Source organism: Triticum aestivum, chromosome 2B, assembly GCF_018294505.1.
Source record: "Triticum aestivum cultivar Chinese Spring chromosome 2B, IWGSC CS RefSeq v2.1, whole genome shotgun sequence".
Lineage (NCBI taxonomy): Eukaryota > Viridiplantae > Streptophyta > Magnoliopsida > Poales > Poaceae > Triticum > Triticum aestivum.
In genome coordinates this window covers 448,853,251-448,925,339 of record NC_057798.1, presented here as the reverse complement: position 1 = coordinate 448,925,339, position 72,089 = coordinate 448,853,251, and the positions used below count along the sequence as shown (strand labels likewise).

The 72,089-nt window shown below is 44.3% G+C and overlaps 1 protein-coding gene and 1 long non-coding RNA gene across 14 annotated transcripts; one reads left to right on the top strand and one right to left on the bottom strand.

The window, feature by feature from the left end:
* Positions 1–45,919: 45,919 nt before the first annotated feature.
* On the bottom strand, positions 45,920–50,034 carry LOC123045371 (uncharacterized). Of its 13 annotated transcripts, XR_006421370.1 has the most exons (5): positions 49,818–50,033; positions 49,632–49,727; positions 47,592–47,728; positions 46,233–47,274; positions 45,920–46,096 (listed from the first exon to the last, which is right to left on the bottom strand). It is a non-coding gene; the product is annotated as an uncharacterized lncRNA (long non-coding RNA). The 13 variants fall into 13 exon arrangements; XR_006421373.1 differs by having other exon boundaries at positions 46,233–48,772; positions 49,632–49,730; positions 49,808–50,034; XR_006421372.1 differs by having other exon boundaries at positions 46,233–48,772; positions 49,808–50,034.
* A 5,039-nt stretch (positions 50,035–55,073) lies between these two features.
* LOC123041362 (momilactone A synthase) lies at positions 55,074–56,196 on the top strand. Its single transcript, XM_044463987.1, has 2 exons — positions 55,074–55,147; positions 55,302–56,196. The coding sequence occupies exons 1-2, from the start codon at positions 55,107–55,109 to the stop codon at positions 56,080–56,082; spliced, it is 822 nt and encodes a 273-aa protein (XP_044319922.1). The 5' UTR covers positions 55,074–55,106; the 3' UTR covers positions 56,083–56,196.
* The last annotated feature ends 15,893 nt before the right edge of the window (positions 56,197–72,089 follow it).

Here is a 72,089-nt window from a genome sequence, read left to right as displayed (position 1 = left end):
ATTTTGAATTTCTGCTACGTTCCCCAACAATGCCATGATTAGACATATGATCAAGATTATGCTAGGTAGCATTCCACATCAAAAATTATGTTTTTTATCATTTACCTACTCGAGGACAAGGAGGAATTAAGCTTGGGGATGCTGATACGTCTCCATCGTATCTATAATTTTTGATTGTTCCATGCCAATATTATTCAACTTTCATATACTTTTGGCAACTTTTTATACTATTTTTGGGACTAGCATATTGATCCAGTGCCCAGTGTCAGTTCCTGTTTGTTGCATGTTTTATGTTTCACAGAAAACCCATATCAAACGGAGTCCAAACGGGATAAAAACGGACGGAGAATTATTTGGGAATATTTATGATTTTTGGGAAGTAAAATCAACGCGAGACGATGCCCGAGGGGGCCAGGAGACAGGGGGCGCGCCCCATGGAGGCAGGCGCGCTCTGGACTCTCGTGGGCACCCCGTAAGGTGGTTGACGCTCTTCTTTTGCCTCAAGAAAGGTAATTTTATGAGAAAAATCTGGGCGAAAGATTCACCCCAATCGGAGTTACGGATCTCCGGATATATAAGAAACGGTGAAGGGGCAGAATCTGAGAACGCAGAAACAGAGAGAGACAGAGAGATATATCCAATCTCAGAGGGGCTCTCGCCCCTCCCACACCATGGGAGCCAAAGACCAAAGGGCAAACCCTTCTCCCATCTAGGGAGAAAGTCAGGGAAGAAGAAGAAGAAGGGGGGCTCTCTCCCCCTTGTTTCCCGTGGCGCCGGAGCGCTGTTGGGGGGCCATCATCATCACCGTGATCTTCACCAACACCTCCACCATCTTCACCAACATCTCCATCACCTTCCCCCATCTATATTCAGCGGTCCACTCTCCCGCAACCCGCTGTACCCTCTACTTGAACATGGTGCTTTATGCTTCATATTATTATCCAATGATGTGTTGCCATCCTATGATGTCTGAGTAGATTTTCGTTGTCCTACCGGTGATTGATGAATTGCTATGATTGGTTTGAGTTGCATGTTTTGTTATTGGTGCTGTCCTGTTGTGCCCTCCATGTCGCGCAAGCGTGAGGGATTCCCGCTGTAGGGTTGCGAATATGTTCATGATTTTCTTATGGTGGGTGGTGTGAGTGACAAAAGCACAGACCCGAGTAAGTAGGTTGTTTGCGTATGGGATAAAGGGGACTTGATAATTTAATGCTATGGTTGGGTTTTATCTTAATGATCTTTAGTAGTTGCGGATTCTTGCTAGAGTTCCAATCATAAGTGCATATGATCCAAGAAGAGAAAGTATGTTAGCTTATGCCTCTCCCTCAAATAGAATTGCAATAATGATTATCGGTCTAGTAACGTAGTCAATTGCTTAGGGACAATTTCACAACTCCTACCACCACTTTTCCACACTCGCTATATTTACTTTATTGCTTCTTTACCTAAACAGCCCCTAGTTTACATTTACGTGTTCTTTATTATCTTGCAAACCTATCCTATCACACCTACAAAGTACTTCTAGTTTCATACTTGTTCTAGGTAAAGCAAACACTAAGCGTGCATAGAGTCGTATCAATGGTAGATAGGACTTGAGAGAATATTTGTTCTACCTTTAGCTCCTCGTTGGGTTCGACACTCTTACTTATCGAAAGAGGCTACAATTATTCCGTATACTTGCGGGTTATCATACAACCAGATGCCAAAAAATACGGCCACGTACGTACATACTGGCGGGATCTCAAATGCCTACTCGCGCATACGTACAGCCCGGGCTCGTGTATACGGAGAGGCAGCGGACTGCAGCAACGGTGTCGTGTTCATCGGGAGCCAACCGGCTTGGACGGAACAGCCGAAATGAGGTCTGGCGTACCGCAAAATGGAGGAAACGGGCCTTCTGTTCGACCGCGTACGGTCAAAACGGGGTCATGTTCATTGGTAAGGGTCTGGTGTACCACAGAATAGAGGAAACAGACTTGTGTTGGAGTGCCTACGGTCAAACGGGGTCCTGTTGATTGGGAGGGGTGTGGAGTACCGCAAAACGGAAGAAACGGACTCGTGTTGGAGTGCCTATAGTCAAAACGGGGTCCTCTTTATCCACGGTCTACTGCCTCACTCCAGCCTCCATGGGCTACTCTTCATCCACCATCGACCTCCTCCAGCCTCCACGGGCTACTATTCATCCACGGCTTCTGTTCATCCATCCTCCACCGGCTACTGTTCATAGAGCCTCCACGGGGTCCTGTTCATCCACCCCCAACCGGCTGGGGTGCGGCAGCCTCCTCGGGGTCCTGTTCATCCAATGGCAATGGCCTACTACCACAGGGGCCTGTTCATCCACAGCCAACCAACCGGCTCGACTCACCACTTCTCCACTCGTTCTACTTACCGCGTGCACGGTAGCAACGGTCACTGTTCATCAAGAGGCAACCCAACACCGGCTGGCTACATCTCGCATGGGGGCTCGATCGGCTTCAGTAATCAGCAGCAGTGATTGATCACTCAGTTTCAGTTAGCAGCATAGCGAAGGAATCACTCGGGTTCAGTCAATAGTGAATTAATCGCTCGGGTTCAGTTAATAGCCAAGGGATCGATCGCTCGGGTTTAGTAACGTGCGATCTCTCGGGTTCAGTTAGCCAACGCCTCGCACATATGTGCGTACACGAGAAAAACATGGAAACCTTCATGCATCGCTTGGCCCCGACCACCCACCGTAACCAAGAACTCCCCGATATTTTCCTCGCCCTCGCTTCTACCATGTTTTTTTCTGTCACGGACGGCCCAAAGAATGTCATGCAGCTGCATCTCCGGCCCGTCCAGGATGAAAAGCCCATTTTCTGTCATGATTTTTGTCATAGAAGGAGCCCACCACATCTATGATGATACCGGGTTTTGTCATAACTATCGTCATAGAAGTGTCATAAGCATGACAGAAAATAAATCCGTTCAGCCCAAAATGTCACGGATGTGTCTTCTTTTTGTAGTGTTTATCAATCTATGGGAGGCGTAGGATGAAGATGGTCTCTCTCAAACAACCCTGCAACCAAAAGAGTCTCTTGTGTCCCCAACACACCCAATTCAATGGTAAATTGTATAGGTGCACTAGTTCGGCAAAGAGATGGTGATACAAGTTTAGTATGGATAGTAGATATAGGTTTTTGCAATCTAAAAATATAAAAACAACAAGGTAGCAAGTAACAAAAGTGAGGAAAAACGATATTATAATGCTTGAAACAAGGCCTGGGGTTCATACTTTCACTAGTGCAAATTCTCTCAACAATGATAACATGATTAAATCATATGATAATCCCTCAACGTGCAAAATGAATCACTCCGGAGTTTCTGTCGGAGAACATAGGACGAAAATGTGCATCAACCCCTATGCATAGATTACCCCAATGTCATCTCAGGAATCCGTGAGTTGAGTGCCAAAACATACATCAAGTGAATCAATAAAACATCCCATTGTCACCACAGATATCCCATCGCAAGACATACATCAAGTGTTCTCAAATCCAATACTCAAACCAACATAACGAAACCTCAAAGAGCAAGACTCGATTCATCAGAAGAAGGTAGAGGGGGAAGAACATCATAAGATCCAACTATATTAACAAAGCTCGCGATACATCAAGATCGTGCCAAACTAAGAACACGAGAGAGAGAGAGAGGAAGAGAGGGAGAGAGAGAGATCAAACACATAGCTACTAGTACATACCCTCAGCCCCGAGGGTGAACTACTCCCTCCTCATCATGGAGACCACCGGAATGATGGATATGGCCTCCGGTGATGATTACCCCTCCGGCAGGGTGCCAAAATGGGCTCGCCATTGTTTTTTCGTGGCTACAGAGGCTTGCGGCGGCGGAACTTCTCATCTAGGGTTCTTTTTGGAGGTTACGAGATATATATAGGGGTACTTGGCATTGGAAACAAGTTAGGGGGTGCCCGAGGGGCCCACTAGCCATAGGGGCGTGCCCCCTGGCTTGTGGCCTCCTCGGCCACCTCCTGGCATAGCTACGGTGCTTCGTGGGTCTCTTCTGGTCCATAAACAATCACCATAAATTTCCAGCCCATTCCGAGAACTTCTATTTCTACACAAAAAATGACACCACGATAGTTCTATTGAAAACAATGTTAGTCCGGGTTAGTTCTAAAAATCATACCAAAACCATATAAAATTGTTGCAAACATGGCATGAATACTTCATAAATTATAGATACGTTGGAAACGTATTAGGCATCCGGTGAAAGAGCATGGTGCCCCCATGTGTGGTTTTGGTAATTGATGGCGTTCCCTATGAACTAATGGTTGCCTTGAGTTATATTCGTTGGATTTGTCCATAGGCATTTCTTGAAGTCCATGCGTTGGTTTCAAGGAGTTTATGAAATGACCAAGATGCTATTCAAGAAATTATCCAAAGATTGGTCTAGTAGAAGACATGATACAAGGTTGATCAAGACTAAGTTAAAGTGTGAATCAAGTTGATCAACACGCAAAGCATATAAGATATACCGAAAGGGATCAAGTGATCCCATGGTTTGGTAAGCATTGTCCATTACGCTTTGTGTATTACCCCATGGTCTATGTGAGAGTTCTATGTGGGGTTAGGTATGTTTCCATGTACTTGCATCAAGAGGAAGATCTCATACAACCCATAGAGTATGGCATCAAGTGGTGGTCATCATCAAAGATTGCGGCGTGCAAGTTCAAGTGGAGAATCAAGAAGAGATCTTGCTTGAGTCTTGCCATCCCTTGTGGTGACAACGGACTTGCGAAGATGTTCCGAAGAGTGGATCACCCACAGTGGACTATGGGGGAGCAATCAACTAGTGTTCATCAAGCCAACATGATCAAGAAAGGTGGTCCAACTTGAGGAAGTCAAGATCGTCATCATCTAGCTCAAGTGGACTATGTGCAAGGCAAAGGTTGCCCGTGATAGGTTTTCTATTTTACCGGTCTCATGGTGGTAGTTGGGAGACCGGGTTATAGGATCGAGTGTCGTACTATCAAGGGGGGCTCTCAAGTTAGTAGCTTGATCGCATCATTCATAGAGAGCTCAAACCATTGCATCCTTGCATCATATTTCTTGGTTATTGTTTGGTTTCTCTCCTAGTGAGATTTGTGGCTTATGGTCATCTTCATAAAAACCTTGAGTTCATCGAAAACGGAGTTCACATGCTTCTTCTATGATGTTTTTGATGTTGGAGTTTTTTCCGGTTCTTCATTCATAGAGGTTTCACTCCTCTATATCATAGGCATACTCCTCCTGCCACTTCTTACTATAACTGCTTGAATTTGCTCGATTCACTGTTGGATAGTATTTTTTGCCATCTATCGAACAAACTTGAGTTTGCTCAATTAGGAGCTCATATGCAGATTTATGGCACTTCTGGATTTCTTGCATCCTTCTATTTTCTTGGGATATTTTGAAGCTCGCAAGAGGTAGTAGCACTTGCGCGGTACTGCCATGGTCTAGTGTCGCGGGCACTGCCGCTTGTATTTGGGCTTCTGGACTCGTTTTCACTTTGATGGCAGTAGGGCGGAAGTTGGGCACGGTAGTACCGTTCCAGATGGTAGTACCACACCTTCCCAACGGTAGTACCGCTTTGTGGTACTTCTGCTGACCGACTACCGCCAAACTACTGCTTACCTTCTTGCTTCTGTAGTCCCTCGCAGCCTCCAAAGTAGTAGGGTGGTGATGCGGCTTGAACTACGTTGGTATTTCCCCAAGGAGGAAGGGTTGATGCAACACAACTACGGTAGGTATTTCCCTCGGCGATGAGACCGAGGTTATCGAACTAGTAGGAGAACCACGCAACACTATGTGAACGGTACCTGCACACAAAGAACAAATACTTGCAACCCGACGTAAAAGAGGGGTTGTCAATCCTCCTGGGTAAAAAGATAGATAAAATTGTAGTAGATTGGATAAATATATCTCGCGGGAACGCGAGATAAAATAAATAACAATAAATTGCAGCAAGGTATTTTTGGTTTTTTGGATTAATAGATCTGAAAATAAAATCGAATAAAATAGATCCCGAAGGCAAATATGATAAAGAAGAGACTCGGGGCCGTATATTTCACTAGAGGCTTCTCTCGAGAAAAATAGCATACGGCACGTAAACAAATTACTGTTGGGCAATTGATAGAACTTCAAATAATCATGTCGATATCCAGACAATGATCATTATATAGGCATCATGTCCAAGATTAGTAGACCGACTCCTGCCTGCATCTACTACTATTACTCCACACATCGACCGCTATCTAGCATGCATCTATTGTATTAAGTTCTTGGAGAAACGGAGTAATGCAATAAGAATGATGACATGATGTAGACAAGTTCTATTCATGTAGGAATAGACCCCATCTTTTTATCCTTAATAGCAACGATACATACATGTCATTTCCCCTTTTGTCACTGGCATTGAGAACCGTAAGATCGAACCCATCACAAAGCACCTCTTCCCATGGCAAGAAAAATTGATCTAGTCGGCCTAACTAAACCAAAGATTCGAAGAAGAAATACGAGGCTATAAGTAATCATGTGTATAAGAGATCAAAAGACTCAAATAACTTTCATGGATAAAAACATAGATCTGATCATAAACTCAAAGTTCATCGGATTCCAACAAGCACACCGCAAAAAGAGTTACATTAAATAGATCTCCAAAAGACTGTTTACTGAGAATCAAAAGAGAAAGGGGAAGCCATCTAGCTACTGCCTATGGACCCGTAGGTCTACAATGAACTACTCACGCATCATCGGAGAGGCACCAATGAGGATGATGAACCCCTCCGTGATGGTGTCTAGATTGGATCTGTGGTTTCTGGAAATTGCAACGGCTGGAATTGTGTTTTCCTCGACTCCCCTAAGGTTTTTGGAATATTGGGGGTATTTATGGAGCAAATAGGCGGTGCGGGAGGCGGCCGAGGTGGGCACAACCCACCAGGGCGCGCCTGGGCCCCCAGGTGCGCCCAGGTGGGTTGTGCTCCCCTTGGAGTCCCCCTTTGGTACTTCCTTGGCCCAACTTGTGTCTTTTGGTCCAAAAAAATCACGAAAAAGTTTGGCTGCCTTTGGACTCCGTTTGGTATTGATTTTCTACGAAGTAAAAAACAAGCAAAAAACAGTAACTGGCACTGGGCACTATGTCAATAGGTTAGTCCCAAAAAATGATATAAAGTTGCTATAAAATGATTTTAAAACATCCAAGAATGATAATATAACATCATGGAACAATAAAAAATTATAGATACGTTGGAGACGTATCAAGCGGTAGTAAGGTGTGGTAGTACTGTTGTATGGAGTACTACTGTCCTAGCCTCCCTCTATTTGTCGCTAGTTCTCTGTGTCCTGAGACACTAAGCGGTAGTACCTCTCCAGCGACACTACTGCACTAGAACTTGCATTCTCTCAGTGCTACACCTAGAACCACCGCCCCAAGCGGTAGTGCCGCTCACCTGAGCAGTAGTACCGCTTGTGTGCGGGCTGCAGGCATAACAGTTGGATTTTCCCCTTCCTATAAAAGTTGGCGTTGAAGATGTTCCGTGTAGGTGGAAGGCAAAAACTCTCACCTCATAGCCGTCTTCGTCTTGGGCCAACTCATGTTGAAGCTCTACGAAGGTGTGTGAAGCCACCATTTCGACACGTAGTCATGGAAGTTACTTGTGGCACAATTCACTTGATCTTTGGAGGGGACTTGATGTAGCTTGAGGTAGGCATCCATCTTGCGCTCCCACTCGAGATACTCCTCGGGGTCTTGAGTCCCATAGAAAGGAATCTCATGGTCTGTGTCGAGGTCCTAGTAGCGTGTGGAAGGCACGAACTTGAGCTTGGGGAGCTTCTCTTGAGGTGCTTGTTGGCGAAGATGCCGCATGTCCAAAGGCAAAGGTGCCTTGAAGTCGCTTAGCGAAGATGCCAATGTAGATGGTGAAGTCGTAGGATGGTGGTTGGTGTTGAGCTCTTGACATTCACGTTCTTGTCGGTGATGGTGTCGATGCGATGTGACCTTGCCGGAGATGGTAGCTCGGAAGCATGCGCACTTGAGCGCCTTCTCGGAGATGAGGAAGACCTCTTGCCGGTGTTGATGAGGGCTTTGAGCTCCTTCATTTGAGCATCCATCTTGGCATCAATGAAGTTTTTCGTGGCATCAAACTCGTCGTCGTGGTTGTAGACCGAAGTATATGTGCTTTGCCTATCCATCACAAGACTCAAGCAAAGGTGAGTAGGAAATGAGATAAACAATACCAAGATACATTTTCCCAAATTTGAGGATGTATCCCATGTCACGAGATGCAAATTGAGAGAATAGTGGAATTGCTACCGGACTTGTTCTTTGACACCTACAAAGTAAAGCTTATCGAGTGGCTTGATTAGGACAAGTGGCACAAAATTCAAGAAAACTGAAGTCCAAGATTGTAAATGTTAAAATAAATCCAAAGGACTCATAATGGAAAGCAAGTGATCACAAATATAGAAGAGGGCAATAAAGAAACACACACGATGGGATAATGGGGCTTGTGCAACTCTAGGGATGAGCAAGACAAAATTTTCTAACGAAGACTAGGCTCGTGTTGCACAAACACAAGGAGAGACAAAATTCACCACTTGGTACCAATCATATATGCAAGCAAAACGTCTCCTATTCCATGTATCCACATGCACAAGTATCTCTTTTCATCCTCCACTATTTGCTTATAAGCTTTGGATCTTCCTTTCTTGCTTAAAAGACTTTCCACTATTCTTTTTGAGCCTCAACCAAACACATGAGAGAATTATCACGAGATATGCATGGGAGCAAACAATTGCACTATATGATATATCAAATGATGCAACACTATGATATTGTATCACTAAGGTGAACAAGTTTTTGTGAAACCCGACAATACTCGGATAGCTAGTATCGATAGGTATGGAGTTAATCGCAAAGATGGTGGTTCTATCAAAGTGTAATGGCAAGCAAGAAAAAAAATTATGACGGAAAGGATACCTTCATCGCACTTAACCTTTCACGAAGTCAAGGGTAACCAGCCTTGCTTCCGGTTGAAGATGGTCAAGAAGGATGGACGATCATCCTTAGTTGCGGAATCTCGTGGTGGATGTACTCGATGTAACGATACTTCGTTACAAGTTGTCGGTGGTTGATGAAGAAGTAACCGTCCCTAAGTAGCCGAAAAACCTTAGGAAACTCAAATCACAACTCAAACAACCACAAATGCAATGGGAAATAAAATAGGTTCGGTTGCGAAATGCTATGGTGGTATTGCAGATGATATGGTGGAGGGTCTAGGAAAAGATGCCAAATTTTCAAAAATTTGATCGAGTCAAATGATGGTGGAAGTATTTTTGTGGGATGGTGGATGTCAATCGCTACCAAACGAGCTTAAAAACGCAAAAATGGAATTTGAATGAATTAGTTATGGCCAAAACGGCTTTCGGAAATGGGCTGAAACTAGGAGGTGCAGGCACCTGGGGTTATGGGGGGTCCGGGCGCCTAGGGTCAATAAAAACTTTGTGAAAATTTTCTCGGCGGTCCGGGTGCCTGGGGTAGAAGGTCCAGGTGCCCGGGGCGGCACTATTTGGGCGGAAAATTGGGGAAAACAAAATTTGGGTGGGATTCATGGGTGGGGATGGTGTGGGGGTTGGGGAGAATCTAGATCCACTTGCTAAACAAAAAATTCATGGATCAAAATCAACAAAAACTCACAAGAACCAACAAAATGCAAAACTTTTGTTATGGCTATTTTTTGGTGGGGATTTTCGAATTGGGACAAAAAACAACAAAATTAGGCTACAAAACGAGGGGGGACTCCAAATTTGTGTCAACCATGGCTCTGATACCAAGATGTTGTAGGGTGCTGTCCCTAAGTGGTGATCTTTCATGAATTGGAGGGGGATTCCACGAAGAACATGGAGAACATGGGGAAGAACATGAAGAAATCACAAGAGGAACACTCAAGAACAAGTCCAATCACACATCCACTAGACTCAAATCCACACAAGATACACAAAGGTACATGAACAACAAAGGGAACAAAGATACAAGGTAGATTTCATCACAAATCCAAGAGGAGATGAGGTCTTGATGATCTAGATAGATCCTTCCCTAGATGGGGTCTTGATATCCACTAGGGGATCTTCTCCTAGGAGGTCGTCATCTTCATGAGGAATGGTAGATGAGGAAAGCTCTATCTAGATCATATCCAGTACTTTGTGAACCCTAATTTTGAGCTAGGGATGGAGTAGTTATAGCCTAGGGAGGAATTGGGGAGGAGGTGAGGGTACATGGGTCATTTAACCCGAAATGCGCGCACGCATTGTCGAAGGGGTCCGGGCACCCGGGGTGTAACGCCCCAAGACCGACGCTTCAGAAGACTTCCATATTTTCGTGATCACCGTGTGTTTCTTTTGTGCTTGCTCTTTTATTTTTGCATTGCATCATGTCATCATGCCATCATGTCATTAATCTTTGCATCGCAACTCATCTAATAAATTGCATAGATGGTTGATCTATTTAAATCGAGGGAAGGGTGACTTCTCTTTATAACATATCCTCCCAATATTAGGGAGCTATATTAAATATTTCTTTAATTTGGAAATCACCATAACACACTTGCAAATTATCCCAATGCCTTTGTTATCTTAATTCTTGGTCTCCAACCTTGCCATATATTCTTTCATCATATTCCGAAGCTCCACCAAAAATCCGAACATTTTTTGGACCTTCCCAACCCTCACTTCCTATTCAAATCATTTGAATTTAAATCAAATGAGTTTGAATTTAAATCTTTCAATCATGGCCTTTTCTATTTTCTCGGAACAAGCACATTTTTGTGAGTTCGGGAAAATTATCCGCGTGTCCAACTTCTTCCCCTAACCTCTCTTTCTTTTCTTTCTTATCTCTGTTTTGTTTTATTTTTCTTTAGAGTGTGAGAGAGAGAGAGAGCCTGAAGCCCAGCCGGCCTCTAAGCCCAAAGCCCAGCCAGCTCCCTGTTTTAACCTAGCATGCACCTATCGATCCCCTCTCCCTCTCGATTCCTCCAGCGCCGCCACTCCACACACGCCCCACGCCTTGCCTTCCATGGCGCCCGAAGCCATGCCTCGTCGCCCCTCCGGACGGCGAGTCCCGACCGCCTTGCACCCGTGAGCACCACCACCTCCAGCGCACCTCGAGCCTCCTCCTGTGCGCCTCCACCCTGGATCCAGCCTCGACGACCCATCCCCTACCTCCTCCTCGCCTCGCCTTCGCCCAAACGAGCGTCACCCCAGTCCCGCACTGCACCTCCTCCTCTGCGCTGCAGCCTCGTCAGCACCAGATCCGTCTCCCACGACCGCGCTGCCGGCCTCCCAACACCGCATTGAGCGCGCGACCCCGCGTCCCCGCCGGCTCCCGTCGCCCCTGCCTTGACGCCTGCTTCGCCTCCCTGTGCTCTAGTCGCGCTGTCATCCGGAGTTCCAAGTCCACCCCCTCCGTTGTTCGTCCCAAGATCAGGCGAGATCACGGCCGGATCTGACTCTGGCGGTCCGTCCCCGTCGGAGTTGACCTCCATCACAGGCCACCCACCAAGCCGCAGGAGCAGTGCCACTGCTGCCTTGCTTCTGCATTGTTCGCCAAGTCCCGCTGGAGGCCACGCGCAAGCCCGCGTTGACCCCGTCGGCGTGGACCCCATTCGCCAGCAGCCACACGCCACTCGTCGCTTGAGTCCTAGCAGCCTCGTTCGCCTCCTCGCTACTTCCTTCGAGTGCCATCGATGCATCTTCGTGGGGAACCTGCCAAATACCCTGGTTGCCCCCAAGCAACACATCGCAAGCGTCAAGTACCTCTACCGTCGACCCCGTGGGCGTCAAGTTCCTCTATGAAACATGTACCATTACGCCCAAGTTCCACTACAAGATGTACCACTATCGTCGCCGAAGACCGTCAAGTGTACAACTACCACCGTCGTTGATTCGACAAGACAACGTGTACCACTACTTCCACTACCGTCGCCGTGAACGACTACTTCCACGACGTCCATGAACCACTATTTCCACTACCATCACGAGAACTACTACTTCCTTTACATCGTACCGAACTCGATCCGCCCCGAAAATGCACGCTTTGAAGGTATAACCCCGAGACGACCGACCATGAACGAATGCTTGTGTGTTGTATGAGATGCTCGTGTTTGCACCATGTCCGAGAGAGGTCTTTGCACGTTCCTCGTTTGCCATGCCGCAATACCGTGGGAACCCGGAATCCGGGAGCACCCCACCATCCTTGCATGACAAGCTCACGCCCACTTCTTTTGTACCGGTATCTCCATGAGCTACCGGAACCGATATGTTGTTGTGACATCATTTTCGGATTCATTGCCGTGGCACCCATTTCGTTCCGCCATGGTGACCAAATGCTCCTTATCATCTTCATGTCAACATTTTCATAAAAAATGCATAAAACTTGCACATGTCATCCGCATCATGATAACAACATTTAAATGCTTAAAATTGTTGTTGCATTAAATTGCTAATTTACATGTGGGGATTTATTGGAATTGTTGTTTCTTGTTTCTGGCCTCACTTAAACTTGCCTAGATAGGTAGTTTAATTATGCTTCACCTCTTGCCATGTTTAACAACATTTAATATTGTTTGGCAGCTTAAACAAGATTAAACTAAATATGTCAATGTGGTGTTTTGTCAATATGCAACACGTTTCATATTGAGCTTCACTTAACTTGTAGTATTGTTTGTTGCACTTTGCCATGCCATGCCTCTTTAAACCGGACATGCATCATACTTGATTGTGCATCATGCCATGATTATGCTTATGTGTTTACCATGTTGTATGCTTCTTTCCGATTTGCTTCTCTTGTTAGCTTCGGTTTTGTTCCGGAGTTGTGAGGATTCGTTCGACTACGTTCGTTTGTCTTCTTCATGGACTCGTTCTTCTTCCTTGCGGGATCTCAGGCAAGATGACCATTACCCTCGATATCACTTCTATCTTTGCTTGCTAGTTGCTTCGTTCTATCGCTATGCTGCGCTACCCATCACTTGTTTATCAAGCCTCCCAAATTGACATGTCAGCCTCTAACCTTTTTCACCCTTCCTGGCAAACCATTGCTTGGCTATGTTACCGCTTTGCTCAGCCCCTCTTATAGCATTGTTAGTTGCAGGTGAAGTTGAAGATTGCTCCATGACGGACAGGATTATGTTGGGATATCACAATATCTCTTATTTAATTAATGCATCTATATACTTGGTAAAGGGTGGAAGACTCGGCCTTATGCCTGGTGTTTTGTTCCGCTCTTTCCGCCCCTAGTTTCCGTCATACCGGTGTTATGTTCCTCTATTTTGCGTTCCTTACATGGTTGGGTGATTTATGGGACCCCCTTGACAGTTCGCTTTGAATAAAACTCCTCCAGCAAGGCCCAACCTTGGTTTTAACATTTGCCACCTAAGCCTTTTTCCCTTGGGTTCTGCAGACTCAAGGGTCATCTTTATTTTAACCCCCCCCCCCCGGGGCCAGTGCTCCTTCGAGTGTTGGTCCGAACTAAGCTGCTTGCGGGGCCACCTTGGGGAAACTTGAGGATTGGTTTTGCTCGTAGCTAGTCTAATCTGGTGTTGCCCTAAGAACGAGATATGTGCAGCTCCTATCGGGATTTGTCGGCACATCGGGCGGCTTTGCTGGTCTTGTTTTACCATTGTCGAAATGTCTTGTAACGGGATTCCGAGTTTGATCGGGTCTTCCTGGGAGAAGGAATATCCTTCATTGACCGTGAGAGCTTATGATGGGCTAAGTTGGGACACCCCTACAGGGTTTAAACTTTCGAAAGTCGTGCCCGCGGTTATGTGGAAGATGGGAATTTGTTAATGTCCGGTTGTAGAGAAGTTGACACTTGACTTAATTAAAACGCATCAACCGCGTGTGTAGCCGTGATGGTCTATTTTCAGCGGAGTCCGGGAAGTGAACACGGTTTTGGGTTATGTTTGACGTAACTAGGAGTTCAGGATCACTTCTTGATCACTTCTAGCTTCTCGATCGTTCCGTTTCTTCTCTTCTCGCTCTTATTTGTGTATTTTTGCCACCATATTTGCTTAGTGCTTGCTGCAACTCCACCTCATTACCCTTTCCTTTCCCATAAGCTTAAATAGTCTTGATCTTGCGGGTTTTGAGATTGCTGAGTCCTCGTGACTCACCAGATACTATCACAACAGTTGCAGGTGCCGATGATACCAGTGCAGGTGATGCAACCGACCTCAGATGGGAGTTCGATGAAGACCTTGGTCATTACTATGTTTTGTTTCCTGATGATCAGTAGTGGAGCCCAGTTGGGACGATCGGGGATCTAGCAGTTGGGTTATCTTCTTTTCTTTTGGCTTCGTTCGTAGTTGGACTATGTGTGTACTCTGAATGATGTATGAATTATATGTTCATTGTGTGAAGTGGCGGTTGTAAGCCAACTCTTTATCCCATTCTTGTTCATTACATGGGATTGTGTGAAGATGACCCTTCTTGCGACAAAACCACCATGCGGTTATGCCTCTAAGTCGTGCTTCGACACGTGGGAGATATAGCCGCATCGTGGGTGTTACAAGTTAGTAATCAGAGCCATCCTCGACTTAGGAGCCCCTTGCTTGATTGAATCGCTGGCGTTGTTGAGCCTAGAACAAAAATGTTTTGAGTCTTAGGATTATATATATCGGAGAGTAGGATTCTTTTTACTCCTTAGTCCCTTCGTCGCTCTGGTGAGGCCTCCTGACATAGATGTTTTGTCTTTCCTCGCCTCAAATTTCACTAAAAAAAATTAGGATCACGTGGGTATCATGGGATCGTTCCAATATTCTTATGACGAGAACATTGTTCTTGGTGCCTCCTGACATTTAGGGGTTGTGGCAGTGTCCCGGGGAGTTGAGCTCCGAGGTGTTGTCGTCATAATTTTATCGTTGCAGTTCTGGAATACCTGAGTTTTGCCGACATCGAAAATCTCTTTTATGCAGTTGTTGGTGAGATAACCTCGATGCCACCCAGTACTGGGGCGGGAGTTCGGGAGTATTGCCATAGCTTGTATAACGGATGCTTTTCGAAGGTTGAGGTACACGATTTCTGAAGGTTTCTTGGTTATGTGTTGACGGATGGATATAGCTTGGATGTAACATCCCAAATTTTCAATTTGGAATGTTATACATTAGATCATCAATGCATATCATATTTTATTTGCTTTTGGTCTTGATCCTAGAAATTCTACGCAACTCAAGGACCCACGGAGAGAGTTGGGGATTTCGTTATTTTCGTATTTGAGTTTTCTCAAATTTTGGGACTAGGATCATTTGATTTTATTTATTTTATCATCAATTATTTATATTACAAAAATATGAGAGAGGGAATAAAATGACTTTCCCAAAATAAAGAAATATTTAGGATCTAATAATAAAATCAAATAAGATTTTATTTCGGAGTTTTTCGATATTTTATTTGAATTTAGGAAAAATATGCGTTTTTCAAAATTGCATTTAGGCCCCAAATAAATGTTCACTTCGTCGGGCTTGATTTTAGAAGTCCGGGAAAATTTATTTCGGGATTTTTGGAGTCTGTTTAGTATTTCTTTTTATTTCTTTTTTGTGAGTAATTATTTAAAAAACCCGACTTCGGGCCATACCCGAGCGGGACACCGCCCGGGAGCAGCCTTCAAATAGCCGCCGCCCGAGCCGCCCCATCCCAACAGCCCTGCCGCCAGCCCACCCGCACCTAACCCTAACCCTAGCCCGACGCCGCCGCCAGCCGCCACCGCCGCCGCTGCCCGCCGCCGCCACGGGACGCCGCCGCCGCCTCATTCTATTCTTAATTCTCATCTTTTCAAAAACCCTCAGATGCCTCCGAGATGTGACAATGGATTTCCACCGGAGCTCACCCAGTTGATCCAGCAGCAGAATGCATTGATGCAGATACTAGTCCAGAATCAGAATCAGGGGAACAACAACAACAACAATCCACCACCGCCACCACCTGTTGATCATTTAACCCGTTTTCTTAGGCTGAATCCGCCGGTGTTCTCTAGTAGCACCGAGCCGATAGTAGAAGATGATTGGCTCCGCAAGACAGGGAGGGAGTTGATCACTGCAGGTTGCACAGATGCGGAGAAGGTGCGATTTGCCGCACACCAGCTTGATGGACCCGCAGGAGCATGGTGGGAGAATTTTACAACCACTTACCCTGTAGACACTGTCACATGGGATCAGTTTGAGCCGGCGTTCCATACTGCCCATGTTTCAGCAGGAGCTATGGCCATGAAGAAGCGTGAGTTTCGCAACTTGCGCCAAGGAGGACGGACAGTTGGCCAGTATGTGGATGACTTTAGTAAACTAGCACGTTATGCCCCAGATGACGTTGCTACGGATGCAGCTAAGCAGGAGAAGTTTCTGGAATGGCTGAATGATGAGCTGAGCATGCAGTTGATGGTAGCAAATTTCAACAACTACCAGGAGTTGGTAGATCATGCTCTTATGATTGAAGGGAAGCAGCAACAGATTGAAAACCGCAAGCGGAAGTATGGACAAAGGAAGTACAATTCTGGAGCTCAACAGAAGCCCCATCTTACCCCTAAACCGGGAGTTCATTTTCAGCATACCCATGGAGGAGGTAGCTCGCACAACCATAATGGCCCCAAAAATGGTAATGGGAATGGAGGAAGCAACGGCCAGAACCGTACCACCCCAGCCAAGAGAGACCTGAGCCAAATCACCTGTTATAAGTGTTCAAAGACTGGACATTATGCCAATGAATGTCCTGAAGGCCAGAATGGCAATGGAAGCTCTGGAAAGAAGCTGAACCCTTTCAACAGGGGACAGGTGAACCACGTTAACGTGGAGGAGGTTGAAGCTCAGCCTGATGCAGTAATAGGTAAGTTTTTGGTTAAGTCATTTACTGCACTCGTTCTTTTTTATACTGGTGCATCGCATTCATACATATCGAGGGGATTTGTGGATAAGTATAGCCTGCCCACTAGAGTTCTAAAAAAACCCATGTTAGTAACCTCACCAGGAGCAGAGTATATGGCCAGTCGAGGATGTTTTCAAGTTTCGCTGGGAATAGGCAAGCATGTTTTCCCCTCAGATTTAATCGTTTTGGAATCTCAAGGTTTGGATGTAATTCTGGGTATGGATTGGCTATCAATGTATGGAGGAAACATTGATTGCGCCAGTAAGTCGATTCTGCTTACTACCCCAGAAGGGAAAAGGATAAAGTATGTATCCAGGCATGAGCCGAGGAGGATGCACGTAAATTCCTTATCAGGAGTTGTGCAGGAGGAAGTACCAGTGCTGAAGGATTTTCCTGATGTATTCCCTGAAGATTTGCCAGGCATGCCACCAGATAGAGACATCGAGTTTTTGATTGAACTTTTGCCAGGCACAGGGCCGATATCCAAGAGACCATACAGGATGCCAGCAAAGGATTTGGAGGAGATTAAGAGTCAGATTAAGGAGTTACTGGATAAAGGTTATATTCGCCCAAGTTCTTCGCCTTGGGGATCACCAGTACTTCTAGTGGAGAAGAAGGATGGATCCTTGAGGATGGTTGTTGATTATCGAGGATTGAATGCTGTAACCATCAAGAATAAGTACCCACTACCGATGGTCAATGATCTGTTTGACCGCTTGCAAGGAGCAAAGGTGTTTTCCAAGATTGATTTGCGATCAGGATATCATCAGTTGAAGATTCGAGAGCAGGATATACCTAAGACGGCTTTTACCACCAGGTATGGGTTGTACGAGTACACCGTTATGTCATTTGTTCTGACTAACGCACCTCCCTATTTCATGAACATGATGAACAAAGTATTTATGGAGTTCCTGGATAAGTTCGTCGTAGTGTTCATTGATGATATTTTGGAATGAAGAGGAGCATAAAGAACATTTGTGATTAGTACTTGAGAAGCTCAGGGAGCATCAGTTATATGCCAAGTTTAGTAAATGTGAGTTTTGGTTGAAGGAAGTGGGATTTCTTGGACACGTTATATCCGGAGAAGGAATAGCGGTTGACCCCACCAAGGTTATCACTGTGACCAATTGGGAAGCACCAACAACAGTTGGAGAGATCCGGAGTTTTCTTGGACTCGCAGGATACTACCGGAGATTTATCGAGAACTTCTCGAAGGTTGCGAAGCCTATGACAGAATTGCTGAAGAAGGATACTAAGTTTATATGGACTGAAGAGTGTGAGGCTAGTTTCCAGGAATTGAAGAAGCGTTTGGTCACCTCACCAGTGTTGATTTTGCCAGACCAGACCAAGGATTATGAGGTATATTGTGACGCTTCACGTCAAGGACTTGGAGCAGTGCTTATGCAGGAGGGAAGAGTTGTTTCGTATGCTTCACGACAACTGAAACCCCACGAATTGAATTATGCCACGCATGATTTGGAGTTGGCAGCCGTAGTGCATGCATTGAAAACATGGAGACATTTCCTTATTGGAAACCATTGTGAGGTGTACACGGATCACAAGAGTTTGAAGTACATTTTCACGCAGAAGGAGTTAAACCTCAGACAAAGGAGATGGTTGGAGCTCATCAAGGATTATGATATGAGATTGCATTACCATCCCGGAAAGGCTAATGTGGTAGCTGACGCATTAAGCCGTAAGAGCCATGTCAATGCACTAATGACGGGAGAGTTGCCAAAGGAGTTAGCCAAGGATCTTTGTGAACTATGTTTAGAAATTGTTCCGAGGGGCTATGTAACAGCATTGGAGATTCAGTCAACTTTGATGGATAGAATCAGAGAAGCTCAGAAGAATGACAAGGAGATTGCCTCTATAAAAGAGAAAATGAGCGAAGGAAAGGCTAAAGGTTTTCGTGAGGATGAACACGATACCCTATGGTTTGAAGACCATGTATATGTGCCCAATGACCCGGAGATCGGGAAGTTGATTCTGCAACAAGCACATGATTTACCGTATTCGATTCACCCAGGAAATACCAAGATGTATTTGGATTTGAAGGATACATTCTGGTGGACCGTAATGAAGAAAGACATTGCGGAGTATGTAGCAGTTTGCGATGTATGTCAAAGAGTAAAAGCAGAGCATCAAAAGCCAGCAGGATTGCTACAGCCATTGCCGATACCCGACTGGAAGTGGGATAAGTTAGGCATGGATTTTATCACGGGATTACCAAGGACTCGTTCCGGCTATGACTCAATTTGGGTTGTAGTTGATCGGTTGACGAAGGCAGCACATTTCATCCTAGTAAAGACCACATACACCAGTGCTAAGTTGGCCAAGATATACATGACCAGGATCGTTTGTTTGCATGGAGTTCCGAGGAGTATCGTATCAGATAGAGGAACCCAGTTTACCTCAAAGTTCTGGAAGCAGTTGCACGAGACTTTGGGTACCAGGCTAGAGTTCAGTATAGCTTTTCATCCACAAACAGATGGACAGACCGAGAGAGTCAATCAGATTTTGGAGGATATCCTGAGAGCTTGTGCGCTAGATTATGGATCAAGTTGGGATGACAATTTGCCATATGCAGAGTTTTCTTACAACAACAGCTATCAAACCAGTTTGAAAATGGCCCCTTTCGAAGCCTTGTACGGAAGGAGGTGCAGGACACCATTGTTGTGGGACGAGGTTGGAGACCGCCAGTTGTTTGGACCTGATTTGATTAAGGAGTCTGAACAGAAGGTGAAGTTGATTCGCGATAGGCTCAAGGTAGCCCAGTCCAGGCAGAAGAGCTACGCAGATTCTAAACGCAAGGAGACAGTCTATGAAGTCAGAGACCGAGTTTACCTTCGAGTATCACCACTTCGGGAAAGTAAGCATTTTGGAGTCAAGGGAAAGTTAGCGCCCCGATTTGTAGGACCATACCGAGTTTTGGAGCGTATGGGAGAAGTGGCCTACAAGTTGGAATTACTCGAAGAATAGCCAGGAGTTCATGATTTATTTCAGGTTTCTCAGTTGAAGAAGTGTCACACGGAGATGGCTGACATACCATTGAGAGACACAGTGTCGTTGGAAGCAATTCAGTTGGATAACAATTTGACCTATGAGGAGAAACCAGTTAAGATTCTCGAGTTTGCCAGCAAAGTCACCCGCAGCAAGGTTATCAAGTTCTGTAAGGTTTAGTGGAGCCACCACTCGGAGGACGAAGCCACTTGGGAACGAGAGGAAGATTTGCTCAAGGACCACCCTCACCTATTTTCTAGCCAACCCGAATCTCGAGGGCGAGATTCATCTTAAGGGGGGTAGGTTTGTAACATCCCAAAATTTCAATATGGAATGTTATACATTAGATCATCAATGCATATCATATTTTATTTGCTTTTGGTTTTGATCCTAGAAATTCTACGCAACTCAAGGACCCACGGAGAGAGTTGGGGATTTCGTTATTTTCATATTTGAGTTTTCTCAAATTTTGGGACTAGGATCATTTGATTTTATTTATTTTATCATCAATTATTTCTATTACAAAAATATGAGAGAGGTAATAAAATGACTTTCCCAAAATAAAGAAATATTAAGGATCTAATAATAAAATCAAATAAGATTTTATTTCGGAGTTTTTTGATATTTTATTTGAATTTAGGAAAAATATGCGTTTTCCAAACTTGCATTTAGGCCCCAAATAAATGATCACTTCGTCTGGCTTGATTTTAGAAGTCCGGGAAAATTTATTTCGGGATTTTTGAAGTCCGTTTAGTTTTTTTTTATTTCTTTTTTGAGCGTAATTATTTTAAAAAACGAACCGACTTCGGGCCGTACCCGAGCGGGACACCGCCTGGGGGCAGCCTTTAAATAGCCGCCACCCGAGCCGCCCCAGCCCAATAGCCCCGCCGCCAGCCCACCCGCGCCTAACCCTAACCCTAACCCTAGCCCGACGCCGCCGCCAGCCGCCGCCGCCGCCGCCGCGACCAGCCGCCTGAGGTTCGCCGCCGCCTCGTTTTCCAGCCAGTTTTTTTAGAAAACCGATCGGTTTTTTGTCGGTTTTATTTTCGTTTTTTTAGTTTCAGTTTTGTTATTAGATCGATGTTATTCGGTTTAGTTTAATTAGCGAGCGTTCGCTCGTTCGTTCGTTTTAACGAACGTGTTCATCATTTAGATCTGGAAAACGAACGTTCGTTCGTTAACCCGTTCGTTGTTTTTCTTTTTCTCGGATTTTCTGCGGTTATTTTCTGATCGCGATTTCTGATCTGATTTTAGTTTTAGTATAACTTTTCGCTCATTTATCAGAATCAGGCGATTCAAGCGCCTGGAGTTTCGTCTCGAAACTCTCTATCCGTTTAATCAACTTGAACAAGTTTTTGCTACTGTAAAAAGTGACTTAGATCCAGATTAGTAGAACGAAGTTGTTTTTCTTCGCCGTTCGACTTTCATATCTTCGTTCGATTTGATTCTTTTTGCAAACCGGAGTTCTTAAGTTGGACTTTCTGGTTAGATCTATTATTTGAGTTTACCTGTGCATTAGATGAGTACTTATTGTATGCTTGTTTGTTTGTCTGCGATAGAATACCCGGAGTGCGCCGCCTGTTACTTCGAATCTCTAGGTTTCGCGGATCATCAGCAAGGCAAGTAACACTTTGATCATACCTCTTTTACTACCCAGTTTTATTGCACTAGATCAATCCTCAAACATTGCATGATTAGGATCTAATTAAACTGTGGGATGGGAAGTAGCTGAGGTAGTACCTATTACCTATTTTACTATCAAACCTTTGGGAGTTACTTCTACGTTTGCTTATTATGCCATGCTATGCTAGTAGACGTGGATTGGGTGAGTGATATCCATGACAGATGTGAGTTTTGTTAATTTAATGGTTTATCTAAGGTGGCAACTTAAATACACATCTGGGTGGATTGAGGCACCTGGGTTTCCAGGACTTGCCTGTTTCTTTTGGACCGCCACCCAGGCTCAAAGGGATCATGAGATTATTCATGCTAGAAACTTACATGTGCAGCCACAAGCCATTATGGGCTCTGGCGTAGTTGATTAAGTCGTGCGAACTCTTATAGGGTAGACTAGCAGATGTAGGGGAAAGTAGGTGTACCGGTCTATCCATCGTAAGGTGCTAGCACTTCTGAAAGACTATGTCTCGGTCATCCATTTCTCAAACACCATGTAGTGCGAGAAATCCAACGAGGCGATCGAGTCTTGTGGGGAAAAGTGCGCAAACCTCTGCAGAGTGTACAAACTAATCATGATTAGCCGTGTCCCCGGTTATGGACGTTCTGAGTATCTAGTACTTGGATATCCTGTGAATCTCATCATGTTACTCTAAATTAATGATTGTTGGGTTTTTAATGATGATTACGTTAATTGGGATTGACGATGCTGTCAACCATTCTCAATGTTTAACAACTACCATGATAGTTAAATTAAATTTATTCCTTTGTAGTAGGTGAAAATTGGCTTTACGCAAAACAATAACCATAGAGTTTTCCACCAGCCAAATATGCATGTAGTATAGCTTATTCTTTCATTACTCTCTATGTGTTATATTGCCAGCATATTCCATGTGCTGACCCGTTTTCGGGCTGCAACGTTCATGTTGCAGACTTTTCAGACGACGAGTAAGGTGCCTTTAGGTCGTGGTCCTATACTCAGTGATGCCGTTGGAGTTGATGGACTCACTTATCTTCCAAGCCTTCTGTTGTTATCGTTATTAGATGGCCTTAAGCCATATTTATTGTAATAAGCTCTCTTTGGAGACATTCGATGTAATAAGTGTGTGATTGCTACTCTGTTATAAATCCTTCAAGTACTGTGCGTGTCAGCATTACTGATCCAGGGATGACACTGATGCACAGAGATCAGACTGTCTGAGGTCTGGTCGCTACATTGCATGTAGGGATTGTTAGTTTTGGGTGAGATATATATTACTTCCACTGTATCCCCAACACCAGATTGCATAACCAGAAAGTTTTGGGAGTTTTATAGGTGGGAATTCAAGTAGCTCTAGTTTTTTCTTTCCGACAGATGCATGATATGAGATTGGGGTTCGACGTCTAGTGGTCCGCCTTGTTGGGGAACGTTGCATAAAATAAAAAAAATCCTACGTTCACCAAGATCAATCTATGAGTTCATCTAGCAACGAGAGAGAGGAGTGCATCTACATACCCTTGTAGATCGCGTGCGGAAGCGTTCAAGAGAACGGGGTTGAGGGAGTCGTTCTCGTCGTGATCCAAATCACCTGAGATCCTAACGCCGAACGGATGGCACCTCCGTGTTCAACACACGTACGGTCAGCGTGACGTCTCCTCCTTCTTGATCCAGCAAGGGGGAAGGAGAGGTTGATGAAGATCCAGCAGCATGACGGCGTGGTGGTGGATGCAGCAGGGCTCCGGCAGGGCTTCACCAAGCAACTACGGGAGGGAGAGGTGTAGCAGGGAGGGGAGGGAGGCGCCAGGGTGTTGGATGCAGCTGCCCTCCCACCCCCCTCTTTATATAGGGACCCGAGGGGGGGCAGCCCTAGAGATGGGATCTCTAGGGGAGGGCGGCGGCCAAGGGGGTTGGAGTGCCCCCCAAGGCAAGTGGAGGCGCCCACTCCCCTAGGGTTCCCAACCCTAGGCGCAGAGGGGGGGCCAGGGGGGGCGCACCAGCCCACTAGGGGCTGGTTCCCCTCCCACTTCAGCCCATGGGGCCCTCCGGGATAGGTGGCCCCACCCGGTGGACCCCCAGGACCCTTCTGGTGGTCCCGGTACAATACCGGTGGACCCTGAAACTTTCCCGATGGCCGAAACTCGACTTCCCATATATAATTATTTACCTCCGGACCATTCCGGAACTCCTCGTGACGTCTGGGATCTCATCCAGGACTCTGAACAACTTTCGGTTTTCTGCATACTCATATTCATACAACCCTAGCGTCACCGAACCTTAAGTGTGTAGACCCTATGGGTTCGGGAGACATGCAGACATGACCGAGACGGCTCTCCGGTCAATAACCAATAGCGGGATCTGGATACCCATGTTGGCTCCCACATACTCCTCGATGATCTCATCGGATGAACCACGATGTCGAGGATTTTGGCAACCCCGTATACAATTCCCTTTGTCAATCGGTACGTTACTTGCCCGAGATTCGATCGTCGGTATCCCAATACCTCGTTTAATCTCGTTACCAGCAAGTCACTTTACTCGTACCGTAATGCATGATCCTGTGACCAGACACTGGTCACTTTGAGCTCATTATGATGATGCATTACCGAGTGGGCCCAGAGATACCTCTCCGTCATACGGAGTGACAAATCCCAGTCTCGATCCGTGTCAACCCAACAGACACTTTCGGAGATACCTGTAGTGCACCTTTATAGTCACCCAGTTACGTTGTGACGTTTGGTACACCCAAAGCACTCCTACGGTATCCGGGAGTTACACGATCTCATGGTCTAAGGAAAAGATACTTGACATTGGAAAAGCTCTAGCAAACGAACTACACGATCTTTGTGCTATGCTTAGGATTGGGTCTTGTCCATCACATCATTCTCCTAATGATGTGATCCCGTTATCAATGACATCCAATGTCCATAGTCAGGAAACCATGACTATCTGTTGATCAACGAGCTAGTCAACTAGAGGCTCACTAGGGACATGTTGTGGTCTAAGTATTCACACGTGTATTACGATTTCCGGATAATACAATTATAGCATGAATAAAAGACAATTATCATGAACAAGGAAATATAATAATAATCCTTTTATTATTGCCTCTAGGGCATATTTCCAACAGTCTCCCACTTGCACTAGAGTCAATAATCTAGTTACATTGTGATGAATCGAACACCCATAGAGTTCTGGTGTTGATCATGTTTTGCTCGCGGAAGAGGTTTAGTCAATGGATCTGCGACATTCAGATCCGTATGTACTTTGCAAATATCTATGTCTCCATCTTGAACATTTTCACGGATGGAGTTGAAACGACGCTTGATGTGCCTGGTCTTCTTGTGAAACCTGGGCTCCTTGGCAAGGGCAATAGCTCCAGTGTTGTCACAGAAGAGAGTGATTGGCCCCGACGCATTGGGTATGACTCCTAGGTCGGTGATGAACTCCTTCATCCATATTGCTTCATGTGCTGCCTCCGAGGCTGCCATGTACTCCGCTTCACATGTAGATCCCGCCACGACGCTCTGCTTGCAACTGCACCAGCTTACTGCTCCACGATTCAACATATACACGTATCCGGTTTGTGACTTAGAGTCATCCAGATCTGTGTCGAAGCTAGCATCGACGTAACCCTTTACGACGAGCTCTTCGTCACCTCCATAAACGAGAAACATGTCCTTTGTCCTTTTCAGGTACTTCAGGATATTCTTGACCGCTGTCCAGTGTTCCTTGCCGGGATTACTTTGGTACCTTCCTACCAAACTTACGGCAAGGTTTACATCAGGTCTGGTACACAGCATGGCATACATAATAGATCCTATGGCCGAGGCATAGGGGATGACACTCATCTCTTCTTTATCTTTTGCCGTGGTCGGGCATTGAGCCGAGCTCAATCTCACACCTTGCAATACAGGCAAGAACCCTTTCTTGGACTGATCCATTTTGAACTTCTTCAAAATCTTATCAAGGTATGTGCTTTGTGAAAGACCTATGAGGCGTCTCGATCTATCCCTATAGATCTTGATGCCTAATATGTAAGCAGCTTCTCCAAGGTCCTTCATTGAAAAACACTTATTCAAGTAGGCCTTAATGCTGTCTAAAAGTTCTATATCATTTCCCATCAAAAGTATGTCATCTACATACAATATGAGAAATGCTACAGAGATCCCACTCACTTTCTTGTAAACGCAGGCTTCTCCATAAGTCTGCATAAACCCAAACGCTTTGATCATCTCATCAAAGCGAATGTTCCAACTCCGAGATGCTTGCACCAGCCCATAAATGGATCGCTGGAGCTTGCATACCTTGTTAGCATTCTTAGGATCGACAAAACCTTCTGGTTGCATCATATACAGCTCTTCCTTAAGATAGCCGTTAAGGAATGCCGTTTTGACGTCCATCTGCCATATCTCATAATCGTAGTATGCGGCAATTGCTAACATGATTCGGACGGACTTCAGCTTCGCTACGGGAGAGAAAGTCTCATCGTAGTCAACCCCTTGAACTTGCCGATAACCCTTAGCGACAAGTCGAGCTTTATAGATGGTAACATTACCATCCGCGTCCGTCTTCTTCTTAAAGATCCATTTGTTTTCTATCGCTCGCCGATCATCGGGCAAGTCTGTCAAAGTCCATACTTTGTTTTCATACATGGATTCTATCTCGGATTGCATGGCTTCAAGCCATTTGTTGGAATCTGGGCCCGCCATCGCTTCTTCATAGTTCGAAGGTTCACCGTTGTCTAACAACATGATTTCCAGGACAGGGTTGCCATACCACTCTGGTGTGGAACGTGTCCTTGTGGACCTACGAAGTTCAGTAGCAACTTGATCCGAAGTACCTTGATCATCATCATTAATTTCCTCTCCAGTCGGTGTAGGCACCACAGGAACATTTTCCTGAGCTGCACTACTTTCCGGTTCAAGAGGTAGTACTTCATCGAGTTCTACTTTCCTCCCACTTACTCCTTTCGAGAGAAACTCTTTTTCCAGAAAGGATCCGTTCTTGGCAACAAAGATCTTGCCTTCGGATCTAAGGTAGAAGGTATACCCAATGGTTTCCTTAGGGTATCCTATGAAGACGCATTTTTCCGACTTGGGTTCGAGCTTTTCAGGTTGAAGTTTCTTGACATAAGCATCGCATCCCCAAACTTTTAGAAACGACAGCTTAGGTTTCTTTCCAAACCATAATTCATACGGTGTCGTCTCAACGGATTTAGACGGAGCCCTATTTAAAGTGAATGTAGCTGTCTCTAGAGCGTATCCCCAAAATGATAGCGGTAAATCGGTAAGAGACATCATAGATCGCACCATATCCAATAGAGTGCGATTACGACGTTCGGACACACCATTACGCTGAGGTGTTCCAGGCGGCGTGAGTTGTGAAACGATTCCACATTTTCTTAAGTGCGTACCAAATTCATGACTTAAATATTCTCCTCCACGATCTGATCGTAAGAATTTATTTTTCGATCACGTTGATTCTCTACTTCATTCTGAAATTCCTTGAACTTTTCAAAGGTCTCAGACTTGTGTTTCATCAAGTAGACATACCCATATCTACTTAAGTCATCAGTGAGAGTGAGAACATAACGATATCCTCCGCGAGCCTCAATGCTCATTGGACCACACACATCAGTATGTATGATTTCCAATAAGTTGGTTGCTCGCTCCATTGTTCCGAGAACGGAGTCTTGGTCATTTTGCCCATGAGGCATGGTTCGCATGTGTCAAATGATTCATAATCGAGAGACTCTAAAAGTCCATCAGCATGGAGCTTCTTCATGCGCTTGACACCAATGTGACCAAGGCGGCAGTGCCACAAGTATGTGGGACTATCGTTATCAACTTTACATCTTTTGGTATTCACACTATGAATATGTGTAACATTACGTTCGAGATTCATTAAGAATAAACCATTGACCATCGGGGCATGACCATAAAACATATCTCTCATATAAATAGAACAACCATTATTCTCGGATTTAAATGAGTAGCCATCTCGCATTAAACGAGATCCAGATACAATGTTCATGCTCAAACTTGGCACTAAATAACAATTATTGAGGTTTAAAACTAATCCCGTAGGTAAATGTAGAGGTAGCGTGCCGACGGCGATCACATCGACCTTGGAACCATTCCCGACGCGCATCGTCACCTCGTCCTTCGCCAGTCTCCGCTTATTCCGCAGCTCCTGCTGTGAGTTACAAATATGAGCAACGGCACCGGTATCAAATACCCAGGAGTTACTACGAGTACTGGTAAGGTACACATCAATTACATGTATATCAAATATACCTTTAGTGTTGCCGGCCTTCTTGTCCGCTAAGTATTTGGGGCAGTTCCGCTTCCAGTGACCCTTCCCTTTGCAATAAAAGCACTCAGTCTCAGGCTTGGGTCCATTCTTTGACTTCTTCCCGGCAACTGGCTTACCGGGCGCGGCAACATCTTTGCCGTCCTTCTTGAAGTTCTTCTTACCCTTGCCCTTCTTGAACTTGGTGGTTTTATTGACCATCAACACTTGATGTTCTTTCTTGATTTCTACCTCTGCTGACTTCAGCATTGAAAATACTTCAGGAATAGTTTTCACCATCCCCTGCATATTGTAGTTCATCACAAAGCTCTTGTAGCTCGGTGGGAGCGACTGAAGGATTCTGTCAATGACCGCCTCGTCCGGGAGGTTAATGTCCAGCTGGGACAGGCGGTTGTGCAACCCAGACATTTTGAGTATGTGCTCACTGACAGAACTGTTTTCCTCCATCTTACAACTATAGAACTTGTCGGAGACTTCATATCTCTCGACCCGGGCATGAGCTTGGAAAACCATTTTCAGCTCCTCGAACATCTCATATGCTCCATGTTGCTCAAAACGCTTTTGGAGCCCCGGTTCTAAGCTGTAAAGCATGCCGCACTGAACGAGGGAGTAATCATCAGCACGTGACTGCCAAGCGTTCATAACGTCTTGGTTCTCTGGGATGGGTGCTTCACCTAGCGGTCCTTCTAGGACATATGCTTTCTTGGCAGCTATGAGGATGATCCTCAGGTTCCGGACCCAGTCCGTATAGTTGCTGCCATCATCTTTCAGCTTGGTTTTCTCTAGGAACGCGTTGAAGTTCATGTTGACATGAGCGTTGGCCATTTGATCTACAAGACATATTTTGCAAAGATTTTAGACTAAGTTCATGATAATTAAGTTCATCTAATCAAATTATTTAATGAACTCCCACTCAGATTTGACATCCCTCTAGTCATCTAAGTGTTACATGATCCGAGTCGACTAGGCCGTGTCCGATCATCACGTGAGACGGACTAGTCATCATCGGTGAACATCTCCATGTTGATCGTATCTTCCATACGACTCATGTTCGACCTTTCGGTCTCTGTGTTCCGAGGCCATGTCTGTACATGCTAGGCTCGTCAAGTTAACCCTAAGTGTTTTTGCATGTGTAAAACTGTCTTACACCCGTTGTATGTGAACGTAAGAATCTATCACACCCGATCATCACGTGGTGCTTCGAAACGACGAACTTTAGCAACGGCGCACAGTTAGGGGGAACACTTTCTTGAAATTATTATAAGGGATCATCTTATTTACTACCGTCGTTCTAAGTAAACAAGATGCATAAACATAATAAACATCACATGCAATTATATAGTAGTGACATGATATGGCCAATATCATATAGCTCCTTTGATCTCCATCTTCGGGGCTCCATGATCATCTTCGTCACCGGCATGACACCATGATCTCCATCATGATCCATCGTGTCTCCATGAAGTTGCTCGCCAACTATTACTTCTACTACTATGGCTAACGGTTTAGCAATAAAGTAAAGTAATTACATGGCGTTAAATCATTGACACGCAGGTCATACAATAATTAAGACAACTCCTATGGCTCCTGCCGGTTGTCATACTCATCGACATGCAAGTCGTGATTCCTATTACAAGAACATGATCTCATACATCACAATATATCATTCATCATTCATCACAACTTTTGGCCATATCACATCACATAGCAATTGCTGCAAAAACAAGTTAGACGTCCTCTAATTGTTGTTGCATCTTTTACGTGGCTGCAATTGGGTTCTAGCAAGAACGTTTTCTTACCTACGAATAACCACAACGTGATTTTGTCAACTTCTATTTACCCTTCATAAGGACCCTTTTCATCGAATCCGCTCCAACTAAAGTGGGAGAGACAGACACCCGCTAGCCACCTTATGCAACTAGTGCATGTCAGTCGGTGGAACCTGTCTCACGTAAGCGTACGTGTAAGGTCGGTCCGGGCCGCTTCATCCCACAATACCGCTGAAGCAAAATAAGACTAGTAGTGGCAAGCAAGTTGACAAGATCTACGCCCACAACAGATTTGTGTTCTACTCGTGCAATAGAGAACTACGCATAGACCTAGCTCATGATGCCACTGTTGGGGAACGTTGCATAAAATAAAAAAATTCCTACATTCACCAAGATCAATCTATGAGTTCATCTAGCAACGAGAGAGAGGAGTGCATCTACATACCCTTGTAGATCGCGTGCGGAAGCGTTCAAGAGAACGGGGTTGAGGGAGTCGTTCTCGTCGTGATCCAAATCACCGGAGATCCTAGCGCCGAACGGACGGCACCTCCGCGTTCAACACACGTACGGTCAGCGTGACGTCTCCTCCTTCTTGATCCAGCAAGGGGGAAGGAGAGGTTGATGAAGATCCAGCAGCACGACGGCGTGGTGGTGGATGCAGCAGGGCTCCGGCAGGGCTTCGCCAAGCAACTACGGGAGGGAGAGGTGTAGCAGGGAGGGGAGGGAGGCGCCAGGGTGTTGGGTGCGGCTGCCCTCCCACCCCCCCTCTTTATATAGGGACCCCAGGGGGGCGCCGGCCCTAGAGATGGGATCTCTAGGGGGGGCGGCGGCCAAGGGGGGTGGAGTGCCCCCCAAGGCAAGTGGAGGCGCCCCCTCCCCTAGGGTTCCCAACCCTAGGCGCAGAGGGGGGCCCAGGGGGGCGCACCAGCCCACTAGGGGCTGGTTCCCCTCCCACTTCAGCCCATGGGGCCCTCCGGGATAGGTGGCCCCACCCGGTGGACCCCCGGGACCCTTCCGGTGGTCCCGGTACAATACCGGTGGACCCCGAAACTTTCCCGATGGCCGAAACTCGACTTCCCATATATAATTCTTTACCTCCGGACCATTCCGAAACTCCTCGTGACGTCCGAGATCTCATCCGGGACTCCGAATAACTTTCGGTTTGCTGCATACTCATATTCATACAACCCTAGCGTCACTGAACCTTAAGTGTGTAGACCCTACGGGTTCGGGAGACATGCAGACATGACCGAGACGGCTCTCCGGTCAATAACCAACAGCGGGATCTAGATACCCATGTTGGCTCCCACATACTCCTCGATGATCTCATCGGATGAACCATGATGTCGAGGATTTAAGCAACCCCGTATACAATTCCCTTTGTCAATCGGTACGTTACTTGCCCGAGATTCGATCGTCGGTATCCCAATACCCCGTTCAATCTCGTTACCGGCAAGTCACTTTACTCGTACCGTAATGCATGATCCTGTGACCAGACACTTGGTCACTTTGAGCTCATTATGATGATGCATTACCGAGTGGGCCCAGAGATACCTCTCCGTCATACGGAGTGACAAATCCCAGTCTCGATCCGTGTCAACCCAACAGACACTTTCGGAGATACCTGTAGTGCACCTTTATAGTCACCCAGTTACGTTGTGACGTTTGGTACACCCAAAGCACTCCTACGATATCCGGGAGTTATACGATCTCATGGTCTAAGGAAAAGATACTTGACATTGGAAAAGCTCTAGCAAACGAACTACACGATCTTTGTGCTATGCTTAGGATTGGGTCTTGTCCATCACATCATTCTCCTAATGATGTGATCCCGTTATCAATGACATCCAATGTCCATAGTCAGGAAACCATGACTATCTGTTGATCAACGAGCTAGTCAACTAGAGGCTCACTAGGGACATGTTGTGGTCTAAGTATTCACACGTGTATTACGATTTCCGGATAATACAATTATAGCATGAATAAAAGACAATTATCATGAACAAGGAAATATAATAATAATCCTTTTATTATTGCCTCTAGGGCATATTTCCAACATGCCTATCCACGGTCGTTTTTACAGTGGTCTCGTTGTGTCTTAAAGAACCCTTGGCTATGCTGGTTCGGGGACACTTCGTATGTCATGTGCACTGCCTTGTACATGATGGTGCTGTACGATTGAGCCCGTGTGGGTCCCACCATGAAAACTTCGGACGGGATCTCTATCATACGTTTGTTCCGGCTTATTCTGCAAGCCAAATCCTTTCTTTTGTTTTCTTTGTGTTATTCAAGTTGCTTCGAAGTCAAATGTTGAATCCATACCTTCCCTAAATGGTGCTCTCATATTGCTATGTAAATACTAATCCTTCTTGATCATCGAGATTGTCATGTCAATTCTTTCCGACCGGTGTGCTTCTCTTCAAGTGGATCCAAACATTTCAACATTCGCAAGATCAATTCTAAGTTTTCTCAATGGTATCCATTCCATCTGCCCCAAGTTGCCTTTGTTTTTCCCGCCCTCCCACCCTTTTCTTCAAGGACTCAGATTTCTTAATCGGGTATCCATTTTATTGATGGGAAGACTCTCCATTCTTTTCCGTCAGTGTTCTTATCCAGTGATTCTCTGGAAGATACTAACGGAGCTTCAAGTTCATCATTCTTCATTCTCGTATTCTTTTTTGGTGGATTAATTTCAAGTTTCGATGTTGATCATATCTCTTCCTTTTGGTTCACATATCTTCCCATGTGAATTTCTTATCCAAGGCTCTCTTATGTATTCACCTTGCCCAGTTCATATCCGGAGTGCTCAAGATATCTCAGAAGATTTGTGTTTCCATTCTTAATCCGTTCAAGCTATCTGGAGGTTGCTATCCCATTCAAGCCATTTAATTCAACCGGTGCAATCTTTTTTTTAAAATTGTTCAACGGTGTTTTCTTTTGAGTGGGCCTTAACCCACATGTCTTTTCTCAGGATCTTACCAGACTCTTCTAATTATTCCGAAACTATTCCAAATTCTTTTCAAGTGTGACGTAAGAATGGATCCCATCAGTCACATGCCTTCTCCAAGATTTCTTTCAAATTGTTTTTCATTGTTGGCTCAACCTCTTTGTTTTTTTTTCATTCTCCCGAAGTGTCTCAACAATTTTGGTGGTTCTCGTCGTCATTCTCAGCTTTGAAGACCGAAGAAGAGTTTCTCTTAAATCTTGTCCATTCTCTTGAAGATTCGTGGTTCTAGCTTCATGCCATCCTCATAATTTTTTTCGATTGTGAGAATTCTTTTCACCCATCCGACGCATTTAAGGAGTTTCTTTCCTTTCTCGATCATCTGAAGGCCATCATTTATGAATATTACTTAGTCTCAGCTTTCAGCTCTCGTCCTCGAATTCTTCCGGTGCATCGTTCTAGTCAGCTCGTGATCTCTTCGTTCTCATGTATCTAAATCCCCTCAAGTATCTTCATTCGTTTTCCAATTCTTCTCGTAAATTGTGACTTTGCTACTTTCATTTTCAATTCTTACGGTGGTTCGTTCAAGAGTTCTCTTCCTTGGTTATCATATCAATTCATTTGTTCTTTCCAGTCCTACCGCCGGTTTGTTGAAGACCTTCTCAAGTTTACGCTATATCTCTCTTAATCCTTTCTACGAGAATAAGTAGTATGCCAAATCCATTGCTTGTCATCAATTTAATTTGATGAAGGATAAGCATATAATAAATCTTATTCCTATTTCCTCAAGGTGATTCAATTCTTTTCTTCCAGAGATTGTTCATGATGAAGTAAATCTCGGTTCTAGTGTTTCATCTTTTCTTTACCGGAGTTCTCCATGGAGGCTCTACATGGTGGTTCGTCAAGGATTCTTTCATTCTTCATTTGTTCTTCAAGACTTCTCTCGAGGTGATGATCTGCCAAGCTATACTCAAAACTAACATAGTGCTCAACACATGTTTTGTTTTGAGGAGCTCAAGTATTATTCATCTTGCATTCCAAAGTGCAATTCTTTCTACCTTATCTTTTGAGGTGGTGTTATGTCACTCTTGACAATTTCCTTCATGTTTCATGATTCACAAGTTGTCAAGAATGAGATATTTTAAAAACCATCATTTTTCTCTTCGATCATGAGATCTTTTCAACCCAGCAATTTCTTTGTTGGAGTATCTTGGGTTATATTTCACCTTAAGCCTTCCCTAAGGAATGTTACTATTATGGTGTTTATCAATGATCCAAGTTATCTCTCTATCATCTTGGTGGAAAAGTTTTTCATCTCTTCGGTGCTCTCAATCAAATCAATGATTTCCATTAGTGGCCGGTTGTCACCTCATAGTCTTGAGATGTATTCCATAAGCCCACTACAAGCTTATTCGTTTCGTTGTTGGTTTTTCTAACAACTCCATTATAACCTTCTGAGAAGGGTGCTTTCCAAGCTCATTTGTGGTAGAAGTTGGCATTTTCTTCTTCGTTCTTTTCTTCCCAACAATCTAGCTTCTATTCTTTCGTTCTAGAGGCATTGTGATGTTGCTCTCTTCACCCATCACCTCGTTTTGTAAAGATCATGTTCTTTTTCTTGCTTATCCATTTAACCGGAGTGTTGTGTTCCCATTCAAGTTCTTTCATCATATCAAGTTTTGCCTCTCTTTTCAACAGGACTGTTGTCTGAAATCCTTCTTACCCCTTGTGCCATTCTTTCAATAGTTCCGGAGGCAGTGTGTTGTTGATTTCATCAAGTATCATCCCATCTTCTAAAGTTCTTGTTCAATTCCTTCCATTTACAGTCGAAGTGCTGCCAAAATTATATCATTCTTACTCATTCTTATCTTGTTTCAACCAGAGTGGTTCTAATTCCTTCTTGTCCATTGTACTCGTCATTCATAGCTTTGCAACCTCCAAGGTTCAAATGGTGTTCCTTGTTTCTATTTTTCTACTACAGTGCTCTCATTTGTGTTCAACTCTGTTATGTTCTTTCTTTCAACTTTTCAACCTCTCAAGGTTCTTTGGTTTCACTCATTTATCGAAGAAGCAACTTAGTTTTACCTCTTCTCTTCCTCTTCCGTTTCTCTCCGGTGCCATCCTAGATCTCGGGACGAGATCCTCTTGTAGTGGTGGAGTGTTGTAACGCCCCAAGACCGACGCTTCAGAAGACTTCCATATTTTCGTGATCACCGTGTGTTTCTTTTGTGCTTGCTCTTTTATTTTTGCATTGCATCATGTCATCATGCCATCATGTCATTAATCTTTGCATCGCAACTCAACTAATAAATTGCATAGATGGTTGATCTATTTAAATCGAGGGAAGGGTGACTTCTCTTAATAACATATCCTCCCAATATTAGGGAGCTATATTAAATATTTCTTTAATTTGGAAATCACCATAACACACTTGCAAATTATCCCAATGCCTTTGTTATCTTAATTCTTGGTCTCCAACCTTGCCATATATTCTTTCATCATATTCCGGAGCTCCACCAAAAATCCGAACATTTTTTGGACCTTCCCAACCCTCACTTCCTATTCAAATCATTTGAATTTAAATCAAATGAGTTTGAATTTAAATCTTACAATCATGGCCTTTTCTATTTTCTCGGAACAAGCACATTTTTGTGAGTTCGGGAAAATTATCCGCGTGTCCAACTTCTTCCCCTAACCTCTCTTTCTTTTCTTTCTTATTTATGTTTTGTTTTATTTTTCTTTAGAGTGAGAGAGAGAGAGAGAGCCTGAAGCCCAGCCGGCCACTAAGCCCAAAGCCCAGCCAGCTCCCTGTTTTAACCTAGCATGCACCTATCGATCCCCTCTCCCTCTCGATTCCTCCAGCGCTGCCACTTCACACATGCCCCACGCCTTGCCTTCCATGGCGCCCGAAGCCATGCCCTGTCGCCCCTCCGGCCGGCGAGTCCCGACCGCCTTGCACCCGTGAGCACCACTACCTCCAGCGCGCCTCGAGCCTCCTCCTGTGCGCCTCCACCCTGGATCCAGCCTCGACGACCCATCCCCGACCTCCTCCTCGCCTCGCCTTCGCCCAAACGAGCGTCACCCCTGCCCTGCGCTACACCTCCTCCTTTGTGTCGCAGCCTCGTCAGCGCCAGATCCATCTCCCACGACCGCGCCGCCGACCTCCCAACACCGCATCGAGCGCGTGACCCCGTGTCCCTGCCGGCTCCCGTCGCCCCTGCCTCGACGCCTCCTTCGCCTCCCCGTGCTCCAGTCGCGTTGTCGTCCGGAGTTCCAAGTCCACCCCCTCCGTTGTTCGTCCCAAGATCAGGCGAGATCACGACCGGATCTGACTCCGGTGGTCCGTCCCCATCTGAGTTGACCTCCATCACAGGCCACCCGCCAAGCCGCAGGAGCAGTGCCGCTGCTGCCTTGCTTCTGAATCATTTTCCAAGTCCCGCTGGAGGCCACGCGCAAGCCCGCGTTGACCCCGTCAGCGTGGATCCCATTCGCCAGCAGCCGCACGCCACTCGTCGCTCGAGTCCCAGTGGCCTCGTTCGCCTCCTCGCTGCTGCCTTCGAGCGCCATCGATGCATCTTCGTGGGGAACCTGCCAAGTACCCTGGTTGCCCCCAAGCAACACACCGCAAGCGTCAAGTACCTCTACCGTCGACCCCGTGGGCGTCAAGTTCCTCTATGAAACATGTACCACTACGTCCAAGTTCCACTACAAGATGTACCACTACCGTCGTCGAAGACCGTCAAGTGTACAACTACCGCCGCCGTTGATTCGACAAGACAACGTGTACCACTACTTCCACTACCGTCGCCGTGAACGACTACTTCCACGACGTCCGTGAACCACTACTTCCACTACCGTCACGAGAATGACTACTTCCTCTACATCGTAGCGAACTCGATCCGCCCCAAAAATGCACGCTTCAAAGGTATAACCCCGAGATGATCGCCCGTGAACGAATGCTTGTGTGTTGTATGAGATGCTCGTGTTTGCACCGTGTCCGAGAGAGGTCTTTGCACGTTCCTCGTTTGCCATGCCGCCGTCTCGTGGGAACCCGGAATCCGGGAGCACCCCACCATCCTTGCATGACATGCTCACGCCCACTTCTTTTGCACCGGTATCCCCATGAGCTACCGGAACCGATATGTTGTTGTGACATCATTTTCGGATTCGTTGCCGTGGCACCCGTTTCGTTCCGCCATGGTGACCAAATGCTCCTTATCATCTTCATGTCAACATTTTCATAAAAATTGCATAAAACTTGCACATGTCATCCGCATCATGATAACAACATTTAAATGCTTAAAATTGTTGTTGCATTAAATTGCTAATTGACATGTGGGGATTTACCGGAATTGTTATTTCTTGTTTCCGGCCTCACTTAAACTTGCCTAGATAGGTAGTTTAATTATGCTTCACCTCTTGCCACGTTTAACAATATTTAATATTGTTTGGTAGCTTAAACAAGATTAAACTAAATATGTCAATGTGGTGTTTTGTCAATATGCAACTCGTTGCATATTGAGCTTCACTTAACTTGTAGTATTGTTTGTTGCACTTTGCCATGCCATGCCTCTTTAAACCAGACATGCATCATACTTGATTGTGCATCATGCCATGATAATGCTTGTGTGTTTACCATGTTGTATGCTTCTTTCCGGTTTGCTTCTCTCGTTAGCTTCGGTTTTGTTCCGGAGTTGTGAGGATTCGTTCGACTACGTTCATTTGTCTTCTTCATGGACTCGTTCTTCTTCCTTGCGGGATCTCAGGCAAGATGACCATTACCCTCGATATCACTTCTATCTTTGCTTGCTAGTTGCTTCGTTCTATCGCTATGTTGCGCTACCCATCACTTGTTTATCAAGCCTCCCAAATTGCCATGTCAGCCTCTAACCTTTTTCACCCTTCCTAGCAAACCATTGCTTGGCTATGTTACCGCTTTGCTCAGCCCCTCTTATAGCGTTGTTAGTTGTAGGTGAAGTTGAAGATTGCTCCATGACGGACAGGATTATGTTGGGATATCACAATATCTCTTATTTAATTAATGCATCGATATACTTGGTAAAGGGTGGAAGACTCGGCCTTATGCCTGGTGTTTTGTTCCACTCTTGCCGCCCCTAGTTTCCGTCATACCGGTGTTATGTTCCTTGATTTTGCGTTCCTTACACGGTTGGGTGATTTATGGGACCCCCTTGACAGTTTGCTTTGAATAAAACTCCTCCAGCAAGGCCCGACCTTGGTTTTAACATTTGCCACCTAAGCCTTTTTCCCTTGGGTTCTGCAGACTCAAGGGTCATCTTTATTTTAACCCCCCCCCCCCCCCCGGGCCAGTGCTCCTTCGAGTGTTGGTCCGAACTGAGCTGCCTGCGGGGCCACCTTGGGGAAACTTGAGGACTGGTTTTACTCATAGCTAATCTCATACGGTGTTGCCCTGAGAACGAGATATGTGCAGCTCCTATCGGGATTTGTCGGCACATCGGGCGGCTTTGCTGGTCTTGTTTTACCATTGTCGAAATGTCTTGTAACCGGGATTCCGAGTCTGATCGGGTCTTCCTGGGAGAAGGAATATCCTTCATTGACCGTGAGAGCTTATGATGGGCTAAGTTGGGACACCCCTGCAGGCTTTAAACTTTCGAAAGCCATGCCCGCGGTTATGTGGCAGATGGGAATTTGTTAATGTCCGGTTGTAGAGAACTTGACACTTGACTTAATTAAAACGCATCAACCACCTGTGTAGCCGTGATGGTCTCTTTTCGGCGGAGTCCGGGAAGTGAACACGGTTTTGGGTTATGTTTGACGTAAGTAGGAGTTCAGGATCACTTCTTGATCACTTCTAGCTTCTCGACCGTTCCGTTGCTTCTCTTCTCGCTCTTATTTGCGTATGTTAGCCACCATATTTGCTTAGTGCTTGCTGCAACTCCACCTCATTACCCTTTCCTTTCCCATAAGCTTAAATAGTCTTGATCTCACGGGTTTTGAGATTGCTGAGTGCTCGTGACTCACCAGATACTATCATAACAGTTGCAGGTGCCGATGATACCAGTGCAGGTGATGCAACCGACCTCAGATGGGAGTTCGATGAAGACCTTGGTCGTTACTATGTTTCGTTTGCTGATGATCAGTAGTGGAGCCTAGTTGGGACGATCGGGGATCTAGCAGTTAGGTTATCTTCTTTTCTTTTGGCTTCGTCCGTAGTTGGACTATGTGTGTAGTCTGAATGATGTATGAATTATATGTTCATTGTGTGAAGTGGCGGTTGTAAGACAACTCTTTATCCCATTCTTGTTCATTACATGGGATTGTGTGAAGATGACCCTTCTTGCGACAAAACCACCATGCGGTTATGCCTCTAAGTCGTGCTTCGACACGTGGGAGATATAGCCGCATCGTGGGTGTTACACGAGGTTGCACCCATGGGGGATCCGGGCACCCGGGGTATAGGGGCCGGGCACCCGAAGGTAGAAGGTCGGGCACCCGGGGTGACCAGGGCTTCGCCACCCCGCGGCCGCAAGTCCGGGCACCCAGTGCGCGCTTGTCTGGGTACCCGAGGTGTTTAGTAGGTCTCCGGTCTTCCGCAGTTGGGTGTTCCTCCTTCTCCTCCTTCCTCTTGTGGCTCCGTGTGAACTTGAGGATCATTCCTTGCTTCTCCATGGTCTTCTCCCTCGTACCTAAGCATGCACAAAGTCTCCATTTGAGGTAGAAGTCATTTCTCACGTGAACTCAAAGGAAGCTCGAAGAGGAAAGAGGTAACCTCGGTTTCGATGGCGCGTGCGCGGGCTCCTATCATTGGTTCGCCTCGTGTTTGTGGTGGTGATGTAATTTCCATGGGGGTGACCGTGGGATGCTCCGCATCAGTATTCCTATTTTGATTATACTTGGTGCATAAATTAATGAATCACAAAACTCCTTTTCTTTTGATAGGACAAAGGCCTCAGTTTGATGGGAATCGGATGCAACCATCTGATACATGATTTTTCTTGGGCATCATATTTCAAAATACTATAATTTTTGGGGTTTTGTAAAGGATGTGGATAACAAGCCGTGAGAGCTGATGATTCAGTTAGAAACCGCATTTTCTTGACCTCTTGCCATGTTAGGTAAATTACCATGTCACTTTCCTAATGCGATTTGTAAAGTTTACCATTCTGGTGACAATATGAGACTGCAATACTGGGTTCATGCTCAGGAATAAAGCTGCTTGATGATTAATTTTCCCATGCTATTCACATGAAATAGCATCAGTTTTGTTATCCAATTCATTTAATTTTGTAGGCAGGGGAGGTCAATAGCAAGATTTATGGTTTTACAAGTGAGATGACATACAACTGGGCATGTTGTTCTGACTTTATGATATGAGTGTTCGGCACAAATATTTCCCATGATCAACTGATAATGAGCACCTGCTCTATTCTGATGTTGCATTAATCAATGTTTTGAACTCTAATAAAATATTGAAGTTATGGACATGATGATAGTTGGTTATCAAACAAAGAGATAAATTCGTGAAATGTTAGTGGTTACCGCAAGAAGTCGATTCATTTATTGGTGCAGTAAGAAAGTGGAACAAACTAATTTTGTACATATACTTGCAAGTTCTTATAGTCGTTTCCTGCATACGGAGGGTGTGCATGGTCTCTTTTCTAAGGTCATGCAATATTTTCAGGTTGCTGCTCTTGCTAAGATCCATGGTTTGCGTATGTACTTCTATAGATCATTTTTTTTTTGCAGAATGAGCTATGTGCATGCTCTCTTTCCTTTGGTCCAGATTAGATCAGGGTAGATACGTTTGTTCAAGCCCATACATACATGCATGTCTCAGAAATTTGGAAATTTGTAAAACATAACACCGAGGTCGTATCATGACTTATGAGTCTGTCCACAAAATGATCTCATCACAAAAACAAAACAATTTTATGAATATACGATTTTATGAAACTTATTCTCCTACCCGATTCAGAATGTGTACATTTTTCCAATGATTCTGTTGGAAGCCATGTGTGTTGACACTCAAAAGTGGCACAATCATAGAGACTAGCTTTAAGTTATATCAAGACTAATTCAAACTTATGATTGGAGGTCACCTCCGGATGGCTCTCTTTAAGAAGATCGAGATGGATATGAACATGGTCTAAAACGGAGCTCTTATACAATAGTTATGACAAGTTCATAGATGCTTATGTTGACACCATATTAAAGAATGGCACAAAACTCAATTAAGATTGCCTCCGATGGAAAATGTTTCAACACAAAAGTTGCGTGTCTCGTTGAATCGGTCGATTTTGTTATAAAATTCATCCTAATCCGAGTTCTTGTGCAAAAAAATAGCCATCGAAATACAGCCCTGCCAGGAGGCAAAATATGGCGCGCCCCACCACACACATGTGTGATGGGTAGCGCCATTAATCGGCTGTTTGCGTGAGAGATTCGTCCCTCAACATGGCATCAAATCGAAAACTGTTCAACACAAAAGTTGTTCGTCTCGTCGAGACGGTCAAATTTGCTTTTGGGCTCATCTTCATCGGAGGCTGTTTTTAGTCTGTGGGGCCTAAAAACCGAACTGATGTTCCAAACATACCTAAATCCGAGTTCGGTTAATTTTGAAAAGATTTGGACATAATTTAGACGTGATTTTGAGTCCTTTTCTTGTATGGGAAGTCCATCCGCCTCTTATATATCTAATGGATGATGGACGATTGAACAACACATAATCGATCAAATCATATACCACTTTTTATCTTTTATCTTTTCTTCTTAACCCTAGTTCTTTTTCTTCCTCGTTCTCCGTTCATTCTTCTTGTTGCAGGGCGGCGAACTTCAAGGCGCTAGGGGTGATCAGGTCGACCTAGACCAGCCCATAGCCGCCGCGTGCCCAGACGGGGTCCCTCTCGGGCGTGTGGGGCTCCGGGTCTACAAAAGCGCACGCCGGATTGTTTGCATACCGCGCTTCCGAACGGGTCTCCTTGGACGTGAGCTGCAGTGCATCACCCTCGATGTTGGAGGTATAAGGTGACATGTTCGTGTGCGAACAATGTGATAATGTTGTTTAAGAATTTTCATATCTGAAAGTTTTGACTACATAAAGAGGGGAGATAGACCTCCGCTCTGACTCCTTGAGGAAACCGCAAAGGCCATATCCAGCATCGCTGGCAACTTTCTCTCCTTATCCCCTTGAGCTGGACCATGAGTTCTGTCTGCGATTCTTAACTTCACATTGTCATTAATTCCCCCGCTGGCTGTCGAGCGGCCTAGCCTGGGTGCTTCTTCAGATCTTGAAAACCTAGCTTCTTTTACCCTGTCAGCCAACTTCACTTGTCCTAGCCACTTTCTATGTTTCTCTTATGCACAATACATATGGGGGCAGCACCAACTTTGCATGCATTTATCAGGTTATTATTCTACTTTCTGCGTTGTACTTGTCAGATTCAACGCCGTAAGTTCCTTCATTGATTATTTGTTGTAGTTTCTACTTCATATTGCTTTGCTGAAGTAATTTTGAATAAGTGGTTTAAGAAAAACCCTACAAATAAAGACAATAATCAGGATGGTCAAGGTGAGGGGAATGCGCCCCCTCCACTACTACATTATATCTGACACTCGACCCAATTAGATGCATTGTCAACATAATTCCTCATTTTTTATTTATCAGATGACATTGAGTAACTGCAGAATTATCTTTTTCTTAGTGATACTGTATGATTTACAAATTTATTGACTTTTTTTGCGATTTTTTTATTGACAATTGATTGAAGAACTAGGCTCTAAAAACGGTTGGCTGGATTCTACCTACAAGAACTTACAGTTTTTTTTAGACAAACAAGACTTACAGTTGACATGTACAAATTAAGACTAGGCTTGCTAATCTTCTGTGCATATATAGTGTATATTTGCCTACATGGACAATAGCATCAAGTCAACATATAACATAATTTACTTCTATTTATTTATTGTCTATAATATTTTATTTCTGGATTGTAAGTTCAGTTGATATAGAGAGTAATCCTTGACAATATTCCAATTCCAGACCGAACGACCTATTATAAACATAACATCCCGATTTAAAAATAATGAGAGTGACACTGTTTTAGCTACATTGCTCACTTTGGGCTACACTATAAAACTGGACTCGGTAGGAGTCCACTATGCAGCTCCATTCTAAAGTTTGCAGTGCTAAGGTATATGATGAACCTATAACTGCAACCCACATCATCCACTCTCAATTATCGGTGTTTTATCACAAGGTTTCTCTACTCTCTTTTTTTACGAGAAATTTTTTCGATCTATTCATCTTCAATCATGACAGTACGGCGAATATCAGAAATAATAAAAATTACATCCAGATCCGTAGACCACCTAGCGACGACTACAAGCACAGAGGCCCTGTTTGGTTCATAAGTCCTAGGACTTTTTCTAGTCCCAACTAAAAAGTCCATAGTCCCTAAAAAGTCCCTCCCTGTTTGTTTCCAGAGACTAAAAAGTCCCTAGTCCTTTCCTAGAGGTTATCAAATGATCATGTTGCCCTTAGTATATAGAAAAATAACAATCAAACAACACCATGGGGTGGCGGGCCAATGGATGCATGGAGGGGCATTGTTGGAAAAGTCTCAAAAAGTCCCAAAAAAGACTCTCCTTGAGAGTCTTCTTCATTTAGTCCCAAATGCCTAGTTTAGTCCCTAAAAAGTCCCTTTCGTTTGCTAAAAAAGTCTCTAGGAGGGACTTTTTTTAGTCCCTACACAAAAAAGTCCCTGGAAACAAACACCCCTTGAAGCAAGCCGAAGGCGCGCCGCCGTCACCGCCCCTCCATCGCCGGAGTCGGGCACAACTTGTTGTAGTAGACAGTCGGGAAGTCGTCGTGCTAAGGCCCAGTACGACCAGCGCATCAGAACAACAACCGTCGCAGATGAAGAATAACGTAGATCAGAAAGATCCAACTCGAAGACACACGAACGTAGACGAACAACAGCGAGATCCGGGCAAATCCACCAAAAATAGATTCGCCGGAGACACACCTCCACACGCCCACCAACGGTGCTAGACGCACCGACGGAACGGGGTCTAGGCGGGGAGACCATTATTCCATCTTCAGGGAGCCGCCGCCGTTTCGTCTTCCTGAGCAGGACACAACCCTAGCAAAAATGAAAGAAACAACTAAACACGGAGCCCTCCCACCGGCCCTTTCCGAGATCCACCGCGCCCCATGGCCCTAGGACCACCGGAGAGGAGCGGATCTGCGGCGGCACCGGCGAGAGGCAAAAGCCCTAGCTCTTTTTGTGGAGGAGGGGGCGGCGGCTGGCAGGGCGCGTGAGTTCTCCTCTGTACTTTGCCTGGCTAATTTGGATATTTTTATGTGCAGTTCATCTTCTGCTTCAAGTCAAAAAAATTAGTATTTCGCTCATTGCATATTCATTTATCCATAACTGATATGCCGCAATACCGTGGTAACCGTTGGCGAGAGCGGGAAGGAGGGCAAGAAGCGACATGGGCAGGGTGCGTGTGGAAACAGAGGACATGGATCTGAGAAGTCTTGAGCCGTGCATATTGGGCTAAGGATGTGTGATATTTTTTTCTCCCGTTACAACGCACAGGCCCTGTTGCTAGTAATAATAAAAAGTTTTTACTTCTTACGGTACATCACGGAAATTGCCCCAAAAGTTGAAAAATATTACCCACTAATGCCACCTATAAGGGATAAAAAATGTTTCACAAAGGGAATCCTTCGCCTAGGCCGGCCCATGCAGTAGGGGCCTCCTATACTGCGCTTTGCACGCTGGGGGAAGATGCAGAGTGCCCATTTTGGCCGGGCCATGTCTGTTTTACCTATTTTTAAAATTTCCTTCATTATTTTTATCTTACTTTTATTTTTTCGTATTTTTTGCTACTTTAAATAATTTGGGACTTAAAAAATTCAAAAAAATAAATAAAATGAGAATTTCGAAATAAATATTTTATAAATCATAAAATGTTTGTGGATTCAGAAAATATTCGTAATTTTTTAAAAATGTTTCTTATCCATGAAATGTTTGAAATTTGGAAAACAAATGTTCTAGAAATCAAAAAATATTCATGATTTTAAAAAATTCATGTACTAAAAAATGTTAATGAAAATGGAAAAAAAATTGCCAATTGAAAAAAAAATCATGAATGGAAAATTTTCCTAATAATTCAGAAACTGTTCGTGACTTACAAAATAGTTTATTCATTCATAAAATGTTTGCTGATTCAAAAAATGATCATGCATTTCAACAAATGTTCGTTAACTAAAATTATATTTGTTAAATCAAAACAATGTTCATGAATTTCAAAATTTGTCCCACCAATTTCCAAAAAAATGTTCGCCCATTCTAGAAATGTTCGCCGATTCAAGAAAATTGTTAAAAAAAATGTCACAATTTTTTTAAAAAATCTTGCAAATAGTATAAAGTGTTCATGAATTTAAAAAATATTTTTGATTTTAAAAAATTTCGATTTTTTTTAAAAGTGTTCATGAATTTGAATAATGTTCACGAGTTTAACAAAATTCATGATTTAACGAAATTGAGAGCGATAGTGTATCTCGGTGATGCAGCAAAATATGATCATGACAATTGACGATTATGATTTTTTTTGTTTCGTTGCAATGCACGGGTTCCTTTTGCTAGTATGTACGTATGGAAGTACTGTTCAAACGATGTTTTGCGCTCGAAAATCACAAGGCAGTCGTGATCGACGGATGTGGCCCACCGAATGAATGGGATACATGGCTGTGATCTTGTGTCGTGGGCAAATCGGCCGCAAAACATTGTCGGCAGAACCATCAGCAGTGACGTCCTATGTGACGCATTCTGCGTCAACTAGGTTTGGCTTCGCACAGAGCAGGTGGTTGACGGGCTTCCTGGGCCGCGCCACGCGCGTTTCACTATTTCGCGGGTTTTGAAATGTGTCGTTGTTCCTACTATTTCACTGTTTGATGTTTCTGTTGTTTCCCGCTGTGAACTAAATAATGATTGAACTGTTTGTACTGTTTCTCAAACAAATCAGTAGCAGGTTCCAATTTCTCTGCCCATGTAGTGTTTGAACTGATTCAACTGTTTTTAAGTCTAAATTAGATGAAAATTTCACTTTATTTTACAAAAGTGGTACGTCTAAAACAGTCATAAAGTGGTAACTATGTTTCTAAAACAGTTGTTAAAAAAGTAGAGTTTATTTTACAAATTAAACATGTGCTGGCTGAAGCTTCTTTACAACTGCTTCTGAACATGATGTAAAGCTTAGAGCTTGATCAAAGTCAGTGATGAAAATTGTATGGAAAAAAGTGTACATGGCTTAGAGCTTGTTTACACAACTGTTTCTGCTGTTTTCGGACTTTCTTTATAGATCAAGGTGTTACAAGAAACTATCATTGGGGCATCAAGATAAAAACAAAAAATGGTATCATTAATGAAACATTTTCCCTGCAGAAGTATTCCTTTGAGTTGAATCTTGCAGTGCAATTTCCCTTGACGTTGACAGCATTAATGAGACCCTTCAGAATAGAAAGGGGAAATATGTTATTGTAAATACACAATCCTTGCAACAAAAATAAACAGGTGCAAACATTTGATAATTGCGATTCTTTGGGTGAACCCTGTTATAGGAGGAACTGCCAATGACGAAGTTACCTAAGTTGACTTCATATTCAGATCAAATAATGATTGGCATTCAAAGCTTCACTTGAATATGTTGAAACCCTGTTGAAACAAATGTGGTATTAGAAGAAGTTAATTTCACTATTCAGTACAAAAAAGATGCTCTAAGGAAGTAACATCTCGCTTCTGTCTTTGGGAGAAAATAAATAGAGAACTTACATGTCTCTGCAGGAAAGAAGCTGAATTTCATTGTCCTTGAAAGTTACTAATGGAAATTATTGTGAATTTAAAAATACTTTTAATCTGTTTTTTAGGAGAAAGAACCAAGAAGTTGATGCTGGCTGGTACAAATCTTGTAAAAGGGGAGAGTTCCATGGAAACCCAACTTGAAATTGACCTTGGTAGCTGGTACAAATCTTGATTCAAAATTTCCTATGTTCAAAGAACTAGTATTTCCATACGTAGCAGCGAACAAAACCGTGAAGTTGTAGGTAATTGCACTAATTGTTGGTAGAAATGTATCGCCACTGTAGTACGGGTTCATGATATAAAAAAAATTGGCTCTGAAGTTAGCAACGATTAAAACCCGTTGTTTCCTTGAATACAGGAAATTTTACCTAGGGAATTGTGGAAATGAACACGCTATTAGTCTAACCTCTTTGAAAAAGAAAAATCTATAAGAGCATTTTGTACAAAAGAACTTATCTTACCAAGGAAGCATTCAATAAAGAAGCCAACATTACTTTTCTGTAAGATTAGTTTGTTTGCAGGATCTGAATGATTTAGCATTTGGTTCATTAGCTTCTCCTGCATGTTTGTTTCCTGGAAAATGGTTGATAATTAAGAAAAGGAAAATGTCGATGAAGTGAAAACGAAAACTGAGGAAACGAATGTCGATGTGCTCTACTAATTCGCTGTTAGGTAGGAGGCCTTTTCTTCCTCGGTTCAGCTGGTCTTTATTCTTTAGTTTTGAAAAACAGTCAACAACCCGAGGATTTATGCAACCACCAATCTTTAATGATACAGTTATAGTTTTCGGATCCACCAAACTCCTTCAATCTCGAATATCCTTCAGCTGTTCATGGCAGAAGAACAACATGAATAAAAGTAAAACATAAATCATGAGAAATAGCATGGACAGCATAAAAAATTGTTTATGTTTGAATCATGTAGAACATATCATATAAATTTCATATGCTTTTTCTACATACATGTAAGTTAACTTGGGAAGAAGTCCAACCAATGTTTGGTAAAAATCATTCTCTATTCCGTCCGAAAAGAGGACCTGCTTACTTGCCTTTTTTTGCTGTTGTTGAATTACTAGTGTCCCAGATTTGAAAGATTTGTTCACACGTTGTTGCCAAGTTGAAGTTTCTGGTTTCGAAAACTTACTGGTATGTGCTTCATGCAGTTCGAGTGCTTGAACTAGCAAAGGATCTTCAATAGGTGTGACAATATTTGTTGGATCTTCAATAGGTTTGTTTCTTGTGCCAACATTTTCCAAGGAACATTATTTAGGGAACATCATTCTGGAAAACATTATACAGTTATCAATATTTAATTAGAAGAACATTTTTTTTATTTTACGGAGAACATTATTGAGGGAACATTATTCAAGGACCATTATTTTATTCAAGGAAATTTTCTCGACCCCAAGGAACATTATGCAGCAAAAATTATTCAATTATAATTTTTTTTACAGAATATCACTTGTTCCCCCAATAATGTTCCTACAAGAATGTCCCTTTAGTAATGTTCCCCAAATAAATGTTCCACTTTTTTGTTCCCCCAATAATGTTCCCTAAATAATGTTCCTTTAATATTGTTCTCTAAATAATGTTCCCTCATCGATGTTCCCAAAGAAATCTTCATAGAACGATGTTCCCTTAATAATGTAATTTTTTGTTCCCTCAACAATGTTGCAAGACTATTTTTTAAACGTTAAGCAATTTTTTTAGGAACATTACTCAGGGAACATTATTTTTTATGCCAATAGAACATTATTTGGGGGCATTATTTTTTTTATGCCAATGGAACTTTTTTAGGGAATATTAATCAGGGAACATTTTTCAAGGCATATTATTTACAAAACAATTTTCAAGGAACACTATTCAGTAATAATTATTTCAGAAAGCATTTATTCAGAGAGCAGTTATTCAGGGAACATTTTTCACGGAATATTATTCAAAGAACATTTTTTGCGAACAATATTAAAATTATTGGAACAATATTCAAAGAACATTCCTAGGGAACATTATTTTCTAAAATTAATTTGCGAACAATATTTTGGGAACATGCCTCAGTAAACATTATTTTTTTTAAAAAAATTCCTTCTGAGAACATTTTTAAAATATATGTAGAAACATTTTTTGATTTGTCGGACATTTTTTAAGAATATTTATTAAGAGAACATTTATTAAAGGAACATTATTAAACAAACATTTTCCTGGATAATACTTGCAAAAAAATTGGTACAGAAGTATGTTAGATGAATGACAAGATACTACAAAATCATTGCTAGCTAACATTCTCCTCGCAAAGGCCACAACTAACAACAATTCAGGCTTCATAAGCTGTAAAAAAAAGAGAGAAGCAGATGTCATTTCCTACCAAGTACCAACACATATTACTGAATACTGATAAAATCCAGGTACAATCCTAAGCCAATTTGATTTGACAGAACAATTGGGTTTGACTAAACTGCGTCCTAACTAATTAGAAGAAAAAGGGATAGTGTTATAATGCAACTAGATGGTGATGAGTTCATGACATAGCAGAACTTGTGCGACACACAAAATCTTCCAAGGGCTGCAACCAGGACATACACACAAATTCTTACAGAGGGTGTGCAAGCAAGGTAGAATTTAACAAAATAGTGTGCAAACTCTCTTCGGTAGAAGTGCTCCTAGAACAGCAGAGCAAATTTCCTAGAGCACCAGAACACTCTTAGGTGCAAACCTAAGAGTGTGTACTAAATACATGCTAACAAGACACCAGATTATAACATGTGTTGCCTAAATGTTGATAAGTGCGTGCTCTCGACGAAATACATGCTAACAAGTCTCCAGAACTACTCCATGATGCTGCTACAAAATCCAGAAAACTAACAGAACATATTAACAACACAAGAAAATGTCTGCATCATGCTACACAAACCCCATCATGCAGAATCAACAAACAAACAAAAATCCCATTTATCTAAATCATACTGAATCATACTCTGAATCATCATCATGCAGAATCATACCATGAATCCAAATCTCTGAACACAATCACATTGTCTAAAACTCGGAATCATACAAACAGATCCCGGAATCATCTAATCTCAGAACCCTAGCAACAGTGGACCAACGCTAAAATGAACAAAAACGCCTCGGTCGCGCGGTACAACATAGAGATAAAGAAACAGAATGGGGAAAATTGGGGCATTACCTTGTGGATGCCGAGCTTGACGAAGCTTGAAGGGGACCTAGACGACGCCGACCTTGACGGAACCCTAGACGAGTCGACGCCGGAGACATTGGCCACCTGCTAATAAACATCAACGCGACGACGTCAGCTAGATCTGATGCCATGAGGCAGATGAATAGGGAGGAGAGAGGCCCGACGGCTGCTTACGAGGCGGGTGGTCTCTTGCCGGAGAAGGATCCCGGGAGGAAGAAGCAGGTGAAGCAGCCGTCGCACGAGGGAAGAGAAGGGGATCCATGCATGAGGGAGGAAAGCTTCTCTATGGAGGTAGGAACGAACGTGGCGTGTCACACGAGGGAGGAAGGGGGCAACGAAGAGGAAATAAAAGGGCCGGCTCAAATCGAGTCGAGGGGTGCGCGGCGCCTCGACATTTTGACGCAAAATGCGTCAAATAGGGAATTCCCCATCAGCACTCGTTACCTCAGTTATCAAAAAAAAATCAGCAGCCTGTACCACTCGCATTGCCGGGCCAAATCCGGTACCGGAGCCGCGCAGGCCTTCACATCCAAGCCCAGAAAACTGCCAACGAGGGCAGATCAATCTTCACCCATATGAAGGATGGCAAAACTGTCAACCGACTGATGTGGTGACGGTTAGTCGCATGTTTTTTGTTTTTAGAAAAGGGGGACATCCCCGGTCTCTGCATCAGAGTGATGCATATGGCGACCTTTATTAGCAAGCAAAAAGTTTCGAGAAATATCTTAAAGTCTGGAACAAAAGGTGCTCACAAAGAGCTAAGGAACAAAAATAGAAGTCACAACTGGCTGGCAAAAGAGAGATGGGAAAACTAATTGCCTATCCTATTACATGACCGTCATCCAAAATGGCTGAAAATATCCCGTGCTACCATCTCTCATCGGATAGATTCAGTAACCAAACGCTCACTGGCCTCCGTCAGAATGAGTAACAACCACATACGGATCAACGCAGTGACTCGGAAGACAACCTGCAAAAAATGAGTATTCGTTGTTCTGTTAAAGACCAAATCATTTCTGCAATTCCAGATAGCCCATAATAAAGCACATACTCCTACGCCAATGTGTCTCGCTGTTTGGGGCTCAATCCCATCCAATCACGTCCCAAATAACGTGTTAATATTATTCGGAGGAGTAATAATGAAGGCTATGTTCACTGATTTCCAAAGAATCTTTGCCAAAGGACACTCGAGAAAGAGGTGTTTGATTGTTTCATCCCTGTCACAAAAGCTACATCTAGATGAACCAGTCCAGTTGCGTTTAATCAAGTTATCCTTAGTTAAAATGACTTGTTTGTGTACAAACCACATAAACACTTTAACTCTCAAGGGAACTTTGACATGCCAAACATGTTTCGAAGTAGGAATAGCACTAGAAGTAATAACATCCAGATACATGGATTTAACCGTAAATTCTCCATTCCTAGTAAGCTTCCAACACAACTGATCCGGACGTTGAGAGAGTTGAACTTCCATCAATCTTCTCACAAGATGGAGTCAAACTTCCCAACGGTTACCGGCTAACGCTCTCCTGAAGCTGATATTTAGAGGCGTGGACTGACATACTGACTCAACGGTTGCATCTCTCCGTTGAACAATACTATAGAGAGAAGGATATTGAAGCGCGAGAGGCGAGTCCCCTAGCCAGGTATCCTCCCAGAATCTCGTAGAAGTACCGTTACCGACAACAACCTTGGTCCGATTAAAAAAGACCGATTTAACTCTCATGAGTCCTTTCCAGAAAGGTGAATCTGTCGGCCTCACTGTCACCTACGATAGAGTTTTGGATTGAAGGTACTTATTACGCAGAATCTGTGCCCATGTGGCCTCGGTCTCTCGAGAAAGCTTATACAACCATTTGCTAAGGAGACATTTGTTCTTCACCTCAAGATTTTCGATACCTAGACCCCCTTGGTCCTTCGGTCGATAAATAATGTCCCATTTAGCTAGTCTATACTTCCTCTTCAGCTCATCACTTTGCCAGAAAAAATGGGATCGATAGAAATCAAGTCTTTTCTGAACTCCCACTAGAACCTCGAAAAAATACAAGAAAAACATGGGCATACTTGTGAGAACCGAATTAATAAGAATTAAACGGCCTCCATACGACATCAGTTTGCCCTTCCAGCATCCCAATTTCTTCTTAAACCGATCCTCAATGCACTTCCATTCGCTATTTGTTAGCTTACGATGATGAATGGGTATACCTAAATACGTGAAAGGTAAAGCCCCCAATTCACAACCGAACAATTGCTTATACGCCTCTTGTTCCTCATTGGCTCTTCCAAAACAGAACAATTCGCTCTTGTGGAAATTTATTTTTAGTCCGGTTAATTGTTCAAATAAGCATAACACCAGCTTCATGTTTCTCGCTTTCGCCAAGTCATGCTCCATAAAGATGATAGTATCATCTGCGTACTGTAGGACAGATAAACCTCCATCAACTAGATGAGGTACCAAACTACCTACTTGGCCAGCATCATTAGCCCTTCCTATTAGAATCGTCAACATGTCAACTACAATGTTGAACAGAATAGGTGACATTGGATCTCCTTGTCTCAAGCCCTTATGTGTTTGGAAATATCGACCTATATCATCATTCACTTTAATTCCAACACTTCAATTTTACTGAAAGATTCTACCTGTTGTCTCCAGGCTTGATCAAAACCTTTCATCCTCAACGCTTGTTGGAGGAATGACCATTTGACTTTGTCGTACGCTTTTTCGAAATCCACTTTGAAAACTACCCCATGTAGTTTTTTCATATGGATTTCATGGAGCGTTTCATGCAGGACCACCACCCCTTTAAGGATGTTTCTATCCGGCATGAAAGCAGTTTGGAACGGCTGCACCACAGAAGGCGCAATCTGCGTGAGTCTATTTGTCCCAACCTTGGTGAAAATTTTGAAACTTACATTCAGAAGACAGATGGGCATGAACTGCTCAATTCGTACCGCCTCTGTTTTCTTAGGGAGCAAAGTAATGGTTCCAAAATTCAGGTGAAACAGTTGAAGCTGACCAGCGAATAAATCCTGGAACATCGGGAGCAAATCCCCTTTGATGATATGCCAGCACCTTTTATAAAACTCTGCTGGAAATCCATCCGGCCCCGGTGCTTTATTATTCTTTATCTCAGAAATAGCTTCAAACACCTCTTTCTCCGAGAACGGGGCAGTTAAAATATCGTTCTCATCGGAAGCAAGCTGAGGGACATCTTCATTCCGCGACTCATCTAGAGATACGAAATTATCCTCCGGAGGCCCAAAAAGCTGCTTATAATAATTAGTGATGTATAATTTTAAGTTCTCCTGTCCTACAATCGTCACTTCGTCTTGCTCAAGCTGAAAGATCCTTTTCTTTCTATGCTTGTTGTTGGCGATTATATGAAAGAATTGAGTGTTGGCGTCCCCCCTAGACCACTTTGCGAACCTTCGCCCACAATGCCCACTTCAATTCTTCTTCCCGCAGGAGCTCTTTCAACCTCATCTCCGCATCTAATTTAACATGAAGTTCCATTGAATCTAGGACCGTGGACTCGGCTTTTACATCTAAGGTCTGAATGAGGGAAAGGAGTCTTTCCTTTTCAACCTTATAAATCCCACTGAGATGCTTAGCCCATCCACGCAAGAAACTTCGCAAGTGTCGTATCTTATTCTGCCATCTCGCAATTGAAGTCCTTCCTCCTAAATCTTTGGCATTCCCTGGCTATAAGATCAAAAAAGCCTTATCTTTCAAACCACGCTAATTCGAAAGAGAAGGTATTCTTATTCCCCATGTGCGTTGCCTCACCAGAGTCAACAAGCAAAGGGGTGTGGTCCGAGATTCCACGCGATAATGCCTGGATGGTCAGTCGCATGTGTCTCGATGTCCTAGTCAGTGTCACAGTGAAGCAGCTAACTTGCCGCCAAGAACTTTGACAAGCAGCCGCCGGCTGCCTGTATATGTCAACTGCGCATATCTAGCCGGACAGTTGGATTATTCAGGGGGTGTTTGTTTTCAGGGACTTTTTGATGTAGGGACTAGAAAAAAAACCTTTTAGAGACTTTTTAACCAAACAGAAGGGACTACTAGGGACTAAAAGTTGCTTTTTTGGACTAAATGAAGAAGACTCTCAAGGAGAGTCTTTTCCGGGACTTTTTGGGACTTTTCCAACAATGCCCCTCCCTGCAGCCATTGCTCCGCCGTCCCATGGTGTTGCTTGGTTATAATTTTTCTATATAATAAGGATAACATGGTCATTTAATAACCTCTAGGGAGGGACTAGGAACTTTTTAGTCCCTGGAAACAAACAGGGAGAGACTTTTTAGGGACTAGGGACTTTTTAGTTGGGACTAGAAAAGTCCTAGGACTTATGAACCAAACAGGGCCTCATTTTGAGTCACTCACAAACAATAAAGTAGCTATCTAGACCCCTAAAAAATTAGCTATCTACATGGAATAGCATGCATATGTTATTAGTCTACTCCCTCCGTTTCTTTTTAGTCTGCATATAAGATTTGATTAAAGTCAAACTTTGTTAACTTTGACTAAGTTTATAGAAAAAAATTATCAAGATTCACAATATGAAATAAATATTGTTAGATGCATCATGAAATTAATTTTCATGTCATATAGCTTTAGTATTGTAGATGTTGTTTTACAAAGTTGATCAAACTTTGCACAGTTTGACTTTGACCAAATCTTGTATGCAAATTAAAAAAACGGAGGGAGTATATTACTATCTTCACAGTGAGGTACTACCTCCGTCCAAGTTTAAAAGACCCGTCAGCTATGTTACTCACATGGAGATAGTATCATGCAACACTTCATTATTAGCTTACAGATTCATCTTGTCTTGATATGTGTGATGTTAGTCATAGTACGAGTAAGTAGTTATGTTACTCAATTCATCTTTCTCATTAAATCATTGTCACATAAGCAAAATTACTGAGTTAGACCTTATGTCACTGCCGAAATTACTTCTATTATGGGTAGTAAAGAAAAATGAGCTATCTACAACTGTAGCCCGACACGTACGTGGTGCGTAGCCTAATGGCCGTTTCGTCGCGCCCATCATCTTCCGCTGACCAGAAAAGTACGCACGCATATGCCAATGCACGCGCATATACATATCCGGCCGGCTGGCCGGCCCACTCGAAACTCAGTCTTCCGGCGAACAAAAAGCAACAGTATAGAAACGCCCGGTGGATATTACAGGAAAAAACGACGGCGAGCGACTTATTCGGGACAATGGTCGGCGATGGTTGTCCGTGTTGCACGAGCCACTTCACAGTTCCGCTACGTCCAAGGCTCCCCGGCACTTTCGGGAGGCGAATATCGAACCCTGGAGATGCCCGTTTAGTGCTAAATTAAACACGTTTAATCAGTGGCGCGGCTCCACAAGCCTAGTACTATAAAACGAGTCACGAGGGCTTTGTGTCACGGCAGGGTAGTATACTAGTACAAGTTAATCAAGGTTAGCTCCCATGGCAAGCAGCTCCAATGTCGTTCCTGCAGCTGCAAGGAAGTACGAGACGTTGCCTACCTTTTCCTGTTTTTTCTTTTGAAATTACTTTTTCCTGTTTTTATACCGTGTAGATACTTGCTATGTATGCATGTAATTGGCGCACTTATGCCTTACGTGAAAGCGAAGGTTAATTTGTCATGTGCGTACATTGCAGGCTGGACGGCAAGGTGGCGCTGATCACCGGCGGCGCGAGCGGCATCGGCGAGTGCACGGCGCGGCTGTTCGTGCAGCACGGGGCCAGCGTCGTCCTCGCCGACATCCAGGACGACCTCGGCGCGCGCCTCTGTGCGGAGCTCGGCCCGGCGGCCTCCAGCTACGTGCGGTGCGACGTGACCAGCGAGGAGGACGTCGTGGCGGCCGTCAACCACGCCGTCGCCAGGTTCGGGAAGCTGGACATCATGTTCAACAACGCCGGCATCGGCGGCGCGGCGTGCCACAGCATACGGGACAGCACCAAGGAGGACTTCGAGCGCGTGCTGGCCGTCAACCTCGTGGGCCCCTTCCTGGGTACCAAGCACGCGGCGCGGGTCATGGTGCCCGCGCGGCAAGGCTGCATCATCGGGACGTCGAGCCTGGCGTCGGCGGTGGGCGGCGTGGCGTCGCATGCGTACACGTGCGCCAAGCGCGCCCTGGTCGGGCTGACGGAGAACGCGGCGACGGAGCTTGGCCAGCATGGGATCCGCGTCAACTGCATCTCCCCGGCGGCGGCTGCCACGCCGCTGGCCACGGGCTACGTTGGGCTGGACGGCGAGGCGTTCGAGATGGCCATGGAGTCCTTTGCTAACCTCAAGGGCGTGGGACTGCGGGTCAAGGACATCGCCACCGCCGTGCTCTTTCTCGCCAGCGACGACGCGCGCTACGTGAGCGGCCACAACCTGCTCATCGACGGCGGCATCTCCGTCTCAAATCTTACCTTCGGCATCTTCAAGGAGTAATGGAGACCGATCGATATAAATTATGCATCCAAGGGAGTAGTACTATTTATGTCGCTTTGTCGGGGGAAAATATACCTCCCGTGATTTGCAAGGGCTTTACCTATGATTGAAATGGAATCACGATCATGCATTCATGCTAAGCGTCGGTCAGGTGAAGAGCGGATCGGATAGGCCGCTCCACAGCAGTTGGATCCGTCGCGCAACAGCCATCGATCTGTGCCGCGTTAGCCGCTCCGGAATTGACAACATCAATAATGTTGCTCCCGGGGGCGTCGACCCGTTGGCCAGCCAGCTCCCAGCCCGTACGCGTTCGAGCCTCGGCTCTCGCTCGCGGTGTTTCTCCTATAAAAAAAATCAACGAAGGTTAACCCTTTGGGTTGGTCTCATTTTAAGTACTCTGAGAAAAATAATGTTGCTCTAGGAATTTTGTAACATGAGACATGCGCTTTGGGGTTTGCTTGCACCCAAAAAAAAATATGATCCATGTTGCGCTTGTTGGGCCGCGTTAGCATTTAGTTGTGACATGTTGTTTGCAACATGAGCCATGTTGCACTCGAGGGTTTGCAATATAGGTCATGTTGCACTCGCGATTGCAACCTTCAAAACATTTTCGACCGTTGCAACGTGTGGTATGTTGTAACCGCAGCAACTCCCTTCGCCGCTGGCTCCTCTCCTCATGCCTCCTCGCAAGTGACGTTTTCACCAATAGCACGCCACGACGACCCCGTCAACCGCACCCCAGAAACCTGTGGAGCAAGGGATCGCGCCGCCGGATGACCAAGATCTATCGCCCGCCGCCATTGCCTGCTATCTCGGGCCCTCCCGATTTGAAGAAAATAAGGAGAAAGGGTGTGGGATGTCGAGGCCGCCGCCGTAGATCACAACCAATGTGCCCAATGTGGTTGTGTTGTCCTCGCCCCTGGGGACCCATGTCATTGTCGCAGCGGGATCCAACGGCCGCCGCTCTCCCCTCGACCTTGTTGGTTCGCAACATAGACATGTTACGAAAGTAACCGAGCACAACATGACCCACATTGCAAAGCTCGTATATGTTGCGGGGTTGATGCGCGTCACACGATCAACAGTTGATCGGGCAGTCACGGAGGTGGTCGATGCACGCCAAGTTTTCAGTCGGTTGAGCTTGACCGTTTCCTTGGCTCAAAACAGTCTGTACCTGATCTAATTCTATTCTTCTTTTCTTTTTCGTACAATAGGTAGGAAAAACACATCCAATCTAAATTACAGAACAAGCTAGAAAATATAGTACGAGTGTCCTGATCTTTTGATGAGTAACACTTGTCGACATAGGCATAGACAACTGTGATGAACCAACTACTAAGTGTGGCGATATTGCCTAGTTACTAAACCAACTCCGAAGATGTTACTGATTGTGCCGGACACGATCAACCTAACCACAAAGATCTAATCCCTACAGGCAATGAAACAAACTTGCATGAGATGAAGAAAAACAAGACCTATTATTGGGATCAAGGTCTAAGAAGTAAATGGGGTGAATAGTTTCAAGTTTTTGGGTCAACATTTTTAAAGCAATTATTTCTAGTTGATCCCTAGGACTAAAGAAATAAGTTAACAAAGTATGGCAGCAGAACAAAGTAACTTGGAAAAAAAATAAAGGTTAAGTTTAGTGGATGCAAGCACAAGGGGGATTGGCAGTGTTCTTCTTGTGGTTCGGATAGTTGATTTAATCCTACTCCATGTTGATGGAGACTTTGAACCAAATGGTTTTAAGATCACAAGGATCTTGATTGGGTCACCCCCAAGCGGCCCACCGAGCACAATAAACCTATTCCACCATGGTTTGCACCAAGAAGCCTCACTAAGGATAAGGATAGATCTTCACAAAGTAGGCAGACCATCATAAACTCCCGAGTCCTTCAATTGTAGATGACGAAGACTTGATGCATTCATTTTGCAACACTATTTCTTATCACAAATTGCTCTTTATTAATGATATTTTTCACATATTGGCACCATTCTAATGTCTTTTTGCTCTTAATTTGCAGGTTTCACCAGGAGAGGAAATTTCCAGAAAGCTTCACAAAAGGAGCAAAATAAGGACCGAAGGCCAAAAAATCAAATAAATTTTGTTTTGGTATTTTTCTTATGGGAGGAGAACCAGGGATGCCTGGCACCTGCCGAGGAGGTGCCTAGGGGGATCATGCAGCCCCAGCTCGCAGGCACCCCCTCGGTTGCGAGCCAGGGGCACATGGGGACCACACACATCCCCCAGGTGCTCTCGGGCTCCCTTGTCATATAGTATTACCTAAAAACTCCATCTTGGTTTTACGGGAATTTTTCCGGCGCCGTCTCCAAGAAGGAATAGAAGTGAAGCACTTTTGACCTCCGGTAGTTTGATTTGTCAGAATTCCATCGTCCCAGAAGGAGCAAATCAAAGTCATCGTCATCACCAATACTCCATTCATCATTGGTATCATCATATCCACCACCATCTTCATCAGCGCCATCATTTCCATCACCTTTGTCTCCCCTACTTTTCAATCTATGAACATGTACCTTTGATCTGTTACTAAGATTACTTTCTAGTGTTGATTACTACTTGTAGTTGATGCTTAGAGGTTTAATTGGTGAGACATTTGCATGTTCAGTTTGTTAATCATGTCATTACCCTCACTAATCATGACCCATATCACCATATGATGCATTGTGAGTAGTCCTTTATGTTCTCGAGGAAATGGGAGAAACTTTGTTGCTAGTAATCATGTAAAGTTGAGTAAAGTTCATTGTGTTGATATTAGTGTGATTCTCTATTGTGTTGTGCGAACACATATCACTTAACCATTATGGTCCTATAGGACAACACTTTGTGATTAGTTTGTCTACGGTGGGTGTTTGTAGTGATAGAAATTACTAAACCCTAAGTTTTTGAACTATTTTATAAGGTATTGTTGGAACACTAAAGTTTTATGCTATGGTTAGATGTTATCTTAACTACTATTCTTGTATCTCCGGATGCTTGCATCGAGGCTCGAGGGTAAATCATAAGTATGTATGTTGTTCAAGTAGGAACAACACATTAATATAGGTTCCACGACGGAACAATTACCAAGGCTTTGAAAGTTAACTCTATGGAACTAGATGAAAACAAAACTTGGTGAAATTCTCAAGTGTCCTCGAGAGCGATTTGATCCCTATAAGTAATACAACCGCTTGCTTGGCACAATTAAAGATTGGGCCACTTGTAACAAAGTGATTCCTTACTAGTTTCCATCAACCAACTCCTTCCACTCCGTGTTGGATTCGACAATCTTGTCATAAAGGGCTACAATAGCCCCCTACACTCGTGGATTATCGAGGCTCTCAAGTGAATCCTAACCATTTAGAAGATGCACACCCTCCAAGAGTAAGAAAATGAAGGCATTTTTTATAATAAAAATCCTAAAAAGGTATTTAACCAAAGCTCTCTCTGATAACCCCATGGTATCTCTCTCTCTCTATCTCTTGCAAGGAACATAGTTGTGGCAAAAGAGATGAATTTGGGGGTATTGGGATCTAAGAATCAAAAGGTACTATTGGAACTACCCGACACTTATTTTCCTTTTTACCTTGGAGTCGTCTCTCTCTCTCTCTTGATCGACTTGAACTTGTGGCAGTTGGAATGGAGTGGAATGACTTGTGTTCTCTCTTTCACAAGAAAGGGTATGACAACACATATAGAGAGAGAGACCAAAATGTGCATGTTATCTTAGAAACATAACTGGATCAAAAGTACCAGAAGAAAATCATTGGAACTTCCGAATGGTTTCAAATATAAAGGGCCAGAACATGTCTACGAACAAGACAATAAACACCACACTTGAAAATAGTAGAAAAAATAGAGCAGTGCCGAAAAATATGACTCTTTGTGCGAAAATAGAACTGGCTCAGAAGTACCGAGTAAAACAAATTTCTCGGTATTACCACATTAGACAAACGTCTTTCATATGAAGAATGTGCAGAAAAGCCAAAAGTCACAATGCGGAGGTACCAGACAAAAACTCCGTGGAGATACCACACCAATGTTCTCACTGCATAGAGATGCCAACTGAGTGGGATTGAAAGTGTCTGATAAACAATTTATGCTTGGAGGTGCCAGAGCTAATAGAGATTGTCTCAACCAGATTTGTCTCATGAGCAGCGAAATCCGAAAGAAATATTTTCTTGTCTGAATATTAATTATTCAGTCAATTCAAATAAGACATATCATGTTCGAGCCACTAAATAGAGTTGAGGTTATAGTAAATCAGCCAGGAAAAAATGGGTGGCAATTCCAACTCCATGAAAGAACTAACTTTGACCTAAAAGTCTTTGATTGGTCAACCCTCTGCATTTAACACTTCCATTTCTCTCCTTTTCCCCACTGACTTAATTCTAGCTAGAGAGCACTAACCCGAAGGGACTTAGTAGTATAGGAATAAAATATTCGATGGTTCTGGGGCTTGGCTTAGCGATACGAAGAATTTAAGTTGCTTGAGTGGATTCTTTGAGGACTTTGATTTGGACCTTTCACAAAATTTCAAACCAACTTATATTTGCTTGTGCCCCTCTTGATAGTACAATTGTGCACCTTTAGGTGCTTCAACTGCGGTATAGGTAGAAGGATATGGTACGAAAACACCTTATGTATAAAGTTCGAAATGGTGAAGTGAGGTAGAGTAGATTAACGATCTGGTAGTCATTTGGCTAGGAAATTTTGATGCAGCACTGCAAGTTCTCCAGGGATTGGCCAATGTTGTATGTGTCATCTCTTCCCATTAATCGATCAACTAATTTCAAAAGTGAAATTAAGAGGTGATCTTTTAGAAGGAGAACAAACGTAAGTTCTCCGCGGGCGCTAGCGCTATTGTGTTGGCTTTTGTCAACTAAGTCACGCATAACGCCAGCTGATAGAGTGTGAAGACCCTTCTCTAAGAGAGCAGAGCCATTTCTTTCTACCGTCGCCAAAATAAAAAAGAAAAGTATTAAAGGCGACTCAAACGACAACTCTGATACAAGGTTACTCTGAGGGACTTTTCACCTCAGAAATCCTAGCTCTCGACCCTAGGCTACTCGGGAAGGTAAACATGAGAGTAACTGAAGAAATGTACCTACACTGAATGTGAATCTCGAATTTACCAAAATCCTATAAAAATACCATTTAATAGTTTGAGGTAGACAACAACTCGAAAAGTCGCGGGTAGGGGTCATCGTTGATGTTGCAGAGGTTCTTCACCAAAATGGTGGATGCTTTATGCTAGAAAATAGAACGTGCTAGGAAGTACCGCATAAGACCAATTTTCTTAGGACAACTGGGTAAATTCATATGTTTTCAAATGAAACCTTGAAGAAATACTAAAGTCACGGATCTAAGGTGCCATAAGAATTGTCAAAAGTAACAGTGCCCATGCCGAGGCTTGCATAAGAAGCAACTGAGAAGGACTCGAAAGTGCTGGAAAAATAGTTACGCTCAGAGGTGCAAGAGTTAATAAAGTGATCTCAAAGGAATCTTGGCTCTACAGTACCGGAGAAGAATTCCCGATAGTTTAGATCCAATGGAAAACAATGTTTCTTCTTAGCGTTGACTCATTCCTTATAGGCCTGATGGTATAGGGGAAGAATCCATGGAGGTACCTCAAGGAAATATTCCCTAGAGGCAATAATAAAGTTATTATTTATTTCCTTAATTCATGATAAATGTTTATTATTCATGCTAGAATTGTATTAACCGGAAACTTAGTACATGTGTGAATACATAGACAAAACATATAGTCCCTAGTATGCCTCTACTTGACTAGCTCATTAATCAAAGATGGTTATGTTTCCTAACATAGACATGTTTTGTCATTTGATGAATGGGATCACATCATTAGTAGATTGATGTTATGGACATGACCCATCCGTTGGCTTAGCATTATGATCATGTTAGTTTCATTGCTACTGCTTTCTTCATGACTTATACAAGTTCCTCATACTATGAGATTATGCAACTCCCGAATACCGGAGGAACACTTTGTGTGCTACCAAACGTCACAATGTAAAAGGGTGATTATAAAGGTGCTCTACAGGTGTCTCTAAAGGTGTTTGTTGGGTTGGCATATATCGAGATTAGGATTTGTCACTCCATGTTTCGGAGAGGTATCTCTGGGCCTTCTCGGTAATGCTCATCACTATAAGCCTTGCAAGCAATGTGATTAATGAGTTAGTTGCGGGATGAAGTATTACAGAACGAGTAAAGAGACTTGCCGGCAACGATATTGAACTAGGTATTGAGATACCAACGATCGAATCTCGGGCAACTAACATACCGATGACAAAGGGAACAATGTATGTTGTTATGTGGTTTGACCGATAAAGATGTTCGTAGAAATGTAGGAACCAATATGAGCATCCAGGTTCCGCTATTGGTTATTGACCGGAGACGTGTCTCGATCATGTCTACATAGTTCTCGAACCCGTAGGGTCCGCATGCTTAACGTTCGATAACGATTGGTATTATGAGTTTATGTGTTTTGATGTATCGAAGGTAGTTCAGATTCCCGGATGTGATCGTGGACATGACGAGGAGTCTCTAAATGGTTGAGACATAAAGATTGATATATTGGACGGCTATATTCGGACACGGAAGTGTTCCGGGTGATTTCGGAGAAAACCGGAGTGCCGGAGGGGTTACCGGGACCCCCTGGGAAGTATTGGGCCTTAGGGGAGAGAGAGGGTAGCAGCCCAGGAGGTGCCCCCCCCCAAGGGGAGTCCGAATTGGACTAGGGGAGGGAGGGCGCAACCCCTCTTTCCCTCTCCCTCTCCCTCTCCTTCCTTCCCCCTCTCCCCTCCTAGTTGGACTAGGAAAAGGGGAGTTCTACTCCTACTAGGAGGAGGACTCCTCCCCTCCTTGGCGCGCCCAAGGGCCGGCCAGCCTCCCCCTTGCTCCTTTATATACGGAGGCAGGGGCACCCTAGGACACACAAGTTGACATCATTTAGCCGTGTGCGGTGCCCCTCTCCACAGTTACACACCTCGGTCATATCATCGTAGTGCTTAGGCGAAGCCCTGCGCCGGTAACTTCATCATCACCGTCACCATGCCGTCGTGCTGGCGAAACTCTCCCTCAGCCTCAACTAGATCAAGAGTACGAGGGACATCCCCGAGCTGAACGTGTGCTCAACGCGTAGGTGCCGTACGTTCGATGCTTGGATCGGTTGGATCGCGAAGACGTTCGACTACATCAACCACGTTAACTAAACGCTTTCGCTTTCGTTCTACGAGGGTACGTGGACACACTCTCCCCTCTCGTTGCTATGCATCACATAGATAGATCTTGCGTGATCGTAGGATTTTTTTTGAAATTACCGCGTTCCCCAACAGTGGTATCAGAGCCAGGTCTATGCGTAGATGTTATATGCACGAGTAGAACACAAAGAGTTGTGGGCGATAATAGTCATACTGCTTACCAGCATGTCATACTTTGATTCGCCGGTATTGTTGGATGAAGCGGCTCAGACCGACATTACGCGTATGCTTACGCAAGATTGGTTCTACCGACGTGCTTTGCACATAGGTGGCTGGTGAGTGTCTATTTCTCCAACTTTAGTTGAATCGAGCGTGGCTACGCCCGGTCCTTGTTGAAGGTTAAAACAACACACTTGATGAAAAATCGTTGTGGTTTTGATGCGTAGGTAAGAACAGTTCTTGCTAGAAGCTCGTAGCAGCCACGTAAAACTTGCAACAACAAAGTAGAGGACGTCTAACTTGTTTTTGCAGGGCTTGCTGTGATGTGATATGGTCAAGCATGATATGATATAAATTGTTGTATGAGATGATAATGTTTTGTAACAAAGTTATCGGCAACTGGCAGGAGCCATATGGTTGTCGCTTTATTGTATGCAATGCAATCGCCATGTAATTGTTTTACTTTATCACTAAGCGGTAGCAATAGTCGTAGTAACAATAGGTGGCGAAACGACAACGATGCTACGATGGAAATCAAGGTGTCGCGCGGGTGACGTTGGAGATCATGACGATGCTTCGGTGATGGAGATCATGAGCACAAGATGATGATGGCCATATCATTTCACACATTTTGATTGCATGTGATGTTTATCCTTTATGCATCTTATTTTGCTTAGAACGTCAGTAGCATTATAAGATGATCCCTTACTAAATTTCAAGGTACAAGTGTTCTCCCTAAGTATGCACCGTTGCTACAGTTCGTCGTGCCGAGACACCACGTGATGATTGGGTGTGATAAGCTCTACGTTCACATACAACGGGCGCAAGCCAGTTTTGCACACGCAAAATACTCAGGTTAAACTTGACAAGCCTAGCATATGCAGATATGGCCTCGGAACATTGAGACCGAAAGGTCGAGCGTGAATCATATACTAGATATGATCAACATAGTGATGTTCACCATTGAAAACTACTCCATCTCACGTGATGATCGAACACGGTTTAGTTGATTTGGATCACGTGATCACTTAGATGATTAGAGGGATGTCTATCTAAGTGGGAGTTCCTAAGTAATATGATTAATTGAACTTTAATTTATCATGAACTTAGTCCTGATAGTATTTTGCAAATAATGTTGTAGATCAATAGCTCGCGTTGTTGCTTCCCTGGTGATATGAGGTTTATCCTCATTGCTGCATAGAAGAATTATGTCCTTGATGCACTGCTAGGTGAAAGACCTATTGCAGGAGCAAACGCAGACGTTATGAACGTTTGGCTAGCTCAATATGATGACTACTTGATAGTTTAGTGTGTTAGGAAAGCAACTTGTATTCCCATGAGGCCATAGGCCGATATATATACATGTACAGGTGTGGAACATATGCAGGAAACCCCTTATACAACGGGATAAATACAAAGGGGTACATGACTTATATTATAACTCTAACACCCCCCTCAAACTCATGGTGGATGAACAACACTGAGTTTGGAGAGATAAAAGCCGTGTTGTGCTCTAGTTTGGGCCTTCATCAGGAAATCCGCCAACTGTAACTCTGAAGGCACATACTTAAGAGCAATAACCTGATCCTGCACACCAGCACGCACATAGAAAGCATCAACACCAATATGCTTGGCGAGCTCATGCTTCACAGGATCGCGCGCAATGCTAATAGCACCTGTACTGTCAGATAAGAGCAGAGTCGGTGTAGTGACAGAAACACCAAAATCCTGAAGTAACCACCGTAACCAAGTCACCTCTGCCGTCAAAAGAGCCATTGCTCGCAACTCAGCCTCTGCACTCGAACGGGAAACTGCAATCTGTTTCTTCGTCTTCCAGGCAATGAGAGAACCACCAAGAAAAACACAGTAAGCAGAAAGTGAACGGCAATCTGAAGGATCACTAGCCCACGTAGCAGCCGAATAGGCCTGAAGCTGTAAAGAACTGGAGCGAGGAAAGAATAGATGGTGAGAGATTGTGCTCCGAAGATATCGAAGAACACGAAGGAGATGACTATAGTGAATCGGTGTGGGAGCAGAGACGAACTGACTCAGGATATGAACCGGATAAGAGATATCCGAACGAGTGACAGCTAGATAGACAAGACTGCCAACAAGATGACGATAACGCGTCGGGTCAGGGAGGGGATCACCATCAGTAGCACGAAGGTGAACATTGAGCTCCATAGGAGTCTCAACAATGCGCTCGTCAGTAAGAGCAGCACGAGCAAGAAGATCCTGGATATACTTTTCTTGGGATATAAAAAAGCCATCAGAGGTAGAAGAGACTTCAATCCCAAGAAAATAGCGAAGAGGTCCAAGATCAGACATAAGAAACTGCTCATTAAGACAGGCCTTTACAAAGGCAATATACCCGGAGTCATCCCCAGTGATGATCATGTCATCAACATAGAGAAGAAGAAGAGTCTGACCACGAGGAGAAAGGTGAATAAACAACACTGGATCATGAGCACTTGCTGAAAAACCAGCGACAGTGATCACAGAGGCAAAACGCTCAAACCAAGCGCGACGAAGACGACATACCATGCCATCAGGAACAGAATACCCAGGTGGTGGTTGCATGTATACCACCTCACGTAGCTCACCATTAAGAAAGGCATTCTTAACATCAAGCTGAGATATAGACCAGTGGCATGCAGAGGCAACAACAAGAAGTGTACGAACAGTGGTCATATGGGCCACAGGAGCAAAAGTCTCGTCATTATCACGACCATGCTCCTGCGGAAAACCACGAGCCACAAGACGAGCTTTGTGACGCTCAAGAGAACCATCGGAGCGAGTCTTAACCTTGTAGACCCACTTACAAGTGATGGGACGGACTCCGGGAGGAAGGGAAACAAGATCCCAGGTACCAGTGCGTTCAAGAGCAGCAATCTCCTCTGCCATCGCAAACTGCCATTCAGGATGAACAACAACGTGATGATAAGAAGTCGGCTCAAGAACAGCAGCACCAGCGGTGGGAAATCCAAAGCGATCAACAGGAGGACGAGGACGAGAACGCAAGCCATAAGTAGGCTGAGAGGAAGATGATGACACATCCACAGAGGCATCCACAGGTCGTGAACGACGAGTGTAACACCGAGGAAAAGATGGAACAATAAAAGGAGGAATCGCCAAGGTAGAATCAGGGGGTGGCGACGAAGAAGTCACCGGAGATGAAGGTGTAGAATCCGGCGACATGCTAGGCGAGAAGACCGTGGAAGATGGTGGCAGCAAATCAACTAGAGGTGGAGAAGCAGAGGGAGTGGAACGAATAGGCACGGGCTTGATGGGGGTGATAGATGAGTCAGGGAAAATGAGGAAAGAGATATCCTCCACTGAAAAGGTTGAGGAAGATGGGCGTGGGTAGAAGGGACGAGACTCATCAAAAGTCACGTCTCAAGAGATACGCATCCGACAACCGATAGGATCCCAACAACGATAGCCCTTATGCTCATCACTGTAGCCTAAGAAGACACACTCAACAGACTGAGCGGTCAGTTTGATGCGTTCGCGAGGGGCAAGAAGAACGTAGCAAACACAACCAAACAAGCGAATCATCGAATAATCGGGAGAACGATCAAAAAGACGCTTGAAAGGAACACAACCCTGTAGAGCAGCGGAAGGCTATAGATTGATAAGATAGGTGGAGGTGGAGACGGCCTCATCTCAAAAATGAGGCGGGAGAGAGGCAGCAATCATCAATGCACGAGCCGTCTCAAGAAGATGATGATGCTTTCGCTCAGCCAAACCATTCTGAGCATGAGCACCAGGACAAGAGAATTGAGAGAGAGTTCCTTGCTCAGCAAGAACACCACGCAACATCTTAGAGATATACTCGCCAGCGGAGTCAGCACGAAAAACACGAATGGGTGAAGAGAACTGAGTATGAACCATGGCAGCAAAACACTTATAAATAGACAACACCTCACTACGAGAAGTCATGAAATAAAGCCATGTGTAACGAGAGAAATCATCTATGAAAATAATATAGTATTTATGACCACCTTTCAAAGAGAAAGGAGCCGGACCCCATACATCAGAATGGACTAAATCGAAAGGACACTTAAACACTGACTCACTATGTGAATATGGTAACTGAATCTGCTTGCCAAGACGACAACCCTGACACTCTAAAGAGACATCTCCTGAGACAGACCCCAGAAGACCTCGACGAACTAAAGACGACAACCGAGAACCAGACAGATGACCAAGTCGATGATGCCACTGCTTGAAGGAACCAGTAACGGAGGCGACGGAAGTGGAGGAACTGGCGATGGTGGTGGCAGCGGAAGGAACATGAAGCCAGTCCAACTCCCAAAGACCCTGAGAATCACGGTGGCGAGGGCCAGCCCCAACCAGCGACGGTCTTGGACAGAACAAGAGTCAACGTCAAGGATGACGCGACAACCAGAATCAGTAAGTTGACCAGCAGAAAACAGATTCATGGTAAGTCGAGGAACATGAGCAACATCAGGAACAGAATAAGGAGTGGTAAGATTGCCTCTACTAACAACAGAAAGTGGAGTACCATCAGTAGTGAAGACATGAACAAGAGGATCCAGCGATCGAAGAGAGGACAAAGTGGAAGAATGAGAAGACATATGAAAAGAAGCTCCAGAGTCCAGAACCCATGGGGATGTACCTGACTGTGTAGAGGGTGGTTGCTCAGTGCGGGAAGCATCAGTCACAGAACCAGCAATACCCGTCGAGGAAGAACCTGAAGCCGCGAGCAGACGCTTAAGTCTCAGAATATCCTGCTCCATCAAAGAAATGGCTGAAGCTGTCGAGGTAGATGACGAAGGCCCCGAAGATGATGATCGCGCCTTGCGCAGGTGTTTCCTGTTCGTGTAGCACTGGGACTCAATATGACCATCATTGTTGCAGTAGTCGCAATGTGAACGGGGGCGACCTGAGTCTCCAGAAGGAGTGGGCAAGAGCGGCGGAGCACTCGAGCGGGAAGGGGTCGGTGCAGCAGGTGGCGTGGAAGAAGCCCGAGTAGCGAGCACAGAGGGAACCTCCAGCAAACCAGCACCACGTAAGCGAGTCTCCTCAGCACGAATCTCAGAAAGCGCCTCCATGAGAGAAATACGGCCACGAGCAAACAACTGAGCACGCCGGGGCTCAAACTCCTTACGGAGCCGAGACAGGAACTCGTAGACGCGATGAAACTCCAAATTGGCCTGGACAACCTGGTAACAGGGGCAAGTACGACAACCAGCACTGCGGAGAGAATCAAGCTGGCGTGAGATAGCAGAACTCTGTGCATAGAAGTCACCAACATTAGAGTCATCCTGCTGAAGAGGATGCTCCTCACGGACTACAAAAAGGTATAAGGCATCACCAGAGGGCTGATAGGGCTGACGAAGACGGGTCCACATCTCAAAGACAGTAGGAAGACCCAGAAACTCAGAAGCAAACTGAGGCAGAACACTAGCAATGAGAACAGCTGCAGCACGAGCATCATCATCAAGCCACTGGGTGTAAACAGACAGAGCACCATGATACGTGTGAAGAGCCTCCTCATAAGACAAAACCATCTCATCATAAGCACGATCAACAGCCTCATCAGCAAGCTTAGCCGCATCCTTGGTGGCCTGATTAGCATCCGTAGGAAGAACCGGTGGAGTCGGCGGAGTAGGGGCAACTGGAGGAACCGGACGTGGCGGACAGCAGACCTCGCCAGAAAGAACACCCCAGAGACGGATGCCACGCATGTGAATGCACATGAAGCCAGTGAACTCGGTGTAGTTAGTACCATCGAAGATCACCGAGCAGCGAGGGACAGCAACATAGCCCGATGCAGTAGACATTTTTTCTTTATTTTTTCTTTTTTTAGGCACCAACAATCAGGGACGCGAGTACGAGATGATCCCGACGTGAACCGCAGAGAGCCGTCACTAGCAGCAGGGGCGGCTGCGGAAAAATCGGTGGTAGCAGTTGCACTCAGATCAGGAGCCGGCTGAGACCCTAGTGGCTGACACCCAGGCTGCCGCTAGGAGTGCTGGATCACGGGAGGAATCCTGGAGGAATCGGCTGAGCCAGGCGCGACTGGAGGAATCGGGCGCCCTGTCTGGATCGAGCGCCCGCCCTTGGCGACTGGAGGAATCGGGAGCCCCTGGCGACTAGAGGAATTGGGAGCCCCTAGCGTGCTGGAGGAATCGGGCGCCTCTGGCTGGATCGAGCGCCCCTGGCGTGCTGGAGGGAGATCGTGAGGAAGAGCAATGGCGACAGCAGCGCCGCAAGGGGTGGATCGGTAGGAGCATGAGTTGTGCGTGCGGGAAGAAAAACCTAAAGCTCTAATACCATGTTAGGAAAGCAACTTGTATCCCCATGAGGCCATAGGCCGATATATATATACATGTACAGGTGTGGAACATATGCAGGAAACCCCTTATACAACGGGATAAATACAAAGGGGTACATGACTTATATTATAACTGTAACATAGTGCACCATGCTTAACGGCTTAAAATCGGGACTTCAAAGACGTTTTGAATGTCATGGACCATATGAGATGTTCCAGGAGTTGAAGTTAATATTTCAAGCAAATACCCGAGTTGAGAGATATGAAGTCTCCAACAAGTTCTATAGCTAAAAGATGGAGGAGAATAGCTCAAGCAGTGAGCATGTGCTCAGATTGTCTGGGTACTACAATCGCTTGAATCAAATGGGAGTTAATCTTCCAGATAAGAGAATGATTGACAGAGTTCTCTAGTCACCATCACCAAGTTACTGGAACTTCGTGATGAACTATAGTATGCAAGGTATGACGAAAACGAATCCCGAGCTCTTCGTGATGCTGAAATCGACGAAGGTAGAAATCAAGAAAGAGCATCAAAGTGTTGATGATTGACAATACCATTAGTTTCAAGAAAAGGGCAAAGGGAAAGAAAGGGAACTTCAAGTAGAATGTCAAGTAAGTTGACACTCCCGTGAAAAATCCCAAAGCCGGACCAAAGCCTGAAACTGAGTGCTTTTATGCAAAGGAAATGGTCACTGGAAGCAGAAATGCCCTGAATATTTGGTGGATAAGAAGGATGGCAAAGTGAACAAGGCTATATTTGATATACATATTATTGATGTGTACCTTACTAGTGTTTATAGTAGCCCCTAGGTATTTGATACTTGTTCGGTTGCTAAGATTAGTAACTCGAAATAGGAGTTACAAAATAAACAGAGACTAGTTGAGGGTGAAGTGACGACGTGTGTTGGAAGTGGTTCCAAGATTGATATGATCATCATTGCAGACTCCCCTATACTTTCGAGATTAGTGTAGAACCTAAATAAATGTTATTTGGTGTTTGCGTTGAGCATAAATATGATTAGATCATGTTTATTGCGATACGATTATTCATCTAGGACGGAGAATAAATTGTTATTCTGTTTACATGAATAAAACCTTCTATGGTCATACACCCAATGTTGATGGTTTATTGAATCTTGATCGTAGTAATACACATATTCATAAATTGATGCCAAAATATGCAAAGTTGATAATGATAGTGTAGCATATTTGTGGCACTGCCGTTTCGGTCATATCGGCATAAAGCGCATGAAGAAACTCCATACTGATGGACTTTTGGAGTCACTTGATTATCAATCACTTAGTGCTTGCGAACCGTGCCTTATGGGAAAGATGACTAAAACTCCGTTCTCCGGAACAATGGAACGAGCTACTGACTAGTTGGAAATAATACATACCGATGTATGCGGTTCAATGAGTATTGATGCTCGTGGTGGGTATCGTTATTTTCTTACCTTCACAGATGATTTAAGAAGATATGGTTATATCTACTTAATGAAGCATAAGTCTGAAACATTTGAGAAGTTCAAAGAATTTTAGAGTGAAGTGGAGGAGAATATTTGGGTTACGCGTTTGGTCTTCATTTGAAACAACATGGGATAGTTTCACAATTAACGCCACCTGGAACACCACAGCGAAATGGTGTGTCCGGACGTCGTAACCGTACTTTATCAGATATGGTGCGATCTATGATGTCTCTTACTGATTTACCGCTATCGTTTTGAGGAAATTGTTGGGTACACCTTCTATCACAGATCCGAAGGCAAAATCTTTGTTGCTGAGAATGGATCCTTTCTAGAGAAGGTGTTTCTCTCGAAAGAAGTGAGTGGGAGGAAAGTAGAACTTGATGAGGTAATTGTACCTTCTCCCGATTAGTGAGGAAGCTAATGAAACTAGTTCATCACAAAAATCAGTTCCTGTGATTCCTACACCAATTAGTGAGGAAGCTAATGATGATGATCATGAAACTTCAGATCAAGTTACTACAGAACCTCGTAGGTATTCCAGAGTATGGTCCGCACCAAATTGGTACGGTAATCCTATTCTAGAAGTCATGTTACTAGACCATGATGAACCTACGAACTATGAGGAAGCGATGATGAGCCCAGATTCCGCGAAATGGCTTGAGGCCATGAAATCTGAGATGAGATCCATGTATGAGAACAAAGTGTGGACTTTGGTGGACTTTCCCGATGATCGGCAAACCATATTAAATAAATGGATCTTCAAGACAAAGACAGACACTGATAGTAGTGTTACTATC

Excerpts from the sequence above, each read along its gene's own strand:
- LOC123041362 (XM_044463987.1), top strand. The coding sequence starts at position 55,107 with ATGGCAAGCAGCTCCAATGTCGTTCCTGCAGCTGCAAGGAA. Across the intron at positions 55,148-55,301 it reads GTTCCTGCAGCTGCAAGGAA|GCTGGACGGCAAGGTGGCGC; the intron begins GTACGAGACGTT and ends CGTACATTGCAG.